Source organism: Oryza brachyantha, chromosome 8, assembly GCF_000231095.2.
Source record: "Oryza brachyantha chromosome 8, ObraRS2, whole genome shotgun sequence".
Classification (NCBI taxonomy): Eukaryota; Viridiplantae; Streptophyta; class Magnoliopsida; order Poales; family Poaceae; genus Oryza; species Oryza brachyantha.
Genome location: NC_023170.2, coordinates 2,849,676 through 2,920,185, shown reverse-complemented (window position 1 = coordinate 2,920,185; position 70,510 = coordinate 2,849,676). Strand labels below are relative to the sequence as shown.

The 70,510-nt window shown below is 40.8% G+C and overlaps 7 protein-coding genes, 2 long non-coding RNA genes and 1 pseudogene across 11 annotated transcripts; 9 read left to right on the top strand and 1 right to left on the bottom strand.

Annotated features, from left to right (window-relative positions):
• Nucleotides 1-18,359: 18,359 nt before the first annotated feature.
• On the top strand, nt 18,360-19,829 carry LOC121055186 (protein MIZU-KUSSEI 1-like). The gene has a single exon (XM_040527082.1). It carries the CDS (start codon nt 18,433-18,435, stop codon nt 19,519-19,521), a length of 1,089 nt encoding a protein of 362 aa, XP_040383016.1. The 5' UTR covers nt 18,360-18,432; the 3' UTR covers nt 19,522-19,829.
• A 3,302-nt stretch (nt 19,830-23,131) lies between these two features.
• LOC107304814 lies at nt 23,132-24,492 on the top strand. 2 transcript variants are annotated; one of them, XR_001550865.1, is made up of 3 exons: nt 23,132-23,487; nt 23,883-24,051; nt 24,217-24,492. It is a non-coding gene; the product is annotated as an uncharacterized LOC107304814 (long non-coding RNA). The 2 variants fall into 2 exon arrangements; XR_001550864.1 differs by having other exon boundaries at nt 24,214-24,492.
• Nucleotides 24,493-27,279: 2,787 nt separating this feature from the next.
• Nucleotides 27,280-28,500, top strand: LOC102704996. 2 transcript variants are annotated; one of them, XR_423711.2, is made up of 3 exons: nt 27,280-27,368; nt 27,823-27,857; nt 28,010-28,500. It is a non-coding gene; the product is annotated as an uncharacterized LOC102704996 (long non-coding RNA). The 2 variants fall into 2 exon arrangements; XR_423710.3 differs by having other exon boundaries at nt 27,315-27,368; nt 27,820-27,857.
• A 4,933-nt stretch (nt 28,501-33,433) lies between these two features.
• Nucleotides 33,434-41,170, top strand: LOC102709953 (DNA-directed RNA polymerases IV and V subunit 2-like). The gene is made up of 7 exons (XM_040527258.1): nt 33,434-34,066; nt 34,544-34,750; nt 35,667-36,538; nt 36,632-36,923; nt 37,673-38,620; nt 38,956-39,227; nt 40,179-41,170. Exons 1-7 carry the CDS (start codon nt 33,455-33,457, stop codon nt 40,675-40,677), a joined length of 3,702 nt encoding a protein of 1,233 aa, XP_040383192.1. The 5' UTR covers nt 33,434-33,454; the 3' UTR covers nt 40,678-41,170.
• Nucleotides 41,171-42,709: 1,539 nt separating this feature from the next.
• Nucleotides 42,710-43,834, top strand: LOC121055139 (uncharacterized protein At3g28850-like; the record flags this gene model as incomplete). The annotated part of the gene is made up of 1 exon (XM_040526724.1): nt 42,710-43,834. A coding segment is annotated over one exon (1,125 nt), but the record flags the coding sequence as incomplete, so codon positions are not given.
• Nucleotides 43,835-45,765: 1,931 nt separating this feature from the next.
• Nucleotides 45,766-49,094, bottom strand: LOC102704722. The gene is made up of 10 exons (XM_006659111.3): nt 48,880-49,094; nt 48,523-48,686; nt 48,368-48,432; nt 48,235-48,275; nt 47,659-47,747; nt 47,461-47,574; nt 47,250-47,327; nt 46,911-46,976; nt 46,372-46,452; nt 45,766-46,288 (listed from the first exon to the last, which is right to left on the bottom strand). Exons 1-10 carry the CDS (start codon nt 49,025-49,027, stop codon nt 46,163-46,165), a joined length of 972 nt encoding a protein of 323 aa, XP_006659174.1. The 5' UTR covers nt 49,028-49,094; the 3' UTR covers nt 45,766-46,162.
• A 1,889-nt stretch (nt 49,095-50,983) lies between these two features.
• On the top strand, nt 50,984-55,175 carry LOC102704436 (cullin-3A-like). The gene is made up of 2 exons (XM_006659110.3): nt 50,984-51,303; nt 52,853-55,175. The coding sequence occupies exons 1-2, from the start codon at nt 51,143-51,145 to the stop codon at nt 54,888-54,890; spliced, it is 2,199 nt and encodes a 732-aa protein (XP_006659173.1). The 5' UTR covers nt 50,984-51,142; the 3' UTR covers nt 54,891-55,175.
• A 981-nt stretch (nt 55,176-56,156) lies between these two features.
• LOC102704164 (AP2-like ethylene-responsive transcription factor PLT2) lies at nt 56,157-59,246 on the top strand. Its single transcript, XM_006659109.3, has 8 exons — nt 56,157-56,484; nt 56,584-56,666; nt 57,828-57,836; nt 57,913-58,007; nt 58,085-58,158; nt 58,243-58,293; nt 58,451-58,533; nt 58,628-59,246. Exons 1-8 carry the CDS (start codon nt 56,213-56,215, stop codon nt 58,807-58,809), a joined length of 849 nt encoding a protein of 282 aa, XP_006659172.1. The 5' UTR covers nt 56,157-56,212; the 3' UTR covers nt 58,810-59,246.
• A 3,978-nt stretch (nt 59,247-63,224) lies between these two features.
• On the top strand, nt 63,225-67,101 carry LOC102703885 (cullin-3A-like). Its single transcript, XM_006659108.2, has 2 exons — nt 63,225-63,527; nt 64,955-67,101. The coding sequence occupies exons 1-2, from the start codon at nt 63,367-63,369 to the stop codon at nt 66,990-66,992; spliced, it is 2,199 nt and encodes a 732-aa protein (XP_006659171.1). The 5' UTR covers nt 63,225-63,366; the 3' UTR covers nt 66,993-67,101.
• A 2,490-nt stretch (nt 67,102-69,591) lies between these two features.
• LOC102709672 overlaps nt 69,592-70,510 on the top strand; it is a 2,432-nt pseudogene continuing 1,513 nt past the window's right edge.

Here is a 70,510-nt window from a genome sequence, read left to right as displayed (position 1 = left end):
AACTAACCCCGTTATTTGTTTATATTTATAAGATAAAATTTAAATTTTTGACGTTAAATTTAAAGTTGATTTTCAATTTTTTCTCATCGTAGTTTATTTTTAACCTTTGCTCTCCAACTGCAAGAATTTGTTTTGGAGCTAATATCCTATATAGCTAAATCGTCAAAAAAAAAATTCTTGAACATGGACCTAGAAGTTCAGACCAGGGTTGTTTGATTGAGACATCCTGTTTGCATTTTAAACAAAATATATATGGCCTAAAACCACTTTACTATAAAGTTACATCATACAAGAACTTGTACGGTATTATGATTGGGAGGTAATTGAGATATTCCCTTTACTAAAAAAATATTTATTTTTTTAAAATAAGAACACAGTACAACGCAGATACCCACAACGCTCACAACGCATGCACACTCTCCCTTAAAAATACGCGCACGCAAACCTCCCTATGAGCTCCTTCATCTTAGAAAACCACGAAGTCGCCACGGGCATCTTGATGTCGACGGGCACGTCGTCTTCCACTGAAAGCACAAAGCCCAAGACCTCAGATGCTACTAAGACCTTTGTAACCACTAGGCTACATGCTCTTTTAAAAAAATAGTTAGCATTAGTAGAACTAAACAACATCAAATAAATAGGACGTGGGAGAGTTATTTTCATAAGCCAGGGTGATAACTGTAAGTCCAAAGGAAATATAACTGATGCATTGGGGTGATTGATTTCATATAGCTCCAATGCAATTTCTTTTAGTAATAGGTTAGACGATAAACGTGGCCTCTACACCTAACGTGGATGTAGATGACCAATCGATAATACGATAGTACTTTAATTAAACGAGTTGTTTTAAAGCGCTCCATCTTACCACTATAGAGGTAAGGGTAAAGGTAAAGGTAAGAGAACTATTTTAATCCTGACCATTCGTTATTCATGATTTATTATATTGAATAAAAATTATGGACTCCTTCCACTAATACATCACATCCAAAAATGAAACAATTATGGGTATAATTATCCTACCAAATAGTGCATTCCACTGCCTACGAGGCTACAAAATAGTCAGCCACCGTTAAGAAGAGCCCTAGGTCTTAACAGAAAAAAATAAATATTTAAAATTTAGATATTTAATTCGAACATTGAATTTTGTATGGAATATACTCAAATTACATAAAAGTAACCAAATAATTTTATAGTTCTGATGGAAATATATTATTGCATTTTTGAACCTCAAATTACATAAAAGCATTTCAAACACCAATAAGAAACTCCATTATAAACTAAAACAAATCTAATCACTGTCAATTTCAATCCACTACTGCAATATATTTCAAAAAGGTAATAAAACTTTACTAGGATACATTTTATTATATATGGATTTTCCAATTAATAGTTAAAAAAACTTGGTGGCTTTCCTTGAATTATCATTAAAGGCATTGAATGATAATAAATGACTCTTACCACCTATGAGGTAAGAGAAAACATCCACTCTTAGATCAAACCATGATGAATCGTCATGGTTCATATAATCTCCGTCCCAAAATAAACGAATTTCTGTGTTTTTATAGAATTTTTGACTCTTCGTCTTATTTGAAAATTTTTTATGATTTATTTTTTTATTGTTACTACGTGATAAAACATAAGTAGGACTTTAAATCCGACTATTTTTTTAAATATTTTAATAAATTTTTCAAATAAGACGGATGATTAAACACTGGACATACAAAACTCAGAAATTGTCTTTTTTTGGGATGGAGTAGTAAAAGTTTTGGTGCACCTTAAAAGAAATTCTACTTAAACCCAATGCCTGCCTCACAACGAAGAAAACTCCTAAGCGCTAACACAAAATGCTCAGACCAAAATACAACAGGAAGAGTATGCTCCAATGCAAAGTTAATTGCATGCCATGAATCACGAAAGCCTTAGAACTCTTCACTGAAAATTGCATCACATATATTTATTTCTTCAAACTTTGGTATACATGAGACACATATATTTGCTTCTTCCTCCGTCCTGACGTATAGCTATTTTTAACTAAATAGTTATATGTTAGGACGGAGGCAATAATTATTAACACAACATATTTTACACTGTCTAACATAATTAATCTTACACATTTTACACCGTGGAGTTCTACGTCACGAAAACTATATAGGCGAATATGTAATATAGCATAATAATATTATCCTCTACTTAATTGCCACCGTGGCAACTAATTGTAGTGTGGGCCACTACCTTTCTCCGGCACATCTCCACACCCGAGTAGTCCAGCCTTCCTCCCCGGCAACTCCATCCTCTCGCCGTCGCCGTCGCCATCAGCCGCCGTCTCTGTCTGCTGCGCCGCCGAATGCAACCACGTAATTAATAGCTAATCTCCACGCTAATTACTCCAATATTTAATCTCGTCGGCAGCGACGCCAGCAGAGTTGACTTACAGCGAAGCTGTGGTACTCGCGGGACGACGACGACGGGGGAGAGCTGCCGGGGAGCTCCTCCACGGCGAGATCCTCGCCTAGAGCTCCGACGACGCCTCCGCCGTGGCGGCGGTGGTGGTGGTGGTCGGCGCCGGCGCCGGCGGTGGCGGCCTTGTCGTCGCCGCCACCCAGCGACACGCCAGCCGCGGCGTTGTACTGGAGCCGGCGGCTGCAGTTGCTGCCGCCGCCGAGGAACGGAGCAGCGAGTAGGGGCAGGAGTAGGCGTGCCGGCGGGCGCCAGCGGAGCGCGTACTGCAGCTGCGGCGACTTGCCGGCGATCGCCGAGACGCGGAGGCGAGCGAGGACGGCGGCCATGGTAGGTAGGTGGCTAGCTAGCTTGGTTTCCTGCTCGGCTTTCTGCCGGAGAGTTCGATGAGAGCTATGGTTGCTCGGCGACGACGAGGTGCCGTGGCTCTATTTATAGTGGCGAACAGTGAAATTAATTACTCGCATGCATGTTTAATTTGACGCTGTAAAAGTAATTAGAGTACATTAATTAATTCGTCTGCATTTTTTTTCATATATTATATATACAGTATATATATGACAGATTCCATCTCTGTGGGTTTAGGTGAGACAACGATACCCATTGACTGACGTGCATAGATACTAACTTCGTTTCGAAATACTTAATTGCATCCTGAGCTATTCATTGCTTCTATTGTTTTAATAAATTGTTATTAATTTTTTATAAAAAATTAAGTACAAGCATATACCATCATAACACGAATACACTTACTGTGAACGCACGCAAACACACAACACGCTTGATAATTGAGTCAATATATGGTGAGATTGACGAAATCAGTAAATCATGGTATCATGCTTAATCACCGTCGATTGTTTTTCGCCTATCATAAAAACTAATTGTGAGCACTAACTATACAAGTCTAGAAAAACACAATGTATTATCGAAAGATGTCATAATGCGATTTCTCTTTTCTGGGAGCCGATTTCTCCCACCATAAAAGGATAGAGGAATATATACTACATACATATATACCCAACTTAAACGATGATATAGAAATCAAGTGAAATTATTTTATATCGATCTACAAACAAAAATATTTCAACTGTTCTTCTAGAATAATTCCTTCGTACACGATGTACTTAAATTTGACATGCACACATCAATTTAGCACGAATATATTGTATGTATATAGTGGCTTGGGGCTTGGGCACACCTTAACTTCTAGGGCCTCCTCGCAGTCGCCCCCGGGGATGACCATAAAAACAAGGACCAGTCCAAGGAGCGGAGTTCTACAGGGATTTGGCGAGTGCTACACATTTGTGTTTTAGCGGGTTGTGCTGTCACCCTTTACCTTCATCTCCGGCGATCCAGATCTTCAGGGAGTAGCTGAACTTTCTTGTTGTAGTCAATAAAGCCTCGACCTCCATCGGAGGCCCCTTTTGGGTTTCCTTCTTGCCTTTCATCTACAACTGCTTGTGGTGTTCAAATCACCGTCGTCGTTGCCATAGGTGTCTTCGTCCAGGCGGAGAAATAACGAAGGGTTTGATTGCTTTTTTAGATCTTCTAAAATCATTTGTTGCAAAAGTCCTGAGCTTAGATCAATTGGTCATCTTCAAGGGCTCTCTTTGCAAAACTATTGGTGCATGCAATTTAATCCTCAGTGTCGAGAAGTACACATGATCATGTGTAGTTTTTTTTACTAAATAAAGTGCATGGGTAAAAAAAAACTTATAATTAATTAGGTTATCTAACCCAAGAGAGTATAGCAACTATGATTCCCATTTGCAAAACGAAAAAGATACAAATTAATTAAGAAAACATGGTATGAAATATTAATCATGCAAAACATTATAGTACAGCGAATCAAGTCGGCTTTGCAATTCGTCTTTAAGTTAAACAAAAAAGGAGCGCTCGCACACTCCAACACGAAGATAACACAAAAATATATTTCCTTCGATTTTTCTATTTAACGTAATTGACTTTTAAATTTGATGTTTGATAATTCATCTTATTAAAAAAAATATAAATAAACCAGACAACTATAAAATAGTTAAGAATTATATAAAATCTTTGAATAAGATGAATGAACAAATATGGATACAAAAGTAAAGGACGTCAAATAAAATGGTCTACCATGTTCAAGATCAAGTCAGATTGACCTTGCAGACTTTGCACGGTACGTAGACCGTATCTCACATTTGCTAGGTCAACCAAAAAAGAAATATATTTGTTTTGTAAATGCAGTGTACACACTTGCTGACTACGACAAGTTTCAACATCAACGCGCACGCGGGTGCACACCTACAGTAAATAGTCAAAACTTTGACCAGCGTGCAGTTGTAACCACAAATCATTTATATGTTAGGGGAGGTTTAGTTGGTGAAATTAAAATTTTTGGATGTCATATCAGATGTTTGATCGAATGTTGGAATAGGTGTTTGGACACGAATGAAAAATTAAATTTCATGGCTAGCCTGTAAACCACGAGACGAATCTTTTGAGCCTAATTAATCCATCGTTAGCACTTGTGTATTACTGTAGCAATTATAGCTAATTACGTACTAATTAGGGTCAAAAGATTCATCTAACGATTTTTCACATAACTATGCAATTAGATTTTCGTTTTATCTATATTTAATACTCTATTTAGGTGTCTAAAGATTCAATGTGATGATTTTGGGTAAAAATTTTTCAGAACTAAACGGCCCCTTAGTCACAACTGGGTTGTATATCCCTTGTTATTATACTTATTTATATGTTGGTCCTACTCTTCTCGACTCATATGCCAATGACCGTAGCAAGTGTCATTATGGTAAATAAAGTTAACATAATTGTAAGCACAAACCATTTCAATACTCTTCTGTAATAGTTACACAGGGGCGATTGTTTGACTTTTTCATGCAGTATATTTACATAAAAAATAATTTATAATAAAATTTTTATATGAGTATTCTTAGCGATCTAAAAGTCAATGCTGAAAAATAAACATCCATGAAAAACCTTAAATTCAACTCTAAATTTAAAGTCAAAAATTTAGAATTTGTATTATAAAAGCATAAGTATAAGCAAAAAGATCGATGGGGCGACATTCTTTGCGGTGACTCTTTAATTAAAAAATTTGTGGTTTTAGACATACATTTCTAAAGTTTTTTTGTGGGCGATATAAATATGTGCAGATATAAATATGTGCAGACCATATCTTTTCCTATAAAAGAGAGCAGTGGTGGTGGTAGTGAATCGGCCACCATCACCTACTCTTACTCTCACTACAGTTTTATAATTTAGCCCTCAAATTTCTTGATATTAAAAACCAGTTAAATATATATTGATATCTACATATAAATTCAAATTACTATTTCATATAAAAAAGTTTAATAACACATCATAAAATCCATATCAAAGCACGGGTATTTAAATATATACTTATAAAGCAAGTAAATACGGTAGCAGTTCCAACTTGTGAGTTTGTCATATATAGACCTGCGATGATGCGAAATTCTAAAATGTAGATATATATTCCTAAATTTTATCAAATATGTCTTTTATGGCGAAAACTCGCACAACCCCTTTTATGGCTAACATGGCTACTAGGAGTAGCACACTAATGAAAACTAAATAAAGTCTCCTTCTCCGTAACACATCTGGAATCTCTAATTTGGTCCGGATGGGACCTTTGATAGGTAATTAATATTACAATCCACCAAAGCATATTTAATTATTTTAAGAATTTACTGTTCTCCATGTTTATAACATGTAGGTACCGGACCTATATATCATGGAGGCAAATTACTAAATAAACAAATAATTAGATATTGGGAGTAAGTTAGGAGGAAGAGATGGGAGAAAGATGTAATAACGTGTTCGAGAAATACTACTCCCTCTGTCTCTAACTGTTTAACTACGTTAATTTTTTGACACATGTTTAACTATTCGTTTTATTCAAAAAAATTTATAAAATAGATAAACTATATATATATACATAAAAGTATATTTAACAACAAATAAAATGATATAAAAATAATTAATAATTATGTAAATTTTTAAATAAGATGAATAGTCAAACGTATATGAAAAAAAATGAACGGCGTCATTTAGGAACGGGGCAGTATATTTTAGGACCGATGTGGTGATTTAGGATATCGAGCCTGGTAGCTAATCGCAATATGGGCCAAATTTTATGGGCCCAATTCTCGGCCTCCTCATGGTTTCGTGTGGGCCAGCTCCATTTGGGCCCACAGAACATAGCGCCACCAATTCCGAACTAATTAATTTCCGACGCGAACTACTCCTAATTACCACGATATATATCTAACACGAGGCCGAATCGGATTAACGAACATCCATCACCATATAATCACCGGGATTAGCCCTGCGTAATCTCAATCAAATCACGAGTTCTCAGTTCTGACGTAGCAACACGCACAGCTTGTCGACGTGACGCACGTACGCCATGGCGGAGGAGGAGGAGGCCACCGGCGCCGGCGGCGAGAGGAGGCGGCGGCGGCGGAGGCGATGCCGTCGCTATTCGAGGTGGTGCACGCGGAGCTGGTCGAGGCGGCCTGGGAGCTCGCGGCGTCGTGCGGCGCCGACGTGACCGTGGTGGTCCTGCCCCCCGCGCGCTCCTCCGGCGCGCCGCCGCTGGGCAGCCACTTCGGCGGCGCGCTCCTGGAGCGGGAGTTGCCGGCCCACACGGAGGAGTAGATCGCGCGGATGGGCTGGGACGAGGTGGCGGCGCTCGAGCGGCGGCTGACGGCGCTCAGGCAGCTCCTGCTGTGGAGGATGGAGGTGTCGGGGACCGAGACGCCGAGGAGGAGGCCACCGCCGGCGGCGGCGGCGGATCAGCAGCCTCCGGCTAAACGGCCACGATGACGACCTTTCCGGTCCCTCCTGTGTGAAGAAGAAAAGTCAATTTGACATGCTGATCAAATTAATTTTTTCGATTGTGAAAATTTTAAAATATAGGGTTTTTTTGTACATAAAGAAATGGTATACTCAGTTTTGTATAATATGGGCTTTCATAATATAACACTTATGGAAAATTGTATACATTTGATCCATTGATCCCCAAGATATGTGATTGTGTGTCATGTCTTTGCATTAATTGCTTAAGAGCCTACTTGTCCGAGTAGTTTTTGATTTTCAAATAAAATCAAACATCAGGAGGCAACTGGTTTCTCTATTGTTCCTTATAACATCTCCACGAGATGTCGAAAATGGATAAATAAAACTGAATTTTGGAAATTAAGATATAAAATATATTTTCAAAAGATTATCAAATGCATTCCTAACATTTACACATAACTAAAATTAGCATACTTGTATATTAATTTGAGACAAAAATATGTGTTTCTAATACAGGTTATTCATTTTTAGATTTATGTTGGAGGAGTGTGTAGTTTTTATGCCCAATATTTTTTTAGATAAACTCTTTACAAGTTTACAAGTTTTTAGAAAGAGAAATATTAGCATTTTCTTGGAGATGCTCACTATCCACCGGGCCGTCATGTTGCCATCGAATTTTAACTATCAGAATGTCATGTTGGGAACCAAATATTATATCTACAAATATCATCAGTTTCATTTTAGAGCAAGCTTAATAGTATAGCCAACTACTAGCTCCTAATCATATATATAATCAATCTAATAGTCAATTCATACAATAGTTATATATAAAACATATATTACCTTATCCCACCTGTCATATACAGATTGTGTCTTGGAGTCTATGCTGCAGCTGGCTACAAATCTGTAGCTAGCTGTTCGTCTCTCTCATCTCTTACATTCATAAAATATATTTGTAGTTGGCTTATAGTCTGCTATTGTATACCAATCCAGTTTGTAAATTGAACCCAATAATATTTTTCTTTTCCACAAACCAATATTCCAAGAGTTGCTAAACCGCGTGAAAATTCATATAGATCAGGTGATCCCTAAAACTTAATCCAGCTACTAGAGTTCCAATGTCACTAGTAGCAGGGGGAGAACTGTAATGCCAAGAGCTTGCCAAGGGCGTCGCGACCACACCGTCTCTAACGAGTTATCTTCATCTCTCTCATGTCTCTTGATTGGCTAGTCTGACTGCTTTCTAGCAAAACAATACTCCATCTGTTTCATAATATAACATATTTAATTTTTTTATTTACAATGTTTGATTATTTGTCTTATTTAAAAAATTATAGAAATATCATTTATTTTGCTTGTGACTTACTTTACTATCAAAAGAACTTTAAGCACGACTTGTCATTTTTATATTTATACTAAATTTTTTAATAAAACAAATGGTCAAACATTGTAACTAAAAAAGTTAAACATCTTACGTCATGAAATGGAGATAGTAATTTATTTCCCAGTGTCTTGCTCCACTATATTAGTCCCTGTAGACATCCTATACGTAATGCATGTTACATATTTTGATCAGCTGACTGAAATTTTCGAACATTTCAGTCGATTCCATGCGAGGCGTTAGATCATATTATCAAACCGCCTGGAACAAAAAACACACCAGAGGATGTACGTGGGCACCCCTCCCCATCTTTTGGGTTTGGAAACGACCTTAGTATTTTGGACTTAATATTAGGATTTCTATAGCTAAAAATTAAATGTAGTTGGGCTGAGTGTCTTCTTCGTCAAGTCAAATTGAACGTCTCATGTGATCACTATGTGACCTGGAAAACAAAGTGGGAAGCAAAGGAAGAAAATAAAAAAGAGAAAGCAGATCACGGGAGCAAAAAATCACGTTAGGATAACAAGAAAATTAAAAAACAAACCGCGCAAAAATCATGGGGCAAAAACGATTTTAACTAGGTGATAGACGAGGAATAACGAGACCCAGTTACAAAAAAATCCAGATAATTAGCACATAAATAAAAAGTCCATGGGAAAACAAACTTAAAAAAAGGCACTTGATGAAGATAAAAAAAAATATCTAAGTACCAATCATTTACTGTTGCAGTAGCAGCAGGGCACATAAAAAAATGTTTAGATTTTTGCTCACACAAAATGGTTCCCAAACCTAAATAAACTACGGTAGAACTTAATTTATACTAAAGTTACACATTGTTTATCCTAAAGTTGCTTATTTACATACTATGCAACTATAGGTTACTATCTGTGCAATTTTAGTATATACATTTTGCAATTTTAGTGGGACATATATTTAAAGAAAAAGATATCAAATAGCTAATAAAAATAGAAAAAAATAGATCAAAATGAATAAATGTTGGGCAGCAACGAGATCCAGTTATGAAAAATCTAGAAAATTAGTCGCTGATGGTATGACAATGGAATTGATCGCGCAGACAAATCCTCAACGTGGATAGGCTTCGAGCAAAACGGGCCAAACAGACCAACGCAAACAAAACATCTAAGTACAGGCCAGCGCAAACAGGCTCTGAGATGATGGGCCAAAACGGGCCAGCGCGGACAGGCTTCGAGCGAACGGGCCAAACTGCGTGAGCATTCGGATCTTAAAGCTCCATCCAACGGTTAGCAAATGAGAATTTCAGGCGTAAACCAAAAATATGTTTGTTTCTTCTTTAGAAAAATATTTTACTAAAATGTCTTGCATAGTCTATTCGATCTCTTTTTTCTTCTGATTTTGTGATGCTGCTGTATTGCATTCTTTTGTTTTATCCCTTAAAATTTAATCTGATATTTGTTTGCTTCCTCAAAATTTGATCTTAATTCTGCTATTTACTGGCTCTCATTCTTAGCCATTGGTCACCTAAACTTGTTCAATACCTATGCGAAACTTTCACATAGTTTAATATAAGTGGTAAGATATGGAAATAAGCAACTTTAGTATAACCAATATACAACTTTAATAAAAAAAACTAAGTGCAATAATAGGTTTCAGAAGTATTTTGTTTGAGCTTGCACAATTCATATACTAAACTTGCACATAGCTTACCCTAAAATTGCATAATATGGAAAAGTGCAACTTTTACTATAGATTAAATGCAACTTTAGTATATATGAAGTGCAACTACTTATATAAACATGACCTACACATTAATGCCAAAGGTATAAAAAAATACAAAAGAATTCTATAGAACACATACAACCTAGCCGAAAATATATCCAAATTTTGAGGAAAAAATCCAGTACCAAGCCTGACAGCAAACCAGCCCATTAACAAATCCAAATATATAAACGTAGTCCTTAGTCCGTATTGAAATTTAATATCCATACCTTTGGTCTCTATTGGAAAGCCCAAAACCGGAGCACAACAAACTTAATATCCATCAGTTTGGTCACTGTCACGCCCAGAAATTACACCAAATCTCTGAACAATAGCATGTATTAAATCTCAGTCCAGGCATTAGCCCGAGTACACACTATGACAAATCAATACACAGTTCCACGATTTAAAAACAAATAAAAACAATTATCTATCGAAATGCAGCGGAAAAAGAAAAACAAGACTAGACCATCTAATCTTCAGCTTCAGCTGGCGAAGACGGCTCCACACCACCGGCATTCTCGACGTCGGACTGAACCTCACTTCAACCTTCGGAATGACCTTCTGACTGGAACTCTGGCACTTGCTCTGGTGGGGAAAAAGTAAGCAAGGCTAAGTACAAACCACCGTACTCAACAAGTAACACCCAAGAGAGGAGAATAATGAATGCAACAGGGTATCAAGGATAGGCTAAGGTTAAATTGCACAAAGCTGCAGTAATTTAGCAAAACAGTAGAAAAAATAGACTGAAATAAAAGTAAAGTAAACTTTTAAAATAATCAACCACTGTCCAACGTTACACCACGTTGCAACAGGCCCAAACCACTGTCCAGCGCTACACCACACTGCAACAGGGTCAACCCTCTGTCCAACATTAAACCACGTTGCGACAGACCCAAACCACTGCCAACGTTACACCACGTTGCGCAGGGTCAAACCAGTTCCAAGATTAATAAAATTATTAAAGGGGTTCAACTAATCCCAGTGAGTCTGTCAGTTCGCCCAATAACCGCAGGCACGGCTATTCGAATAGTTTTACTCTACAGAGGTGTACAACTTTACCCACAAGACATGGCTCCCAAGCATGTTACCATGCCCCAACGTATCACCACGATACCTCAGTACGGAAATCATGATAAGACCTTTCACCTAACCCTCCCTAGACAATCGTACCACACTTCAGGTTTCACCCCCTCCTTTACACCAAGTCGGGCAGTCCCCTCTTGTGCCTTGGTAGATCCGGAAGTAGCAGAGGCTTTCGTTACACCACGATTGCCCATCCATACTCCATCACGCCTACCCTTGCCTCGGTACGTCGAATAGGGACAAGCTAGATTACGAGTCTCACCGTTGCACATTCTGGCTTGTGGTTAGTACGTGTAAGACCTTCAGGGTTTTCTGAGAAACGGTCCTTAACTGCCATGGGCACGACTCTCAAAACCATTCACCCACAACCCACCATAAGCAATATTTTAGTTGTATTAATCCTCAACGGGAAATTAATAATGATTACAACCATTAAAGGTCTATCAAAGTTTAATCAATAATCAAATAAGAATCGGTGAGCTAGTTGAACTAAGCATGGCTAAGCATTGACTAACCCTAATTCTAGTCAAATTAACCCTGGGATGACAATAATAATAAATGGGAATCAACGGATATATAGGTAATAGCCCAATAGATAAGTAAAGTAAATACCTTTGAATGCAATGTATGTTTGAATGTAAAAGCGGGGATTTCATAAACATAGGTTCAATATGATCAAAGAAGGGTGCCACTTGCCTTGCTTAGACCCACGAGGAACTTCGGCAACGACTTCGAGAACGAACGGCGCTGCGACGGGGTCAAAACCTACGACAAACAAGGCAAAACAAGCAAAACATGCTAAAAAACTACTGAAACAGAGAAAGAAACTATTTTTAATGGATTCTTGGCTTTTTTCTGGATTTAACGAAACTTGAATGGACCTAAACGGAGACTAGATGAATTACTTATGAATTTTAGAAGTTTTCTAGGTTTTTAAACTAAACAGAAAAACCTTATTGATTTATTGCGCAATTAATGGGGCTGCTGACGTCAGCGAGGAGAGAGGAGCTGACGGCTGACAGGTGGGGGCCACCTGTCAGTGGGAGAGAGGGGAAGTGGGCGGCTGACACGCGGGCCCGACCGAGAGGGAGGAGCTGGCGGGTGGGACCCGCTGGCCAGTGAGAGGGAAACAGAGAGGGGGAGGAGAGCGCGGCTGAGCGGCGGCGGTCGGCAACTAGCGATGGCGGCGGGGTCCGGCGAGGGCTGAGGAGAAATGGTGACGGCCGGCGGCGAAGGAGAAGGTGGCGACGGCGATGACCCGCGGCGCGAGGGCGTCGACGTCGGCGACATCGACCGGTGACCGCAGGGCGACGACGGCGTCGGCGACCACCGGCACGAGGCGACGGGCGGCGGCGCACGGCGAGGCAGGGGTCACGGCGAGCGGAGGGGTGGCGGCGAAGGAGAAGGTGGTGACGGGCGAAGGGACGGCGACAGGATGGCGTGGCTCGGAGCGGCGACGAGCGGCGGGAGGGAGAGACGATGACGAACGCCGGCAGCGGAGGCTTGGCGACCATGCGGCGACGGTGACAACGGGCGGAGATGCGGCAGCGCACGACACATGGCAACGGTGCGCGGGGTCGGGTGGCGGCGGAGGACGTCGGCCGACGGTGAGCGGTGGGGCGCACTCGCGGTGGCACGAAGAAACAGAGGAAGGGAGGAGAGCGGTCTCACCGGGGTGGCGCGGCGACGACGGCCGATGCGACGAGATCGATCGGCGTCGGGCGACGGTGGCGTGGCGGCGCTGCGGAGCGGCGGCGCGAGCGGGTGCGGCCAGAGGAGCTAGACGGGAGCACGAGGGAGGAGCGAGGTGGCGTTGGCCAAGCAGCGACGCAGCTTGGCGGCCGAGCGGCGGACGCGACCGGAGCGGCGCCGCACGACGACGGTGCGACCGGCGACGACGTCGGGCGGCGACTCGGCGGCGGCGGCGTGTGGCTCCTGGCGCTTACCGACGGCACGGGGAGGTCGGCAGCGGCGTCGAAGAGGGAAGAAAGAGGGAGAGAGGAGAGGAGAGCTCACCAGCGGTGATGGAAGGCGGCAGCACGTCGGCGAGGAGGAGGAACGGGCGATGGCGAACGGAGCGGGGCGGCGACGGCGCGAGCGCGGACGGCGATGTCACACCCGGAGTTTCGTCCTAAGCCTAAATTGTAAAAAGAAATTCGTAAGTAACAATTAGCTTAATTAACTCAGGAAAAATCCTTCTAAAAGGAATTAATTCAATTAAATCGAGGCTCGCAAATCGACTAACAGGATTTAAATTCAAATTGCAGAAGTATAAAATTTGGCCAAACAAATTAATTTAAAACTCGGCAAAAGTGGGGTTTTCCTTTTTCTCTCCTTTTTCCTTTCTTTTCCCTTCCTTCTCAAATTGGGCCGAAGTCCAATTTTCCTCCCTCTCTCTTTTTCCTTTTTCTTTTTCTTTTTCTTTTCCTTCCCGGGCCGGCCCAGCCGAGCCGGCCCATCCTCCTCCTCGGCCGGCCCAGCCAACCGGCCTCCCTCCGCACGCCAGCGCGCGCCCCCGCCTGGGCCGCAGCTTCGGCCCAGCTCGCCGCGCGCCCGCGCCGCCTCCCTCCTCTCCCGCGCGCCACTGACAGGTGGGGCCCACCTGTCAGTGACCGTTTCGGCCGCCCGCGCCCGCGCCGCGCCGGCCGAGTCCGAGTCCGCCGCCGCGCCGCAACCGCCGCCGCCGAGACCGCGTCGTCGCCGACTCGGTCTCCAACCTCCGCCCGCCCTAGCCGGTCGCCGCCACCCTATAAATCCCGAGTCGCCGCGCGCCGTCGCTCTTTTTCCATCGTCGCTCGAGTCGCCGCCGCGCTGCCGCCGTTCGCCGCCGCCGCGCAATCTCGCCACCAGTCGCCGGTCGCCGCCGCTTTGTTGCGTCACCACCTCCATCCCGCTGTCGCCGACTGGTTGCCACCCTCGTCGCCGCCAGTGAGCGTCCCCACGCCGCGCTTTCCGCCGTCGCGTCGTCGCCGTCGCGCTCGGTCGCCTCGCCGCCGCCGAGCGATCTCCGCCGCCACCGCCGATCTCCCGCACCCGCCCGCGTCGCCACCTTCGCCTCGCTCTCGCCGACCCGCCCGCGCTCTCGCCGCCGCCGGTGAGCACCGCCAACCTCCTCCCCTCTTTCTCCCCCTCTCCGGCCGACCGCCGCCGAGTCACGCGCCGTCGCCGGACGAGGCCGAAGCCCGCCGCTCCCGCCGGCCGCCATGGTCGTCGTCGCCTCCGCGTCGCCGACGTATGGCCGCCGTCTCTTGCGCACGCGCGTGCCGCGCTGCTGCCACTCGCCAGTCGCCGTCGCCGCTGTTCTGCCGGGTTGCGCCCGTGCGTCGCCGCCCCGGCCGTCGTCGCCGTCGCGCCGTCGCCGCTCGCCGGTCGTCGCCGTCGCGCCGTCGCCGTCGCGTCGCCGTCGCCGTGCGTCGCCGCCGCCGCGTCGCCCGCCGCTCCCGCCGGTCGCCGCCGTCCGCCCGACCGCGCGTTCGGTCCCCTTCTCTCTGTCCTCTCTCGCTGACGAGTGGGACCCACTCGTCAGTCGCTCCCCGCGCCCCGCCTTCTCTCTCTCCTCCCAGGCCCAGCTGTCAGCGCCTCTTTCCCTCTCTCTCTCACCGACAGGTGGTCCCCACCTGTCAGCCGTCAGCTTCCTCTCTCCTCGCTGACGTCAGCAGCCCCATTAATTGCGCAATAATTGATTTAGGACTTTTCTGTTTAGTTAAAAAACCCAGAAAACTTCTAAAATTCATAAGTAATTCATCTAGTCTCCGTTTAGGTCCATTCAAATTTCATTAAATTCATAAAATTATCAAGAATCCATTAAAAATAGTTTCTTTTGCTGTTTCAGTAGAGTTTGTGCCTGTTTTATTTATTTTTGTGCTTTGTCGCTTAGATTCGGACCCCGCCGAAGAGCCGGTTTACTTCGAGATCGTCGCCGAAGTTCCCCAAGGGCCAGAGCAAGGCAAGTGACACTCATCCTTGAACATATTGAACCCATTATTGCAAATTCCCCGCTTGTTTATTTCAAATATGCATTGTCTTAATTGAAATACTTACTTTATGCTATTTTCGGGTAAACCTTATTAGTATGCCGTTGTTTATCCAACTTTATTCGTTACTGGACCAGGGGTAACTTGATTAGAGTCAGGCCTAGGTTAATGCTTAGCCATGCTTAGAACAAATAGCTCATGGGATCACTTATAATTATGCTCAGTTCTGAATAGCCGAGATATTGATTCACTACCCGGTTCGGGTTAATGTCAACTAAAATATTGATAATGGTGGGCTGTGGGTGCATGGTTTTGAGAGTCGCACCCATGGCGATTAAGGACCGGTTCACGGGAAACCCTGGAAGTCGTTAAGTGCTAACCACATGCCGAAATGGGTAAGGTGGGATTTGGAACATGACTTCAAACTATTTGACGTACCCAGGCAAGGGTAGGCGTGATGGAGTATGGACGGGCAATCGTGGTGTAACGAAAACTTCTCCTGCTTCCGGATCTACCGAGGCACAAGAGGGGACTGCCCGACTTGGTGTAAAGGAGGGGGTGAAACCTGAAGTGTGGTACGATTAAATAGGGAGGGTTGTGTAACGGGTCCTATCACGGTCTCCTTTCCGGTATGCCGTGGTGGTATGTCGGCGCACGTTCAAGTGTAGTGGAGTCGTGTCTTGTGGGTACAGTAGTACACCTCTGATCAGAGTATAAACTATTCGAATAGCCGTGCCCACGGTTACGGGCGAACTCCCAGCTTCACTGTGATTAGTGAACCCTAATAACTTGAGTAAAATCTGTTTTCACTTGGGACTACTGCAACGTGGTGTAACGTTGAGTAGTGGTTGGGCCTGTTGCAACGTGGTGTAACGTTGGACAGTGTTGTGGTATTTTACAACTGTTTACCTATTTATGCTTTACTGTATTTAAATTACCTTTATTCTTTCAATCTCTGTTATTTATTTAAATTGTTGCTTTGTCGCAACTAACCCGAGCCTGTCCTTGTTAATCCCTATGCATCATTTGTTTCCCCCCTTGTCCGTGTTACTTGTTGAGCACGGTGGTTTGTACTCAGCCTTGCTTAACTTTCCCAACCCAGAGCTAGAAGCAGAGTCCGATGGAGGTGCCTCTCAGGAGTGAGCTGTTCCGCCGTCGAAGTGTTGCCTGTGGACTGGAGCCGTACCCGCTGGAGCTAGTCTACCCCTTTGTTTTTCTTTCCGCTGCATTTTCGCTCGAATAAGTGTAATTTTCAGTTGTTTCTAAGAACGATGGTTATGTAATCAACATTGTCTTTTTGTGTACCCTGGCTGGTCCTGGACAGGGATTTAATACACAATTAAGTTCAAAAATTCATGTGAGGAATTTCTGGGCGTGATAGGCGACGCGCAGACGACGAAGTCGGGCACGACGGCGAAAAGGGCGAGGAGGCGGCGAGGAGGCTCGGCGACCACCGGTGGCGACGAAGGCCGGCGGAAGGTCAGCGAAGACGAGACGGCGGTGGGTGACGCGGTCCCGCGGCAACGAACGGCGTCCGACGAGCGGAATCGATCGACGGCGGCGAGGAAGCGGCGGTGCACGGAGGAGGCGAAAAGTGGCGGTGGGGCGGAGAGGTGGGGCTTTATAGGGTGGCGGCGCCGGCTAGGGCGTAGCGGCCGGTGGAGACTTAGTCGACGACGCGACGGACTCGGCGGCGGTGGTTGCAGTGGCGGCGCGGCGTCCGGAGGAGTCGGGGCGGAGGCGGACTCGGCCGACGCCCGGGTTCGGTCGCTGACAGGCGGGGCCTGCCTGTCAGTGGCGCAAGGGAGGAGGGAGGTGAGGCGGACTTCGCCGCGGCGCGGGTGCGGGAGCGGGCGAGTTGGGCCGACGGCCCAGGCGACGGCCCAGGCGGAGGGGAGCGCGCGCGGGAGGGGCGGGAGGCCTGGCTCGGCTGGGCCGGCCGAGCGGGGGGGGGGGTTGGGCCGGCTCGGCTGGGCCGGCCCAGGAAGGAGGAGAGGAAAAAGAAAACGGAAAAAGAAAAGGAAGGGGAGGAAAATTGGACTTCGGCCTAGTTTGAGAAGGAAGGGAAAAAGAAAGGAAAAAGGAGGGAAAAAGGAAAGCCCCACTTTTGCCGAATTTTAAATTAATTTTGTTTGGCCAAATTTTATACTTTTGCAATTTGATTTTAAATCTTGTTAATTGATTTGGAACCTCGATTTAATTAAATTAATTCCTTTTAGAGGGATTTTTCCTGAGTTAATTAAGCCAATTGTTATTTACGAATTTCTTTTTACGATTTTAGGCTTGGGATAAAACTCCGGGCGTGACAGTCACGGATCAACTCATATGGGGTGAATGACGTCGGATGCATATCTTTATGGTCTAGAATGAATCGACTGACATATTCCAAAAAATCAGTCACATGCTTAATAGGCAGACCCTAAAATAAAATATACTAGTGAATGAAAAATAATATACTCTCTCATTTTCAATAGATAACATCATTAAATTTTAAAAAATGGACCTAACTATTCATCTTGTTAAAAAAAATATGCAAATGGGCAAAACTATAAATCATTCTCAAAATATGTGTAGCGATAAAACAACTCATAGCAAAAAACAGATAAAAGTTACATATTTTACGATAAAATATATGATCAAACATATATTCGGTCATTAACAATATCATGTATTAAAAACGGAGAAAACAAAAGTTTGAATGTTTACAAGCTACTATCTCTATTTATATTATAAGACTTTCTAATCTTATCTATATATATCTCTAGATTCATTAATATCGAAATTATATTTTATATTATGAAAGGGAGGGAGGAGTAGTCAACAACAGATGCATGCCCTCGTTTGGAGCAGGTGGTACGCATGGCCGCCAAACGCGGGCGCTCCCAAGCTCCGGGAGCACGACGACCCAACAAGCCTAACCGCCGAAACGGCCGGCCAGCCAGCTCGCTCCCATCTTTCCCTCGCCGCCGCATGATAACAGCGTCGTCACGGCCATCCAAACCGCGCGCCCGCCTCCAAGCTGCACCGCCCCAACGCCGGCCGGCCACCGTCACCGTGCCTGTGCGCGCGCGCATGGGCTTCTCTCCCCACCCCGTCGTCCCCAACGGTGGCCTGGCCTCCTCCGGTGGTGGTGGCACGGAAGCGATGACGGCGGTGGCCAGCCCGAGCGTTAGTAGCCGGACGCCGTCTTCTGTGTCGTCGTCGTCGTCGTCGCTCGACGGCGGCGCCAGCGACGATGGCCGCGGACGGGAGCGGCGGCCGCCGGCCGGGTCGACGCTGGAGCTGCCGTCGCGGAAGAACCGGTCGGCGCGGTACCCTTCCCGGCCGGCGCGGCTGTTCCAGAAGCTGCGGCAGTCGCTCCCCGTCCTGACGCCGCGGTGCGGGCGGCTGCAGGTCGGGTCCGCGTGCGAGGTCGCCGCCGCGGCGTCGTCCGGCGGCGCCGACTCGCACCTGATGTCGCACGTCGTGTCCTTCTCCGGCGCCGCGCGGCCGCTGCGGCGGGTGACCGGCACGCTGTTCGGCCACCGGAAGGGTCGCGTCGCGCTGGCGCTGCAGGAGACGCCGCGGTGCCTGCCCAGCCTCGTCGTCGAGCTCGCGCTCCAGACGCACGCGCTGCTCCGCGAGCTCGGCAACCCCGCCGGCGCGCGCATCGTGCTGGAGACCGAGCGCCGCGCGGTCACCAACGCCGGAGGAGACGGCGGCAACAAGCACCGCATCAGGGCCCCCCGCGGCGGGGCCGGGGCCCCGCCGCCGCTGCTGGACGAGGCGGCGTGGACCATGTTCTGCAACGGGAGGAAGACCGGGTTCGCGGTGCGGCGTGAGGCGACGGACGACGACCTGGCCGTGATGGAAACTCTCCGTCCAGTCTCCATGGGCGCCGGCGTGCTCCCCGGCAGCAGGTCGTCGTCGTGCTCCGCCGGGACGGACGACGAGGTGGCGTACATGCGCGGCTGCTTCGACCACTTCGTCGGCTCCCGGGACTCGGAGTCGCTGTACATGATCGCGCCCCAGGGCGGCGGCACCGGGCCGGAGCTCGCCGTCTTCTTCGTCCGGCTCTGACCCCGCCGCGCCATGCAGCCCATGCATGCGTGCTCCAACTCCGGACGCCACGTGTCAGTACAAGATTCGTGCATCCACTTGGCTGCCTCGAGATTCGTGAAGTGCAGGAGACAACTCAAACGTGACGTCAGGGGTGGCTTAGCTTAATTAATCATCTGATTAACGCAGCACTAACCTTGTGCTATTAGTGGGTGATTAGGTTGTGTGAGGTTTTGCCTAATCGGGTTTAATTGGTGCCCAACACCTCATTGCACAATCTAGTGGAATACGGACAAAATTAAATTGATTAATTTGCTTGGTTTCTCTTCTCTCGTTGTCCTTGCGTTTGATCGCATGGAGATTTGGGATAAAGTTTTGTCACGGCAAATAATCACATATAAAGTCCATTATTTCAATTTAGATGGACTAAATTTTCACAAAAAAATATGCATTTTTTTATGTAGCATGAAAATAAACTGGGAAAAATGTTCCTCTTTTTTTGGAAGAGGAAAAATGTACGACCTTCTTCTCCAAAACAGGTTGAATATTTTTGGGAGGTCCATCACGTTAACGGAAAAAATGCAAAAAACGAATTTTTTAATATACCATTAAATAATTGTGAGACGTACGTTGCTTTAGATCTAAGGACTCTAATTATATTATACTACACCAGTAGTAGGTGTAGTACAAATTTTATAAAGATAAAATAAAAACTAAAACATATAACGGAAATGCTACTGAACGGGCTCTCGTCCGAAGCGGACAGCGACGGGATCCCACTACGGCAGCGCGCGCCTTCCACTCCCTAACCATGCACCTGCCATGATGCTTCTCCTCACGGATACTACCGCCAACAACAATACTGCTACTTCTCTTCCTTCTCATTTGCACTAGCTGATCTCTTCCTTCTCATGCATGCAACAAAGACGATGAGGTTGGCGTACTTGACATCGTTCCTCTGCGGGAAGACATCAGAGGACTTCTGGTATGGGTGAACTGTGGCGTCGTCGACTGCAACGACGGCGACGATGACGATTGCGGCTACTACTTCTCTTCCTTCTCATTTGCACTAGCTGATCTCTTCCTTCTCATGCATGCAGCAGAGGCGATGAGGCTACCGTACTTAACATCGTTCCTCTGTAGGAAGACATCAGAGGACTTCCGGTAAGGGTGAACTATGGCGTCGGCGACTGCAACGACGGCGACGATGACGATTGCGGTGGCGGCGACTGCCCCGACGATGATGACAGCGGCTGCTGCGGCGACGATGACGACGGCGAGGGCAGCGATGACGACAACTATGACGGCGACGGCGATGACTGCGGCAACAACGGTAACGACTGTGGAACAACGGCGGTGGTGATGACTGTGGCAACAACGGCGGCGACAGTGGCCGGGAGCAGCTAGCAGCAATCGACAGCAGCTATAGCGTCGGTAACGACTACGGCGGCTGTGACGGCGATGGCGGCAACCACGACGACGATGGTGGCGACGACGATGAGGATTCGCTACCGACGATATGATATTGTTCATGATACCACTAGTACTAGATATGATACTGTTCAGGTATCATACATGGTACATGTAAGGTAACATGCTACTTGGGAAGATACCATGTTACCTGAGCATACTACCTTGAAGTATCATACATGATACATATAAAATATCTTGTTACCTGGACATAGTAACATGCCTGATAAATTTGAGGTACCATGTTACATGTGAAGTACCACGTTACTTAGACAAGATAACATGACTAGAGTTTATCCCATTGCTTAACTGTACACTGTACCATAGCAGCCCCCAATATATAATATTAGGATAAACTTATGTGTCATATATCATGTCAAATTGGTAAATATATATTACCGAAGATTCAAATAAAATTTTTAACCGACGTGAATTTTGAGGGAACTATTTGGAAAAAAAATCGTTTTATGGAAGCAATTTGAAACTAGTGTAACATCTGTGCTTTTTTGGCGTAGTAAATTTAAATAAAACTACGTACTTTTAATAAGTATATTAAAAGATTTTTCGCCACTATGTTAGTTAAAATTATAAAATTAATCTCCACCTTTCATCAGCCATGATCCACTAAAATTAGATGTTAACTGGATAAAAAACGTGATTAATTAAGGTGTCAATCAATCAAATCGAAACGTCTGGATCGATTCGTCGTTGTGGTATTTGTGGAAGTAGTGAATGTATCAATCATGGCACAAACAAAAAATGCGCACCAAGTACTAGTAGCTCCTTTTTTGTGAAAAATATCGAAAATCCGGCTTCATTTTGACGCATTAAAGAATGCAATTCGATGCCATGTCATGTACACATGTTTAACCATAACTTGGGAATATGTTCACAGTTCCAATTATATTCGATTCCAAACTGAACTATCCAATTTGAAATTACTAGCTCCCTATATACAATTTCTAAACCCTATGGTCAAAACCAAAAGTACAATTACAATAACCTTGATATTATGACTTAAAAGTCAATGCAACATGCATATACTCTTTTTGTCAAAAACATCATCAAAGTTTTAAGACTTTGAGATATCTTATTTTAAAGTACTTTGTAGTAAAAACGTAAAACATGAAAATGGTCCAAACACTGCCAAAGTTCTAAAATATGTGCAGCCGAAATTCAAAATCTTAATCGTTAATATATAATGAAATATTAGAATTTAATATGTGATAATGATATCACTAAATTTATCATCGAAAAAGCATTCTTAAATTATATTTTTAATATGACATCGATATGTTTATCATGAAAATGTTTTCTGACAGTTATACTCTGATAAGTTTAACAACTATGTATATATATAAAAGTTTTGATGTAATATTTGCATTATTGGAGACCGTTTCAATGCCCGAAATATAAAGTAAAAAAGATAGAGATGATAATGGTAAGCGCACTATTTTGTCTTAAAAATATTAGTAGAATTAAACTTATTCTGATTAAATAATTACCAAAGTTATATTCATAAGACTGGGGGGAATCAAATATCATGTATTATTATTATTATTATTATTATTATTATTATTATTATTATTATTATTATTATTATTAATGGTATAGTGTACAAATTACGATATATTACATATACCAAGACCATGCATTGGGATGTAGACATGAAACAGGATCCACTATAGATTGAGGTGACAACTATGTAAGGAATTCATATATTTTCTAGATAACCTTTTTTAGCTGCCGGACCAGCCGGGTAAGCCACAGAGAGATGTGCTTAATTATGCAAACAAATGTTAGTGGATGTGGTTAATTATATACTTATATGTTATTCCCTCTGTTTCATAATGTAAGACTTTCTAGCCCTTGTCTAGATTCATATGGATGCTAATAAATCCAGACATATATATAAATTATATACACTCATCGATTGATAAATTTAGTCCATATTATTGAGGATGCATTTTCATAAGGCCAGAAAGTCTTATGAATATCTAAAAAGTCATTCATAAATTACATATATACATTAATATGACTAAAAATACTTCCAATATGAAATGGAAGTAGTATACATTATTGAGACTATTAAGACTGGCCCATTATATATATACTACCTAGCTAGAGTATGGTATATACTTCAAAGTGAGCTCACCATAAGCTAATTAAGCTAAGCTAGCTAGCTCGAGTAGTGAGGGTTCTACTAATTAAGCTACTCGCTTAGCTCGATCTGCTGCTTAGCTTGCTCAGCTCCGGCCGCCGCCGCCGCCGCCGCCGGCCATGGCCAAGCCCATCTGCATAGCGCAGTTATGCGGTCTGCTCAGCTGCATCACCACCTGTGGCCCCAAGGACCACGGCAGGCGGAATCAAATATTTATCAAGACTTAATAATGATATAAATCTTTTGAATAAATTTTAACTAAAATATAGTAATTTTTCAATGCATTTTTTTGCCAGGCGTGAGGCGTGGGGCTCGAGCCCAATCTACCCCACGCCTGATACCGCTAATGGACAATGGTAAGTATATATACTTATTATTAGTAATTAGAATTATGTTATGACATCTGGTATATTGGTTTAAGCCAAAATTTTAATTTTAATTTTAATTTTACAGCTGATTTCGAGGCTATTTGTTTTCTAAAAATAAATTTAATAGGTATGAAAGGTTTTATTTATATATTATTTTAATTGCTTCGTTCAGTTTTTGGACGGCTTACTAGCTGCCAGCTGCTCAAATGATCAGATTATCTGGTACATCAACGCCCAATATGACGCAGGGGGTTAAAGTTTTAATTATTCCCGAGGACTGTGATTACTGTTTTTGCATTTACATGGGTAGTTAATAAATTAGCTAGGTTAGATGCATCATGGATCTGTTGCTACTGCTGATTGAATCATCTCCTCTCTTTCAGCAGCCGGTGCAAAGGAGGAAAGAGGTTCCTCCAACTTAAAGGCAAAGGGACACTGAGGCTGACACATGGTCCCATCATGTATGGGCTCACATGTTAGTGACACGGATCTCCTGACTTTAAGTTAGAGGATCTAATTCCACAAAGGAGACCCATTGGGCTTTTAGCTCAGGTATACTCTAGCTAGTTTTGTCACATTAATTACAACTCTAATTAATTTGGTACTCGCTTATTGCTGACTGGCCAAGTTTAATCTGATAGTTAAGAGCGACTAATTTTTTTTCCATCTGCATATCTTCTTAAGAAAATAATTGTTGGTGGTGGTCATTTGCAGCAGACAGAGATCATGTCAAGAGGACTTCCACCGTCTGTGTCAGGAGGATCCAAGCCTCATACCAATCAATTAACATAGATATCCACATACCATCTAAAGATGGATATATAATATCTCTTTGCTTAATAATTATTCAATGGGTATAATGCAATAATGGGGATTAACCCTGACCACAAACATTTACACATGTCTGCATGTTCAGTGGGACCATATGTTAGGTCTAAGCCTCTTTTGTATGGAAGTGTTGTGGAGGTATATGTACCATCTTAAATAAAAGAATATAAGTGCGTATATATTGATCCAAAGCTGTTATTGCAAACATGGGATAGCCTGACTCTACGCTACGATCTCTATTTTCTTATGATATTGAATCGGGCTTCTATTTTTCAATCTCAGTTATCGTGGAAAACATTGAGTGTCATCTTTTCTTTCTGTTTATGCTTATAAGTCAAATTTTAAATTTTTAACTTTAAATTTAGAGTAAAGTTTAGGGTTTTTTATAAAAATTTATTTTTTAGCCTTAGCTTTTAGATCGCTAAGAACACGGATATAAAATTTTTATTTACAAATATATCACTTGTTTTTTCCTCTGAATAAGCTAAACAATCATCCCCATCCGACAAGGCAAGATATCCCTCTAAAAGCTTCTTCAATGGCTGTGGATGATAGGATGCACATGATGTTACTAGTAATATAATCTCTACACCTTTGCTTTGCATGTTTTTCATATGAGAGGAATTGTGTGTTGCCTTTCTCAAATTACCAGTCTCTCTGCTTCTTTATTTTTCTTCTTTATTAACTCTCCAATTTGCATCGGATCGATCAAGCTTGGTATACACACAACGCTTTGTTGGAACCTTTTTCAGTACCGGAATATTAATTTTTTTGAAAGATTTGAACTTTGAAATAAAACTGCACGCCTTCCGTATTAGAGAGATCATCCAGTGTTAAAATTACTGGATTCAGGTTTTATTACTGCAAAGCCACACCTCTGATGTTCTTCTTCTTCTTCGTTGTTTTCTTAAACCTTCTTTTGTTCTTCTGGTTGCTAGCGACCCCATCTGTTTGCTTCTGTTTATATTTATCGACCAAAATTTAAAACTTTAATCTTAAATTTAGAGTGATTTTTGGAGGTTCTTCACTAAATTTTGCTTTCCAGTCTTGATTTTAATATCCCTAAGAATACACACATAAAATTTTTATTCATAAATTATTTTTCGTTTGTAAATACGTCGTTTGTCTTCTTTTTAAGAAAAAAACGAACAATCACCCTCTCGATCATCTAACCCAAGCAAGATACCATGAAATTGAATCAGTAGCTCAACTTGTGCAAAAATACAGTCAGTTGTGCCATGACAATTGAACCTGGTCCTACTTCCATCATAATTGACCTTGCTCCCATAAAACGATTTTTTCCCCAAATAGTTCCCGTCATAATTCACGTTGGTTTTTACGACTATGTTAGTTAAAATTATAAAATTAAATCTCCACCTTTCATGAGACATGATCCACTAAAATTAGATGTTAATTGAATACAAAATGTGGTTAATTAAGTGTCAAAATCAATCAAATCGAAACGTCTGGATGGATTCGTCATTGTGGTATTGTGGAGGTAGTGAATGTATCAATCATGGCACAAACAAAAAATGCGCACCAACCAAGTACTACTAGCTCACTTTTCGTGAAAAATATCAAAAATCCGGCTTCATTTGGACGCATTAAAGAATGCAATTCGATGCATGTCATGTACACATGTTTAATCATAACTTGGGAATATGTTCACAGTTCCAAATCGAATTATATTCGATTCCAAACTGAGCTATCCAATTTGAAATTACTCACTCCCTATATATACAACTTCTACACCCTATGGTCAAAACCAAAAGTATAATTAGTATAGCCTTGATATTCTGACTTAAAAGTCAATGCAATATATACTCTTTTAGGCCGTGTTCGGTACTATGGGGGAGGGATTAGTTATCCGACGTGAAAAACATAGTAATAAATTAGTACATGATTAATTAGTTATTAATTATTTAAAAAAATATAAAATAGATTAATATAATTTTTAAAAAAACAACTTTCTTATAAAAAAATTTATAAAAAATACACCGTTTAGCAGTGCAGGAAGCGTGGGCTTGGAAAACGAGGAGGTTTAGTTATCTTATGGGGTGGCCGAACACGGCCTAAGTCAAAAATGATATATATTTTAAAATACTTTGTAGTAAAGCCGTAAAACATAAAAATGGTACGACCACTGCGAACGTCCTAAAATATGTGCAGCCGAAATTCAAAACCATAAATCGTTAAGACATAATAAAATATTCAGATTTAATATGTGATAATTAATGACATATCACTAAATTTATCATCGAAAAAGCACTCTTAAATTATATTTTTAATATGACACTGATAGATTTATCAATCTAATGTTTTCTAATAGTTATATTCTGATAAGTTTTATATATATAAGCTTTGATGTAACATTTTTGTCTTCAAAATATAACTACAATTAAACTTATTCTGATAAAATAATGGCCAAAATTATATCCAAAATACTGGGAAAAAAAACTAAATGTCATGTGTTATTAATGGTATAGTGTATAAATTACGATATATTACATATACAAAGACCATACATTGGGATGGAGACATGAAACAGAAACCACTATAGATTGAGGTGACAACTATTTGGGGAATTCATATATTTTCTAGATAACCTTTTTAGCTGCTGGACCAGCTGGGCAATTAAGCCACAGAGAGATGTGAGCTTAATTATGCAAACAAATGTTAGTGGAGGTGGTTAATTATATACTTATATGATATACATTATTGAGCCTGGCCCATTATATATATACATACGAGCTAGGTTGGATGGCCATTAGCTACCTAGCTAGAGTGTTGAGTATATACTTCAAAGTGAGCTCACCATAAGCTAATTAAGCTAAGCTAAGCTAGCTAGCTCCAAGAGTGAGAGTTCTACTAATTAAGCTACTAGTTTAATTAGCTCGATCTGCTGCTTAGCTAGCTAGCTCAGCTCCGGCCGCCGCCGCCGCCGCCAGCCATGGCCAAGCTCGCCGCGCAGCTCAAGGACAAGCTATGCGGCCTCATCGGCCGCATCACCAGCTGTGGCCGCGCCGGCCACAAGGACGCCGGTAAGCATATATATACTTATTGCTACTAATTAGAATTATACTATGACATCTAGTATGCCGTATGTCTCTTGTAGTTTGTTTATTAGTTTATCGGTTTAAGCCAGAATTTAAATTTTAAATTTAATTTTAAAGCTGATTTTAAGGTTTTTGTTATTAAGGATTCGTTTTCTAAAAATGAATCTAAACCGGTGATAACATAGATGTAAAAAAGTTTTATCTATAAATTATTTTGATTGCTTTGTTCAATTTTTCGACGGCTTACTAGCTGCTCAGAATAGATCTGGTTAGAACAACACTTCAGTACGACGTAGGGGTAGAAGTTTTAATTATTACCCGAGTCCTGTGATTACTGTTTTTTTGCATTTACATGTTTAGTTACTAAATTAGCTAGGTTAGATGTTGCATCATGGATCTGTTACTTCTGCTGATTAAATCATCTGCTCTGTTTCAGCAGCTGGTGTAAAGGAGACCCATTCGGCTTCAGCTCAGGTACTCTAGCACATTTGATCACTTAATTACAATTGTATTTAATTTGGTACTCGGTTATTGTTGACTGGCCAAAGTTTAATCTGTTAGTTAAGAGCGATTAATTTTTTTTATCTCTTAATAAAATAATTGTTGGTGGTGGTCATTTGCAGCAGACAGAGATCAGGTCAAGAGGACTTCCACCGTCTGTGTCAGGAGGATCCAAGCCTCATACCAATTAATTAACATCGATATCCATATAATATACCATCTAAAGATGGATATATAATATCTCTTTGCTTAATAATTAATCAATGGGTGATATATGATGCAAGAATTAATCAGGGTGAACTAGCTATCTGAAGCTTTCCTTTCTTCTCTTGTTCTATCTGTTTGATGTGTGTTGTGTAAAATCAGTAGCATGTTTGGCCTTCATTTTTATCTTTTTGGTGTTTGCTAGTTCTCAGGGTTTGATCTCGGGACCAAAACCTGTGTGCATCATTGGGCATATTTTTTTCCCTTAGGGATTAACCCTGGCTACAAACATGTACACATGTCTGCATGTTAGTGGGACCATATGTTAGGTCTAAGCCTCTTTTGTGTGGAGTAAGTGTTGTGGAGTTATATGTACCATCTTAAATAAAAGGATAAGTGTATTGAGCCTAAAGTTGTTATTGCAAATATGGGATAGCCTGACTCTAGGGCTGCAATCTCTATTTTCTAATGATATTGAATTGGGCTTTTATTATTCAATCTCAGTTACAGTGGGAAATAAAGAGTCTCATCTTTCCACTTCTGCTTATACTTATAAGTCAAATTTTAAATTTCCAACCTTAAAATTGGAACAGATTTTGGGGGGTTTTTTTATCAAATTTTATTTTCCAGCCTTCACTTTTAGATCGATAAGGACACGTATATAAAATTTTTATTCATAAATTATTTAATGTACAAATACATCGTTTGGTGTTTTCTCTGAATAAGCCAGACGATCACCCTAAAGAGATAAGAGCTCTTAGTCCGACAACACAAGATATCCCTCTGAAAGCTTCTTCAATATCTGTGGATGATACGATGCACATGACGTTACATGCACGTGACGTTATTAGGAATATAATCTCTACACCTTTGCGTAAGATGTTGATTAAATTATTTGCATATTTTCATATGAGAGGGGTTCTATGTTGCCTTTCTCAAATTACCAGTCTATCTATTTTTTTATTTTTGTTCTTTATTAACTCTCTAATTTGCATCGGATCGATCAAGCTTATTTGTATACATATAATGCTTAGTTGGAACCTTGTTCGGTACTCCTTCCATGTGAAAATGTTTGATGTCAAAAATAAACTAGCCAACGTTGGACCACGTCAAAAATATAGGAAGGTTTTAAAAAAAACAAGGAAGGAAGAAGAACATAACAGGTGTGGCTTTGAAGTAATAAAACAGAATCTAGCAATTTAACCATAGATGATCTCTCTAATATAATGAAGGCGTGCAGTTTTTTTTTTCAACGTTCAAATCTTTCAAAAATTTCAATCTTCATCTGTTCTTCTGGTTGCTTGATCATCTAACGCAAGCAAGATACCATGAAGTTGAATGACACAACAATGGCAATTTTAGCAAACTATGGATGTGTGATGGAGTGTGACAAATATAGTCTACAAATGAAATTAATTAGATAGTGTCATTCAGAAAAGGTAGGTAAATTAATTTCTGGAAATGAAATTATGATGCTGTCTGCTCGATCCACAGATAGCATGCATGTAAGAAAATAGGAATATTTAGCTAACGAATTTCCCATTTTGTGAGAGGGATTAAACGTGTTTAGTGCGGAGTGAAAATACTTAAATGCACCTCCAAAAAAGAATATTTAGATACCTTTAGAAATACGTTGAATTATTTGTTGAAACCAAAGTATATATTTGTACTACGCTCAATCGACAGCGTGTAGATGGCAGGGATGGTTGATGCAATCCTAGAGAAATGTTGAGTACCTTCAAAAATAATTATATCAGTGCCTACTTTGTCTAATGTTAGCAAAGGTGAGAAGCAAGCATATTACTCGTAGCATACGACATTTTGGGGGAAATAAATTCAGGGTTATTTGCTCAACCCTCAACCTAAGGGTAGAGACACTAGTGCATGAAGAGTATCTCAGCCCCGTCTTTTCGCTTTTACTTATATTTATAAGTCAAAAATTAATTTTTAACTTTAAATTTAAAGTAGATTTTAAGATTTTTTTAATCGTAGTTTATTTTTTAGTCTTAGGTTTTAGATAGCTAATAACCATATATAAAAGTTATACTCATAGATTATTTTTAATTTGCAAATATATCGTTTGACTTTTTCTCTCTATCTACTACCTTTCATGAAAGCAGTGAGTTATATAAGTTCTTACCTATATTCTCTTTGGGACCACAACCTCCCCCATATATATGTTAATATGTTATTGAAGCAATACATGTAATACTTATGACATGTACAACACTTGAATCTTATATATTATGCCATTCACAGTGTAGTCATAGGAGTTGAGTATAAAGCACTGGATCCCACGTTTTTTTTTTTTTTTTGCAAAAACAGCAGTTGCGCTTCAAGTACAGGAGTATGATAAAGTAGTAGATGCTCTTGTACAACTACAAAGACAACAATTAACTAGCAATTTATCTAGCTAGTATTTATTTACCTCTACCGCTAATAGTATTTATTTGCCCCTCTTTCCCATTTGTAACGTCCTCGTATTGCTATGTTTTTTCCCACACAGATCTCACGTACCCAAGACCTCCAACTCCATCAATCTTTCCAATGCTTTGACTCCATCAGCCCCCGATGACTGGTGTTTGTTCTCTCTCATGCACTTAGCCTCTACTTGCCTCCCCCAGCAGCTCCAATGCTTATGACCACCAGCAAGGCTTTTGCTTCCATGGGTTATTAGGTCATCTTTAGTTGTTCCACCACCTCTAATTCTCTCTATTGTCTTCACCATAAGTCTTTCGTAGTCTCTACTACCCCTCCCACTAGCCAGTTGGTCATGGATCTTGTGCTCTCTATTATAGGTTTTCTCTCTTCCACATAGTTCCTACTCAAGGTTGCCTTTGTTGCATTGTATTGATGCTTAGCAAAAAGCCGGCCTTCTCCTATTTCTTGCATCCCTCCTTCATTTTAACACAATATATAAGTGTCAACTCTATAAACCAGTTCATTTATTGTTTCTCGCATAGACTCTTATTAAAAATGCCCCCAAACGCTATTAATTGGTTTATTTATTGTATTCAACATACTCTCGTTGTCCTAAAATAAGTTTATTTTTTAGTTTTTTTGATAAAACGTTTGATTCTCCATATTATTTGAATTTTTTTGATAAATATTTTTATTGTTATTAGATAATAAAACATAAATAGTAGTATTTTATGTGTGACTATTTTTTGAGTTTTTTATTTTTTTTAAATAAAACGGATGATCAAACACTGGACACAGAAGTTAAGAAATACAGTCTTTTGGGACAGAGATAGTATGTATTTACCAAAAATGTCCGTTAACACCATAAATCGGTTCACTTATTACCCTTCAAAGAAAAACGGTCCATTTATCTTCCAGCAACGCTAAAAACAATCTCTCTTAATTGGTTCATTTATTGCCTTTTATATATGCGTATATCGAAAATATCCTTTCACATGGTTGATGAGACAAATATATGGTCTTTTTATCACAACAGATCCAATCATATTGCTAAATTTATACTAGCACAAAAATGATGTTGTGTGCTTATAAAAAAAATAATGTTGTGTACTTTGAAATGATCCTCTATATATAACCTTTTTTCATTTCTATCCAACCCCTGTCACTATCATCTATCGAATCATTTCATACAGCTGGTACCCATTACCGTCGGACGGACATCCAACGGTAAATAGAGACCCTAGTCATCGATCCCCCACCATGGTCTAAACAAAGTGACAGCAGTACAACACGGATTCACGTTCTCTACCATAATGAAACTATTGTTATGGCCACCTATGATCCATAGTAGAATGATTATGTACCACTATATGATCCATAGTAGAATGATTATGTACGTCCAAATAAATAACCGTAACAGAAGTGCTAGCACAGTCAAAAAGGGCAAAAAGTGAAGAGCGGAAGCCGAAGAAGGCAACAGAGCAAACCCAACCCTCCCTCAAACCGGAAACCACACGGTCGACAGTGCAGCCTTCCTTCCTGTCCTGTCCTCCACTCTGCAGTGCAGCTTCCTTCCTCCGCTGGACTGACTCACGTGAGAGCCGCCAGGGGTAAGGGGAACCACCTCCTCGATCTCGTCGCGCCCCCATTTTGCTGTTCCCCGCGACGACGACGACGTCCGTAGGGTTCTCTTTCGTCTCCCGCCGCTGGCGGTGAGAAGGTAGGATATTCCGTTCCCCCGCCTTCTCCGGCCAACGTGACGTGAGATGCTTGTGTTTGTGGGGGGATTGCGGTGTGTGGTTTTGGGTGCAATGTGGATGGTGCATGGTTCCCCCTGTTTCTTGATCGTTTCGGTGCGGGAGTGGGGTTTGTGGTCTTGAAGGAGGAGGTGAAAATTCATATTTTTTTTGTTGTTCTTTTCGCCGAAATCTGTTGCGGCGAGGGGTTTGGGAGCGAGTGGGGTTTTGACGTCGTCGCAGTGCAGGGGCACGAGCTTGTTTTGTTTTTATTTTCGTTTTTTTTTGGGGTTATTAGATTGCGATTGATGATGCTGGGTTTGCGTGTGTGGCGCGTGGGCTCGTGGAGTTGTGGTGCTGGAAGTGGGGTGGATTGGGGTTTTGGTGGTGGTTTTCCTGCAGGAGAAAAAGGAGTGGTTTTTGTTCACTGCGATTTTTGTTTTGGGGAAACAAAAAAAAGTATAATTTTTATCTCCACAAATCTGTTGAGGAAAGGGATTGGAGTCTTGGAGAGCGAGTGGTTTTTTTTTTTTTTTTTTGCTTTTGAGCTTGCTCTGTTCTTGTCGTTTTGTTTTTTAATCACGTTGCAGGTTGAGATGGTTGCTGCTATCTGGATTGCGTGGGATATTTGGTGCTGGAGGTGTGGTGGATTGAGGTTCTGATGGTGGTTTCCAACAAACACAGAAAAACAGAGAGAGAGAGAGAGAGAGAGATTGTTTTCTTTTTTCGCTGTGATTTTTGGTTTTGAGATGGTGCGTTTTGATCATGGATTGCTACTTTGTTTAGACCAAAATAAGACCATCCGGGTCCTGCTTTTGTACAAGATTGCGACGTTGCGGGGGGTGAGTGGGGAGGGGATCCTCGTAGGATTTCGATTTGTGACGAGCTACAGGTTTGCTTCATGTTGTCGGATTGTGACTGTGGTTTGTCCTGAGCTCTCCTATTCAGGAAAGAGCAGAGATTAGTGTCCTAGTAGGTAAAAAGGTTTATTTTTTTGGCTCATGTCTTTTGGTGCCATTTGCTGAGCTAGGATTTTTTAGCTGAAATCGTTGTCTGATTTTTGGATGTTCATGTTGTATTGGCTCACTATCCGATTCAAGGATTGTATCATTATGTCTCTGTAAATATCTTCATATCTTTTTTTCCTATCTTAATTGTTAAAAAAACATACTTTTTCCACAGGGGGGAAGCTGACTTGTGATTTAAGTGATGGAAGACTCTGAAATTACTGATCAGCTGTCACCAAATATCACAAGTACTGAGATGGATTTCATGGATGTGGATGACACTGGTGGGGGCAACGAGAAACTGTTTCCTATGGATGTGGATTTGAGATCAATACCATCTCTAAAAGATGGAGGGCATGCAGAGCCACCAGTGCTAGTTCCAGTTGGCAAGTCTCCTATGGATGTGGATTTGAGAGCAATACAATCTCTGCAAGATCCATCAGTAAAAGTCCCACTTGACAAGAGCATTGCAAGCCTAGAGAAGCTCTGCAAAGAGGCATCAAGGTCATTTTTCAGGGAAACCAGGCTAGTTAGCCATCAGATAAACTCCTACAATGATTTTGTCTCTCATGGGCTTCAAAAGATGTTTGTTTCTTTGGAGGAAGTTACTGTTGATCCTGATTATGACCCTTCGAAGAAAGCAGGTCCCTGGAGGCATGCAACCATCAAGTTTGGTCGAGTGGAACTTGAGGAGCCAGTGTTTTGGAGTGATAACACTGATCTTGATGAGCAGACACTCAAACTGAAGCCTAAACATGCTCGCCTCCAGAAGATGACATACTCTTCAAAGATGAAAGTAGAAATGACTGTTCAGGTTGCACCTTTGACACCCCTCGTACTGTGGTCGGTACAATATAACTGCACTATATACAAGAAAATTTTTCAATGCAAGACTGAATCATAAACAAGTTTTATAGCTAGCAGTCTAGCACAGAAATAGTGAGTTTGAGCAACCCTGGACCAGATATTCACCTGTTAAGTTTGTTGTCACATGAAAGTCGATACTGTAGCCACGCATCTTTTATTTTTATTTACACCGTCCATGCAAAATTTGTGTATCTCAAAGCTTGTTTAACTCTACATTACATGTGGTGATCACACTATTGTTTACCTTTTATCAACTATCTCAATATGTTTGATCCTAAAATGGTACTATATATTTCTCTCGAGCAATAGTTATGAGTTAAAACAACTCTCTTGTATGTAATGAAGCTATACTACTGAACTTTGCATTGTCATTTTTTTCCAATAAATTCCATACCATCTGATTATAGTATTTTTGCTGTGTCAGGTCTATTCACTTGACAAAAGCGACAAGGCTAAAACTGGCGATGACCCATTTATCCAAAGAAAAGATATAATGAAAGAAACTAAATGGGTCACCATTGGCAGATTACCTGTCATGGTGAAGTCAAATTTGTGCTGGCTGCATAAACTTCAGGAAAGTGAATGCGAGTATGATTTTGGTGGATATTTTCTGATCAAGGGAATGGAAAAGGTATTGCATCACGTGTATATCATGTTCATGCATTATTAATGTAATTGTTAACCATCACTGCATCTTTACATTGTTTTGCACTCCTTTTTGTGCATCACAAATGCCCTGGCCCATGCTCATTTCAAATGCATCCAGGTTCGGATTTTTGTAAGGTGTGCCCAAATTTATCTGGGTCATGCATTCCAAACAATCTAATGGTTGTTTTTTAAATTACCATCAATGCATTATCAGTTTTGAAGCATGCATTCATCTGTATGTTTCATTTTCACAGTGTCAACAATAAATAAAAATAATTATGGGCACTTATCATGAACCATGCCATTTGATATAAGAAAAAAGTTGATTTTACACGAATATATTGGAAAGTGAATTAAATTTCTTTGATATGTCTTTTCTAGCATCTATGGTAACTTGTCAAACTAGGTAGAATATATGCACGTCATAGTTTACTGTTGATCCAATCCAATATGTACGACAGGATACATTTACAACAACAGGCAAAACATATTCTAGACTATGTCTTACAAGATAGACTACCTTGGTACTGCCAAATCTGCATTACATATTTGTCTGGAAAGATCTGAACTCATATGAAGTTAGTTAACTCTAGCTTGTGATTTATAAGAATTTGACCACAGTGTAGTTGCGGTTTTAAATATTAGATTGACTCTGCTTCTTAGCTGTGCATTATAATATTTGAATATGAACCTATTTGAATAATTCACCTATGAATTATATCTGTAGTCCTGTCAAAGGAATTTTCAGCTGCAGAGTGCAGAGTTTTGCATTTCCCTTCAAAATGTACCCTCTTCTGGGACCACTTTAATTCTTCAAGTTGTTACCCTATATTATGTAGACAATGTTTGATGCCACCTCTGGCCTGGGTTATTCTAAACTGTTACTTCCAATGATGTAGGTATTCATTGCTGAAGAGCAGAAAGTCTTGTCCAGGATTTGGATCAATGACAGACCCATCTGGGAGGCTTGTTACCAGCGGTCTCAAATCCAACGAGAAAAGATTTCTGTTAAACTTGTTCAGTCTAATGATGGTTTCAGAAAAGTCATTAACCTATACTTCTTGAGTGCAACTATACCAATCTGGATAATGTTTTCTGCACTAGGTATATCGTCAGACAAGGAAGCTTTTGATATTATTGACATACCAGAATGCTATGCTTCCGTGGCCAACATAATATCATCTACCATAACTGAATCTTATGAGAAGTGCGAAGGCTTTCATGGAGGAGATAGAGCCAGTCAATACATTGATAAGTTGATAAGGAATACAAAGTTTCCACCAAAAGGATCCTTTGATGAGTATATTGGTAGGTACATGTTTCCTGATGTAAGTGGGAATAGGAGCAAGGCACTCTTCTTGGGATACTTGGTGAGATGTCTTCTGATGGCTTACTCCGGCAATCGGAAGTGTGATAATAGGGATGATTTCCGTAACAAGAGGCTGGATCTGCCATGTGAGTTGCTCCAGAGAGAGCTATGGGGACATGTTATGCATGCCAAGAGACGCATGGTCAAGGTCATGCAGAGACATCTGAATGGTGGTGATGACCTACAGCCTCTTGAGCGTTATGTCGACGCATCAATTGTCACTAATGGTCTCAACCGTGCCTTCTCCACTGGTTCTTGGCGCCATCCATACAATAAAAGTGAGAGGTGTTCAGGGATTGTTGCAACCCTTAGGAGAACAAATCCTCTTCAGATGATGTCTGACTTGAGGAAGACACGGCAATGGGTTGCATATGCTGGAAAGGCTGGAGATGCTAGATATCCGTAAGCTCCTTTGAACACAGTAATTCATTCATGTTTCATCTGTTTTTTTTTCCTGAGTCCTAATGCAAACTGACTTAACTAATCCTTTCATAGGAACCCATCGTATTGGGGGAAGATATGTTTCTTGTCCACTCCTGACGGCGAAAAATGCGGATTTGTGAAAAATCTGGCTGTTACTGCTATTGTTAGTTGTTCTGTAAGGGAGCCCTTGGTTGACATGCTTGTTTCTTGTGGGATGAAGAAACTAGATGGACTTCTTCTACAAGAGATTAGTGGGAAAGACAGAATCTTCTTGAATGGAAGTTTGGTTGGAGTGTGCCCAGACCCGGACGAATTTGCTTTGCGTTTTAGGAGCATGAGGCATAGCAAACAAATTGATCCACAGGTTTCTCTTTTCCAGATTCTGCTACATTTACATGGAGTTTTAAACATTGTGTTCTAACCCATGACTATGCTTTACTTTGATTTATGATGATTGAAAATTTCCTGCTAAGATGTGGGCACAATTCAACTTAGAAACATTTATGTGAGAGATTTTACTTATCATGATTTTGGTGTCTTCTCCATAATTCTGATATTGTTCTGCACGCCTAAACAATTTTAATTCTGACTAAATGATTTCTTGGTATGTGTAGTTTTGCATTGTCATTGATACGCATAATTCGACTGATAATTAATTCTTGAGTAATGTTTTTGCATTGTCACTACTGATTTAATTGCTCTGGTAGTCCCAATGGGTCACCTTTTATGTCATTCTTACTGTATGCCCCCCCCCCAAAAAAAATAAAAAAATAAAAAGGAAAATAATCCTACACTATTTGGTAAAGGAAAACAGAGTTGTATCATGTGTTTCTTGTTAGTATGATATTCCAATGAAATACTGGAGTCCTCATGCTTCATTTCCACTATGCATTACTTACTACGTTTCATAGTACAGTAATATCAGTTCAGACAGTATATTTGATGTATACTATAGTTGGTCCATATCTTCATTATTTTTCCACAAGCATGACAACATGTTTATCACATTACTTGTACTATGTTATTGCTTCTTCTATGAAATATGTAAAATTTGTAAATAAAAAAATAAAAGTACTTATAATGCTTCTTGGTTCCATTTTTAACCTTGATTAGGTGGGGATCAAAAGGGACAGGCAAGACAAAGAAGTTCGCATATTTTCTGATTCAGGAAGAATTCTAAGGCCTCTCCTTATCGTTGAAAATCTAAGGAAAATCATGAAACCGAAAGATGGGTCATACTCTTTTCAGGAACTTATGGATCAAAATATAATTGAGCTGATTGGTGTTGAGGAAGAGGAGGATATCCGATGTGCTTGTGGAATTAGGCATCTCTTTGCAGGGGATGAAGAGGAGAGTTTCTCATTTTATACTCATTGTGAACTTGACCCTTCCTTCTTGCTAGGGTTGAGTTGCAGTATCATTCCCTTTGTGAACCACAACAATGCTAAGAGAATTCTAATGCAAGCTGAAAAGATATCACAGCAGGCTATTGGATACTTCACTACAAATCCTCTCTTTAGAGTTGATACACTTTCCCATCAGCTCTATTATCCACAGAAACCTCTGTTCAAAACTGTAGCTGCTGACTGTCTTGGTAAGAGAGACTACAAATCTGGAAGCAAACATGACTTTGTCAGACCAGAGTATTTCAATGGCCAAAATGCAATAGTCTCAATCAGTGTTCATCAGGGATTTAACCAAGAGGATTCTCTGGTGATGAACAGGTCCTCTTTAGAGCGTGGCATGTTTCGGACACAACATTTCAAAAGCTATAAAGCACTGCTAGAAAACAAAGAGGTCACCAAACGATTGAAATACAAGGAAAAGATCAATTTTGGAAAAATTCCTAGCAAGAAAGGCCGGGTTGACAGTTTAGATATTGATGGCTTACCATATTTAGGAGCAAGTCTTCAGACTAGCGACATTGTCATTGGAAAGGTCTCAGATTCTGGTGAAGATCACAGCATCAAGCTGCTGCATACTGAAAAGGGGATAGTGGAGAAGGTTGTACTTTCAGCTAATGATGATGGGATGAATTCTGCAATTGTTACTCTAAGACAGGTGAATAATATAATCTTTATCAAAATTAATTTGCACTATTTTTTATAATCCAGGTATACATGCCATAGCATTATCCATTTAACATTGCAAGACAGTAGAATTCTTTATGACACTATTGTCATAGTTTACTGTCCAGAAGATGTCATTAGCACCAAGAATACTTGATATTTTTTTCATGCCCATCATCAATCATTTTCATCTTCTCATGTTCACTGTGACATAACACCCAAGTTATGAACATTAGTGCTGTTATTCCCCATATTCCAAAACTTCTACATGCAATCTGCTAACTGATGGCAAAGCTAGCAAATTTATTTATCTGATAACTTGTGCAGTCTCGCTCGCCTTGTGTCGGAGACAAATTCGCCAGCATGCATGGCCAAAAAGGAGTTATTGGTTTCTTGGATTCCCAGGAGAACTTCCCCTTTACTCAGCAAGGCATAGTTCCGGACATTGTGATCAATCCCCACAGCTTTCCAACTCGTCAGACTCCTGGACAGATGCTTGAAGCTGCACTGGGTAAAGGAATTGCCCTCGGCGGCACGGTCCGGTATGCCACACCATTCACCTGCCCTTCTCTGGAAGTGATCACAGAGCAGCTGCACAGGTAAGCAATTCATTCTGCTCAAAATGACTTACAACTTAAATTGATTTCTCTTCATGAAAGATTGAAAGTAGAGTGAACTTGATTGATTTCTCTTCATGTAGAGAGAACTAGAAATGTTCCAATTTTTTTTCCTTTTTTTATGAACATGGTTGAATTCTCTTCGTGAAACTAGCTAGAATGAACTAATCAAATGTAAGAAATCCGACTGAAAAGGTGGGTAGATTTTGGATTTCCTTTTTGTCAGGGCTGGATTTTCGAGGTGGGAATAGAACTAGAAATGTTTAAAGTTTGTTCCATTTTACCAGGGCTCAAATGATGGGTATGGGATTTTAATGATGATATGAGGAAAATTTGGTTTTTTTGGTGTGTGTGGGGTGTCTGGATTGGATTCTCCAATCATTAACTTGACTAAATTCTCTTCATAAAACTAGAACTAAGTTATTTTCTTTGACAGATAAAACTAGAACTAAGTTATCAAACGTATGAAACTCTTTCACTGAAGATATGGAAGGAATTTGGATTTTTTTCTTTCCGGTTAGGACTGATTATCAAATGAAGAACTTGACTGAATTCTCTTCATGAAACTGAAACGAATTAGTAAAATGTACTCTCTTTTTTTCATAATGAGACACTTTCTAGCATTATTTTATTTATCCATTGATGAATGCATATAATTTATAGAGTTTTTTACCATTCTTGAATAAGTATCTCAAGATAAAAAAAATTTATAATAAAATTCTTGGTACCTTAAGGTAGTTTTCAAGGATGGTAAAAAAACTCTAATTTATATATATGTCTAGATTCATTAGCAGCTGAATGGAATACATATAATCTATATATGTCTAGATTTATTAGCAATATCTCTATGAATTTAGACGTGATTAGAAATATAAGTATGAAATTTACCTGAGAATGTGCTGAAAAAAAAAACTGGAATGTACTGATGGACAGGGCTGGATTCTGGAGGTGGGGAGGGGAGAGCGTGGTGAACGGGCGCACCGGCGAGCGGATGAGGTCGGCGGTGTTCATGGGGCCGACGTTCTACCAGCGGCTCACCCACATGGCGGAGGACAAGGTGAAGTTCCGCAGCGGCGGGCCCGTCCACCCGCTCACCCGCCAGCCCGTGGAGGACAAGCGCCGCTACGGCGGCGTCAAGTTCGGCGAGATGGAGCGCGACTGCCTCCTCGCCCACGGCGCCGCCGCCAACCTCCACGAGCGCCTCTTCCTCCTCAGCGACCTCTCGCGCCTGCACGTCTGCGCCGCCTGCCGCCGCTTCGCCGGCGTCGTCTCCCGCCCCGCCGCCGGCAGCCGGCTGCGCGGCGCCTACTGCGGCTTCTGCCGGTCGGCGGAGAACCTCGTGCGCGTCGCCGTGCCCTACGGCGCCAAGATGCTCTACCAGGAGCTCTTCGCCATGGGCATCTGCCTCAAGTTCGACACGGAGCTCATCTAGATCATCGCGTCGACCTGCTTCGCCTTCTGACCTTCTTGCGATGGAACGATGGATGAAAAATGGTTTTTTTTAAAAAAAATAGTTTTTTTGAAAGAAAAACATAGTTTGATTGATTTTTCTCAAAAACAATTTAATTTTAGTCCGGTGAGGAGAGTTGACAGTTTACCCGTTCTTTTTAAGTTTTAATTGGGACTTGTGGATATTATTGGGGTTTGTTAACGGGCCAAATTTGATTTGGTTCTCTTTTTGAAACTAAACCGGCAAAAATACTTCAATTATATTTTATTAAGAAAAAGTAAAGCTTTAAGTTGTTTTGAATCTACGTGTTTAGACTTGTTGTGCATTTGGTGTCGAGCTACTGCTATTTACTTACATATATTTACATTGCTGGTAAAGATATGTGTAGTCACGGAACGGGAACAACTAACAGTTTGAATTAAATTTAGCTACTTAGAAAGTTATTTATTATGAGTTAGTATTATGTATATGCGCTTAAATATAAGGAATTTGAAAATAAATCTGAACAAATGCTTGTTCGGATTCATCTATAGAATCCTTATATATTATGGAATAATTAACTTTTTACTATTTTTATGAGTACATATGTTATATACAGAGAGTGACAAACTTGTTATGTTCTAATCTTAAAAGTGATAAAAGTTAAATGCCCTTATATTATAGCACGGAGAAAACAGTTATCGGTAGAGCTGAGCCGTGCTTTCAACTCTATTTTTCGTTTTTCCGTATCCGATGTTTGACCATTCGTCTTATTTGAAAAGTTTATAAAAAAACTTTAAAAAAATTAGTCATACATAAAGTAATATTTGTCTTATTTGAAAAATTTGTAAAAAACTTTTAAAAAAATTAGTCATACATAAAGTAATATTCATGTTTTATCATCTAGTAAGAATAAAAATAATAATCGCATCTAGTAAGAATAAAAATAATAATCGTAAAAAAATTCAAATAAGACGAACAGTCAAAACGGTGTATTAAAAAAATAAACTTATTTTGGGACAAGGTAAACCTAACTTGCTAACATGTTAGATTTTATTTTCTCATGCAAAAACCCCCCAGCATTTCACATTAGTTCTTCCCTCCTCGGCTCCTCCCAAACAACTCACATCATTTAATCATAAATTAATTTCTTCACGTTGTTCTTAAAGGCCACCGTGTAACCGAGCAATTAAACTTGAACCAAATCATGCCCATGCGCCAGCCTATAGCACTAACCACTTCTGTTTTTGTATTTTTATTGTATTTTACTACCTCTGTTTGATAATTTATTTTTTTTTATAATTGTGTACATACTAATAAATCTATATATATATATAATATATATATATATATAACTAATATACATTGATCATCAGATAAATCTAGTCATAACTTTAAAAAAGTATTATAATGAGAAAATAATACTTCACGCACGTTCGCGCATCAAACTCTTCGGGCTAGCTTGGTGTTGTGTCGTGTCTAGCAGAAAATGATGATAAATTATTTTCTCATCAATTTCCACGTCATCCCTTACAGGGCAGATCCACGGTATAATGAGTGGAGTTCCAGGACACCACTCAAATTTAATACTTAGTGTATTAGTAAGGTATAATTAAATAAAAAAAAATCAGTACACCAACCATCCTAATAAGTTGCCTCCACTCGATTTCTGGACTAATCCGTCCTGGATCCCTAGACCGTATCCTATCATGGTTAGATATACACTAGTACTATTCATAATGTAATGGCCAGTGAATAATTGAGCAATTAAACATGAACTAATTCGCACTCATCACCATAATATTCACCAGGTCATTTTCTATATTTGATTTAATTAATTCCATTTTTAATTAAGAAAGAAATTAAACACCTAGTAGTAGGCGCTCCACATCCATTGGCTTCCAAAGGCTCTATATGTACCGTGCGCACGTGGCAGGCGCGTGCGCACGTGCACCTTCTCCGACTCCGGCCGGCGATGGGTTGCGCGAGCTCGAGGGACGCGCGCGAGGGCGCGGCGGAGAGGCGGCGGCCGCGCACCACCGCCGCCTCGGCGCTGAGCGCCCTCGCCTTCTGCCGCGGCCGGCACGACGCCGTGCACGCGTGGTCGACGTCGACGAGCCTGCCGTTGGAAGCGCCGCCGACGCAGGGCGCTCGTGTCTCCGTCGACTTCGACGGCGCGCTCCAGGTCCCTGCCCCGCGAGGAGAGGCAGCTGTGGAGGTGAGGAGTGGTAGTGCACCGGCGGGCGGAAAGCGTGGGCTCATGGCCGCCGTCGAGGACGCCGCGCCGCCTTCGTCGGGCACGGCGCAACGGCGGGTGTCTTTTGATGCGTCCTCTCCGCCGCCGCCTCCTACGCCGGAGGTAGTGGTGCAGGATTTGGCTGGCTTTGACCAGTCAATCATGTCCGGCCTCCGGTACATCGTGGTGCAGCCTTCGCCGTCGCACCCGGCGGTTCTCTTCCCGGAGGCGAGCGAGGAGGCGTTCGAAGACATGGGCACCCCGGCTGCTCGCGACATCCCGGAGGTGACAGGCTTCGTTCGGGCGCGCGTCGACGAGTTCCACGAGAAGATAGAGAAGAAGAAGGCGGAGGCGGCCAAGGAAGAGGCCCTCGTCGGCGTCGAGGACGACGACCACGACCACGACGTCGCGCCGCCGCCGCGGCGGCGTCATCCGGCGCGCGCAAAGACCGTGGTGGTGTACTTCACCAGCCTCCGCGGCGTCCGCCGGACGTTCGAGGACGGCCGCGCCGTGCGCGCCATCCTGCGCTGCCACCGCGTGCGCGTCGACGAGCGCGACGTGTCCATGCACGCCGCCTTCAGGGCGGAGCTCGGCGACCTCCTCGGCGGCGGCGGCGGCGGCCCGCCGCTCCCGCGCGTGTTCGTCGACGGCCGCCACGACCTCGGCGGCGCCGACGACGTGCGCGCGCTCCACGAGGCCGGCGAGCTCGCCCGCGCGCTGGCCGGGTGCGAGCAGGCCAGGGCCGCCGCCGGCGCGCCGTGCGCCGCGTGCGGCGACGCGCGGTTCCTGCTCTGCGAGGCGTGCCACGGGAGCTGCAAGATATTCGCCGGCGACGAGGGGAGCCTCGCCGTCGCCGGCGTGTTCCGGCGTTGCCCCGACTGCAACGAGAACGGCCTCATCCGGTGCCCGGTCTGCTGCTACTGATGCCTCTTTGGTGTTCGATTCCACAGATTAATTTCATAGGACTCTAGTGTGATGCAAAGTTGGCGCGAAAACAAGTTGTTCGTAGCGGTTAAACTTTGTCTAATGGGATCGAGAGGTAATCTTTATTATTATCCTTTAGTTAATGAGAATCTAGTCCGTATTGTAACGCTAAGTTTATGCTAAAAAGACAGCGAAGAACACCATAGTGTAATATCGAATTGGTCGAAAACAAATCTTCATGGTGCATGAAACAAGTTATTCGTAGCGGTTAAACTATGTCTTTATTAGGTGGGGTCGAGAGTTAGTTTTTTATTATTGTCCTTTAGTGAATGAGAGTATACTTATAGTGTAATACTAAGTTTGCGCTAGGAAAAGGACAGCGAAGAACACCGTAGTGTAATACCGAGTTGGCCGGAAACAAATTCTTCTTGGTGTTTTAGTTATCGCCTTTAATATGTTACGATGGAATTATGTTGTAATGCCAAATAGGCTTGAATATTTATGGTTTTTGTTGTTTAAACCATTGTCGTTAGTCCATGATGATCGTGCTTATAACACCATACCAAATTGGGACGAAATAATATTTCAATTAATCTTATCTATGTTGTCAATCCTTTCCATTTTCAACATTTTCACATCTACCGAGTGGATGAAAGGTTTTTTTTTAACACTTTTGAGTTTTGACCCTGTGAAAAGAAGTTTTCCTTACGTGAAGCAAGTTTTCATAGTGTTTGGATCATTGTCATTAGTCGTTAGAATCGATTTCGATTCTTGCCGGGGGTTTCAAAATGGAATACGAAATGTGAATCTTATTCCATTTTTCTCTATTATTTACCCTAAAGAGAACTTCTTTCCATTATTGCACAAATGAAGAGCATCAACGAGAAATGTTTCGGCAAAGGGAGTTCCACAATGGAGAGCACAGGAACATCACGGCTCGGAAAATTTGAAAAAATGGTGCAGAAAAAAGTTTTAAATGGTGCAAAGAACACCATGTATATGATCCCTACCATTGACACTTCGGCAGCAATCTATCATTTTTTTGCAGAAAAGCCCCTAGTTTTTTATGTCCATGTTTATGCAAATAACATACTACCCAATGTACCTATGTCTTTACACAAGGAGCCCACCCCAATTAGGACCGGTATCAATGATATCAATCCTGACTTATGACAGAGTAGATTGTAGTTTAAATCAACTTTTACTGCCACAGGTTGTATTTTGAACCACTCTTTTTATATCCACATATACCATATATTCACTAGACGAGAAATTATTTCCTCTGTCGCAAAATAAGACTGTGTGATCAGTTTGTAAAACTATTTTACAAAAACATCACATCAACACGTACAGATCACATATTTAAACTATTAAACGTAGTCTAATTACAAAATAAATTTTAGATTCCGTCTGAAAACCGCGAGATGAATTTTTTGAGTCTAATTAATCCGTCATTATCACATATTGAATTAGACTCAAAAGATTCGTCTTACGATTTCCCCTATATCCGCTATAACTGTGTAATTATTTTTAATATTCATGTATATTTAATGCTTTATTTAGGTGTTTAAAGATTTAATGTGATGTTTTTGAAAAAAAAAGTTTTTGAACTAAATAGGGATTAACTTTATTTTCCCTCATCGCATGACTATCAATACAAAAGCTAAAAGCCTATAATATTCTCAATTTTATCAAAATACAACTATCCCCTCATTTATTTATTCGCAATATATTTTTTTTCTTTGATTTCAAGAACTCCAATACAATAATTACTCTAAAATGAACTTATTTTGGAACAACTAAAATGGCTCAAAACGACCTTATTTTGGTATGGATGGGTATGGATGTAGTAGATGGCTAGAAAAGAGGGTTGGGATAGTTTAGGTGCTATAAGTGTAAAATTAACCATAAGAATTGGCACCATTAGAAAGTAATTTAGATGTACAGAAGATAGCCAAAGAGACTGCACTGCATATTGTAGCCTCTTTCTTCCTCTGAAAGGTTCATCATTCTTTTGGTACTATTAATACACTCTCTGTATGCCAGAAATGAAGCATAAGCAGGTACAGAAAATTATGGAACATCAATGGTACAAACAGTGCGGCAGCTTTTCACAGCGAAAAAAACTACATACATATCACTGCATATGATTTTCTGCACAAGAATATGTTGCAAATCTGTCGTCGCTTTACCAGTCTCCCAATGCATTTGTCATAGCTCGGCAGATCAAATGATGGCGTGGATGATGATTTAGGTGAGGCATTCAAACATCATTATATTTTGGAGTTTTGGGGCTCCAAGTATGGCTTTGTTCCTGTTGGTCATTCTCTATATTTTTCCATTGCCTAGACCTTCATTGCAACCGAATTGGAGCCTTCGTACCTTCATCTTTCCATTCAATGCCAGTGCAAGGACATCATACTCTTCCACAAACCATAGCTCTGATACTGTCGCCTGAATAGAAGCGAGATATATACTGAATTCATGTATGAAGGTAGTTGCAAAAACAGTTCTTGGTAAACAAACAGTAACTCTACCTTGAAGCCACGAATCTTCCGATTAACTTGTGCAACCAGGTCATGGAAGAACTTGACACGATCAAGAGACTGTGCACTTCCCTATAACAGAGAACCAAAGACACACTAAGCAACGTCACATGAGACAGAATAAAGAATCAACAAACAACAAATAGAATGCACCAGATAACCGAACAATGCTAAATGCAACATGTATACAATATGTGTAAATCTTGCTTAAGTTCAAACAACAAGGGCTTATGCCTTGCTTTGGCATATGGTCAGCCATTTGTCTCAGTTAAAAAAAAGGTACTGTTGAGTGCTTGATGACCAATTAAGTTACAATGTCAAAACATAGTGAGATGAGAACCATCAGAGAAGAAAGATACAGTACTGCAAAGGCAGCAAAGGTATTATATCCCTTTTTTATGACTGTCTTGTACTCTAGTGCAAGATAGATAGGAAACAGTTCAAATGAAAAGAAAAGGCAAATTTCTAGTGTCTAAAAGGGAAATTAATACAGAAATAACAAATGTGAATTTGATTTCTATGCAGGCTACCTCTTGTGGGAGCTTTGGATGTCCCAGAATACGTGCCAAAGAGGTGTGAAGCAGAACAGGGTCATACTGTCAAAAGTGAAACAGAACACCTTAGTAACAAATTCACAAAATGTGTAGTATAGGTCAACAGAAATCAGTAATCCATAATTCTGCCCTAAGGTAAGTAAACTCCTGAAGTCTGAACACTATGAACACTAAATTTATTTCAACAGTCAAGACTATGACCACTAAATTTATCTGAAGGTTATAAACACTAAATTTAGTTCTTGCTTGGTGTTATTATATATTGAGGATGGACCTCATGTGAAACTTCAAATAATTTATCTGAGTTGTTCTTACCAGCTGCTTTTGAGGTGCATGAGGTAGAGCCTCTCTCAATCTTGAACGGATGTCTGCAGGATCAGTACCAGATTCAACCTAAAAACAGCAAAACGAAAAACAAAACCAGTTTAGTCTGAAACTCTGCAGACTACAAGATGACACGCTAAAATTATAATACACGAGAAAGGTAGATGTACATGAATCGACTTGATAGAATAGGGTGTTTCACCTGCCACAGGCCAAGAAGCACTCCAGTTGATGTCAAAACCACTCGATCCAGGACAATTCTAAGGGGGCAAACAGCCTCACTAACTCTTTTTACAGCACCCACTTCAGCTTCAATCTCAACAGTATTATGCATAGATACATCAGTAAAACTTGTGTTGAATTTTCACAGGAACCATAGTCAGCCAGGGGATGCTTTTACCTGTTCTACGGTTGCTACAATGGGCTCGAGGTGATGGGAGGTATGAAACATACTGAAGTGATAGATGCTTGTATTTTGGAACCAGATAGCTGACAAAGAGATCAATTAATCAGTGTAAAAGTTCACTGTGATAAACCAAGGACAGTTTCAGGTGTTAAGAAACACAAAAAAATAAACAATTCAGCAAAATCACACTTCAAATCACAAATGCATCTTCACGCTATCTACTAAAAGGAGGAAAATTCAGCAAGAGTACAACTTCAGGCTGACAAAAAGCAGACAATTCAGTAAACTCATGCTTCACATAGCAAATACATCATCAGTTTATCTACTAAGAAGCTGACAATTCAGCAAGACTACAACTTCAGGTTAAAAATAAATGAAGCAAAAGCAATGGTCAAGTTCGTCGGCAGAAGCAGTTTCAGGTTCAAAAGATTAACCAAGCAATTGAACTGGGTTATTATTTAGACACATAAAAAATTTTAACAGAGATTTTAACTGAAGGTTTACAACAACTGCAATCACTGGATGTAGTTCGATAATATTACATTGCAGGGTTGGTACGCAAAACCTCACCTTGATTAAAATAAGGAAGGAACACTTCCTTCACAGCTTTCCTGCAAGTATAACAAAATACCAACATCGCCATCAAATTAATTCCAGCAATAACCCACGTAATTCAGGCTTGGACAAAAGCTGAAACGCTTACGATATCACAGCAGCAAACTCGGGATCCAGGTACAGCACATTCGCGCGCACCGGCGGGTTGGCGACCTGACGGGAAAGATGCCACATTCTCATCACTACCAGGGAGAGAGCAGGGCAGAGGAGAGGAGGAAGAAGACGAAGAAGTAGGGCGCGCACCTTGAGCCTGGGCACGACGGCGCCGTCCTCCCTGGTGTCGAAGAGCTCCGACAGCGTGAGCGACTGCGACGTCTCCCCGCCCTCCAAGAACGCCGCGCCGCGCTCGTCGAGGTCCCGCGCCATCCTGCCGTACAGCTCCGCGCGCCGGGACGACACGGAGCCACCTGAAACCAACAAAAAAAAAAAAGGCCACCACAACAGCATCAGGCGAAAGAAAATCCGAAGAGCTCGGAGATCAAGAAGACACACACCACGCGGACAAAAGAACGAACTTTTGTGAGAGGAGCGTGACAATCAACCGGGAGAAGAAGAAGAAGAAGAATTGGGAATGGAGGTGAGGTGATTGAGATTACTTACCTGGGACAGCGGGAGGGAAGGAGCCCATGGGAGGGCGGCGGAGGAGGACGAGGAGGAAGAGGGCGGCGGCCGGGAGGAAGCAGGCGGCGGCGGTGGAGGCCGGAGATCTGAGGCGGGTGGAGCAGCTCGGGGGCTTGGTGGCGGCCATTGTAGCGGAGTTGGGGAAGGGAAAGGAAGGGAAGGGAAGGTCGGGGTGATGTACGCGTGTGGCGACGCGTGCGTCTTCCTCTTCCCTCGTCAGTCGGTCTCCACCATAATCGTCACCGGGTCCCGTTTCCTGGGAGGCTGGGACTGACAAAAACCTGCCCACCATTTTTAATGCCATAATTTTTGCCAAACTAACGCTGCCCCCTGGGCATAAAATTGTCATAAAATATAATTCATTTCCCTTCTACTCAGGCTTATAAGTAGGATTTAAATTATTAAACTTAAATTTAGATGAGTTTGGATTTTTTATCGTTGTTTATTTTTTAGCCTTAGTTTTAGATCGAGAAGAACATATATATATATAAAATTTATATTCCTAAATTGAGGCCTGAGTAATTGTTGCACGTGTTTGATGTGTCTTTTTTTTTTAAAGATGTTTGAGGCGTGAGAAATTGTTGAGCGTGGAAAAAAATACACATGACACACTTACCTCTCTAATTTGTCATGTCAACACGTTTAAATTTTAAGATGTTGTATTAAAATACATCATCTTGTAAAGTTAATGCATAAACTTGATCAACTCTCTAAGTTGTCCAGATGCAATACATCTATCTACAAAGTTCTTATACCTACTGACCATGACCAATTTAAGCTACAAACAACAGATAGAAACTAGATTAAGTAACAATTATAACAAAGATTATGGTGGTTACTGCCAGGCATTTTGATGAAAAAAGCAAAACAAATATCTATAGGTACAAAAATAATTTATGAATAAAACTTTTATATATGTGTTTTAAGTGATCTAAAAACAAAGACTGAAAAATAAATTGTAATAAAAACCCAAAAATCACCTCCAAATTTAAGGTTGAAAATTTAAATTTGGTCTTAAAGCATAAGCATAAACGAAATAAACGAAATGATGAGGTTGTATATGTATGAATTTTTTAGATATGGGGTTGTCAATATTTTGTTCATATCGACATTGAATTATTTTCCTCTCATTTGCAAAATTTGCTACGTGGCACTTAAAGTTTACATAATTTGCCGGTGGACATTGAAAAAATATATCATGGTTGGAAGACATCTCCAAAAACTTGTGATTTTCTATAGAACACCGTAACCATTATTTTATTATTTCCTTCTCAGGTGGGGATAGAATCATGCGTGCAACGATGATTTTTCAAAACATCTCTTCCCAAATCCCAAGTATCGTGAGAAAAAGGATCTTATGCATTTTTTTTCCAAATTTCAAATTACACTTATGCAAAATTTCCAAATTTGCAAAATTTGGTCACTTTCAAATTACACAAGAACATAACATATATTTTGAAAATTTCAAAATTGTGCGGATTGTGTAAGTTAAAATTTGGAAACTTTTTATAATATGTAATTTAAAAATTTGCATGATGTGTAATTTTAAATTTCAATGCATAATTTGAAATTATTTTTTAACGTACTTGGGATTTTAGAGGGGATCAAGGGAGAGGCGGTTCGCTCAAAACTAAAATGAACCAAACCAAGTCCAAGGGGTAAAATTTTTATTTCAACATGGTTTCTCTCCTTAGTTGGACGAGAAACAACAAAATAATGGTTGCCATGTTCTCATGCAAATTACATAGATATTGATATCTTGTAGCAATATCGGTAGGTTAAATTTTGGTATGTTTCTATAATTAATGATCATTAATACTTAGGGGCAACATATACTCACCGATCTCTTACATCATTCCTTCAAATTAAAAAAATGTAAAAAAGAACTTCATATTACTTACGATACATGTCTGGATTTTTTCAATGCAAAGATCTCTATGCAGTTTTAGTATAAAATTCAAATTAAACAATGAAACTCATCTAGAATTTGGAAGGAGAATCCCACAAGCGTCCCCAAAAAAGCCAAGCTGATTCTCTACCGTCCACCCTAAGCTCTCTCCCCTCTCTTAACAACAATAAAAAAAAAACGAAACGAATTTCATAAAATCGTCGAGAAACACCTTCTCTCTCTCCTCTCGCTTGCCCCAATCTCCCGCGAGACGAAACCCTAGCCTCGCCTGAATCCGCGGTAGGGCGGCCTCGCCGGAGCACCCGCGCCCGTGCGGCGGAGGCGGAGGAAGAGATGAATTCGCAGAAGAAGCGGTCGGCGAGGGTCGAGCCGTTCAGGCACCGGGTGGAGACGGACCCCAAGTTCTTCGAGAAGGGGTGGAGGAAGCTGAACGACGCCATCCGCGAGATCTACAACCACAACGCCAGCGGCCTCTCCTTCGAGGAGCTCTACAGGTTCGCGTCATCCCCTTCCTATCTATGCTCGAAATTTTTTCATCGGGGTGTGGGGGGGGGGGGGGGGGAGGGTTAACCGGGGAGCAATGTCGAGTTCGTTAGTTTTATGATTTGGTTTAATCGTTCGATTGCACAATGCAGAGATTGTGGCGTGTGAATATTTTGGAATTCATAGAGAATTCTTTTGATTATTAGTGTCTTACTGATGGATTTTTAAGACAGCGTCTAGATTCATGAAAAGTATATTATGCTCTTACTAATGGATTTGTAGGACACTCTAGACTCATGATGATTTGTTATATGGAGATTTTTCTTTTGATTATTAGGGTCTTACTGATGGATTTTGTACAACTCCTAGATTCAAGATTTGCTATATGGAGGAAATTATTATTATTATTATTAGGTCTTACTTATGAATTTTAGGACAGCCCCTAGATTCACGATTTGTTATATGGGATTGGAAAATTACTCTAATAATAATAGACATTTCTTATCGCCACAGAAGTAACGCATTATTATGTTTAGTGACATAACTTTGTCACTAAATACTTGGTATTTATAAGTATTAAATACTTGGTGCAAAATTAGTTTACTGATGGACTTCCTGGTTCCTTATACTTTGCTCCATAGAATTAAGCTCAATGGATTCTAATTCCTGTTGTCCCACTTTCTGGCTCTCAGTCATTTTTGGTGGCCACATATGTATGTAAGAGGTGTTTGAGGAAGTGGCAAATACATCTTTTATTAGAAGGAAAGTACCATTGATTACATAAGCTTTAATTCATGAAGAACTAAGAAGCAACTAACATGTTATCAATTAATCATACTCGCTACCTCTAGGTCAACTCGTTCAGTTGAGTTAGCATGCTCTGCATTATGCATTTGTATGAGATCCATAAACAAGTCCTTGTCCCCTTGAAACAAGGTTAGCTAAACAGTTTCTCAAAATACTTCTGAAAGTCTCTTCTATATTTGTTGCTTTTTTGGTTGAAAATTATTCTCCCTGTTCCATATTATAAGACTTTCTGGCCTTGCCTAGATTCATATGTGTGCTAATGAATCTAGACACATATACAAAACATATACATTGATACATAAATGAATCTAGGCAAACCAAAAGTCTTATAATATGGAACGGAGGAAGTATTATTTTCCTTTTGTGAAAACTCTATTTTACAATGACAAGCATCAGCCTTTACTATTCCTGTAGATAGTGCTTCTGTCATATCGAAACTGGATTACTGAAGTGCCCGTAGTTTCTCCAACAGATATATGTAATTCCAGATATGGGCCTCGCATTATATATTTATATACTCTTAAGAACAGTACAATGAATAGAATTTTAAGAGAGAACCAAAGGCCAACCACCCTGTTTGCCCTTGAGTGATGTGTTATATCTGATTTTATTTTCCAGGAATACCTTCATTAGTATTACTTTCATGACATTGTATCTGAGCTGACCTAAGCCTTTCATGGCACAGAATAGTATTACTTGTTTGAAACAACTAGCCTTCTTACGTAACATAATAGTGTACTTACATTCTGGCAGGACTGCGTATAATCTGGTGCTTCACAAACATGGTCCAAAGCTCTATGACAAACTGATAGAGAACATGAAAGAGCAACTGCAAGAAATGGGCACATCTATAGAGGCTGCTCAAGGTGGTTTGTTCTTGGAAGAGTTGCAGAGGAAGTGGTATGATCATAATAAGGCATTGCAGATGGTCAGAGATATCCTGATGTACATGGACAGGGTGTTTATTCCCACCAATAAGAAGACACCTGTATTTGATCTTGGGTTGGATCTTTGGAGAGATACCATTGTTCGGTCTCCTAAGATTCATGCAAGGTTGTTTGACACACTTCTTGATATCATACATAGAGAGAGAACGGGTGAGGTGATAAATAGATCCTTGATGAGGAGTACGACTAAAATGTTGATGGATCTAGGTTCTTCTGTTTATCAGGATGATTTTGAAAAACCCTTTCTTGAAGCGTCAGCTAGTTTTTACAGTGGTGAGTCGCAAAGATTCATAGAGTGTTGTTCTTGTGGTGAATACCTTAAGAAGGCTCAGCAGCGGCTTGATGAAGAAGCAGAGCGTGTTTCACAGTACATGGATGGCAAAACTGATGAGAAGATAACTGCTGTTGTGGTGAAAGAGATGCTCGCAAACCACATGCAGAGGTTGATTCTTATGGAGAACTCGGGGCTTGTCAAAATGCTTGTTGAGGACAGGTATGAAGACCTGACCATGATGTATATTTTGTTTCAACGTGTTCCTGATGGCCACTCAACAATTAAATCCGTGATGAATTCGCATGTTAAAGAAACTGGGAAGAATATGGTAACAGATCCTGAGAGGCTGAAGGATCCTGTTGATTTTGTCCAGAGGCTTCTAAATGAAAAGGATAAGTACGACAGTATTGTTACTACTTCCTTTAGCAACGACAAGAGTTTCCAAAATGCTCTGAATTCTTCCTTTGAGTATTTTATCAACTTAAACAACCGATGCCCTGAATTCATCTCGCTGTATGTTGACAACAAACTGCGTAAAGGAACGAAAGAGGCCAATGAGGAGGATGTTGAGACTGTCCTGGATAAAGTTATGATGCTGTTTAGGTACTTGCAGGAGAAAGATTTGTTTGAAAAATACTACAAGCAACACTTGGCAAAGCGTCTTCTTTCTGGGAAGGCTACATCCGATGATTCTGAGAGGAGTATGCTTGTGAAACTCAAGACCGAATGTGGATATCAGTTTACTTCAAAATTGGAAGGCATGTTCAATGATTTGAAGACCTCTCATGATACCACACAAGGATTTTATGGTGGTGCTACTCCTTTGGGGGATGCACCTACCATATCTGTCCAGATACTCACCACTGGGTCTTGGCCAACACAACCTTGCAACACCTGCAACCTTCCTCCTGAAATTCTCGGCGTGTCTGAGATGTTTCGGGGTTACTACCTTGGTACCCACAATGGCAGGAGACTGACATGGCAAACGAACATGGGTACTGCCGACATCAAAGCAGTATTTGGGAATGGCAGCAAGCATGAGCTAAACGTGTCAACCTACCAGATGTGTGTTCTCATGCTGTTTAACTCAGCAGACGTTTTATCCTACCGTGATATTGAGCAGACTACGGCGATACCAGCTGCAGACCTTAAGCGCTGCCTTCAGTCTCTCGCTCTTGTGAAGGGCAAGAATGTTCTGCGAAAGGACCCTATGAGCAGGGACATCTCTGACGATGACAGTTTCTATGTCAACGACAAGTTCACCAGCAAGCTGTTCAAGGTGAAGATTGGCACGGTGGTGACACAGAAGGAGTCTGAGCCGGAGAAGATGGAGACACGGCAGAGAGTCGAGGAGGACAGGAAGCCTCAGATTGAAGCGGCCATCGTGAGAATCATGAAGGCGAGAAGGGTGCTGGATCACAACAGCATAGTGACAGAGGTGACCAAGCAGCTGCAGCCTCGTTTCATGCCCAACCCTGTCGTGATAAAGAAGAGAATTGAGAGTCTGATTGAGCGTGAGTTCCTGGAGAGGGACAAGAAAGACAGGAAACTGTACCGGTATCTTGCCTAGTTACTTTGAAACTGTGTACCGGTATCTTGCATAAATACCCTTTTTTTTTACCTTTTGGATCTTTAACCTGACCATATGTTAACCGTGGTCTTTGTACCTATATACGTACTCTTTGTTGAATTAAAGTTTTGCTCTCTGGATCCTGTTATCATGTTGTCTCTCTGTGGTAACTATGCCATATCATAAGATGTTTCGATCTTACCTAGAAAACATTCGTGGGTCAGTGTTTATATATGTATAGATTTATTTGTATTTATATAAATCTATTGAGAGTCGGAACATTGAGCCGGAACATCGCATAGAAACAGAGGTAGCAGGTCACTGGCTATTACCTGGGTGGTTTCTTCAAGATGGTGTTTTTGGTCTTGTATGGAAATCTATTACCTGGGGAATAGAATTGGTGGGCAACAGGTCCAAATCATAATCTATGCATTCCCAAAAAAGATAAATGACGCGTGGTATAACATGTGATGATATCACATGGATACCCGGCATCATGCGTAGAGACTTAATTTATTGAGAAAATTTAGAAGACGAGAACAACATGCGGGAACAAGTGTTAAGTGGAGATTAAATTTAGGGAGAAAATTTAGGAGATGAGAACAAGTGCAAGAACCAGGTGTTGTAGATTTTGCTAGACATATGATTCGGTAACATGTACATGTCTCAACAATCCACCACAAGGTATACAGGTGATGATTTGGACCCAGAATCCACCCAATTTAATTTCAATCTAGGATGACTTTCTGTATGTGTGAAACAGGAAAGTTAAAAACAATGTGGATTTTTTCCTTTTATCACTTTCAAAAAGATTTTTTTCCCTTTCGTCTTGTTTGAGATCTTTGGATTTGGTAAATAGTTATCTGCTAGTTCTTCCTCGTGGGCCGCGTTCAGCAGGAGGCCTAAGATAACTTAACCTCTCGTTTTACGTGTGTACTCTTCACGAACTGCTAAACGATATATTTTTTACAAAAAATTTCTATAGAAAAATTATTTTAAAAAATTATATTAATCTATTTTATATTTTTTAATAACTAATAATTAATTAATTATGTAATATAGACGAACGCGGCCGAACGACAGGCATACTCATGTGAACCGAAAATGCATTTCTTGTGTATATTTATACTCGCTGACGCGTGGGCCAACATGGGCCTTTAAGCCCATGTAGGTTCGAGCCGAGTGGGCCGGGCCGGGCCTGCGTGTGGCTCGTCGTCGAGCTGGAGCCGGAGCCGCGGCGTAACCCCTCTTCCTCCTTCTCTAGGGTTTGCGGCGGAGCACTCGGAGATTCCCGAAGAGGCCCGAAGCTTCCACCTGCGGCGATGGCCACCGTGCACCCCGCCTCCTCGGAGCCCGCGCCGCCTCCCAAGGAGGGGGAGGAGCCGGAGCAGCAGCCGCGCGCTGGCGGCACAGACCCGCCTGGCCCCGGGGCGGGCGAGGAGATCGCGGCGCTCGATGAGCAGCAGGCCGTCGCGGATGGGGGAGGGGATGAGGGTAGGGCGGCGGCGGGTGGTGGTGGTGGTGGGAAGCTGGTGGCGGAGGCCATGCGCAAGTACGCCGCGCCGCGGTCGTCGCGGTACCACGGCGTCACCAGGTCTCGGGAGCATGAGAATCCCTCCCTCTGGTCGGTGCTGTTTCCTCTTGCTTCGTGTCTTGGATCTGACATGGTTTGGGTTGGGCTGGGTTGGCGCAGGTTGAAGTGGAGCGGCAAATACGAGGCTCACCTCTGGGACAACACCAGCCAGGTCGAGGGCCGCAAGCGCAAGGGGAAGCATGGTATGCGACTAGTGATTTCATCTTTCATCTTTTTGGTGTCACTATCTAGCCATGAAATTAGCACCTGCCTTTGTTTGATTCGGAACATGAGAAGGTGTCGTAACTCGTAACTCATAAACACACTTGTTAACTATCTCTAGCTGTCTAGCATGCCAATATGAAACAGCAGGAGTTATTCCAATTGCAATTTCTTCATAGGTTTTTAGCTACAGGCTTGACAACAGCTAATTAATAACAGTAGAAAACGATTTGTAATGGTTGTAAGGCTTACATAAGGCTATCTGATACTCCATCTGTCCCAAAATTGGAGGAATTTCAAGTTTTCAACCCATAGGAATTAGGAAATTGAAGGAATAAGAGTGAATGCACACATCAATCTATAGGATTCTTTCCAAGAGGGTTGAGTGGTTGTAAAATTTGCTATGTAAAATGTGGTATTGTAATTTTAACTCACATTAGGAGTCAATGAAGCTACATCATATTACTTACATAGGTTCCATTTGAAAGTCTTGAAGATTTCAGATTTTTGGATTATCTGATTTTTGTGATAGTATTTTGAGTATAAACGACATAATTAACTGCAAAGTTAAAATTTGGCTTTACAAAGGTCAGATGAAGAACTTTTGTATATTTTTTTTTACACGAAATGCACCATTTATGTGCTTGGGAAGCATGCCAATAAATAACCCAAAATTTCTAGAGGAAAAGAACAGAACCATAGTGTGCTGCTTGGATTGATAAATTACATGTTTAGATATGGAAATCAAAGCGCATGAAGCCCTTGGATTAATGTAGGATAGTAGATTAATGATTTGTGTAAGTTTTTTTCCCTTCTTAGGTGATAGGGATATCATTAGACATCTACATCGCACTGTTAGCTTCTTCCTATAAGCTCTGGGCATTGAATTTGAAGTGTTCCTGAAATGAAATGCTTAATTGTAGCCCCCTCTTGATGAATAATTTAATCAGCTCATCTGGATAAATAACCATGGTGTGAGCATATCAAGGTTAAGGGGACAATACAGAAGAAGTTCTTACAATGAAAAACTATCACTTTGTAATGCTTTACTTTCCCTTCATTATTTCTTTCTTTAACTGTTCCTTCTTTGTATGTTGTGCATGGGGGATCTGGCACCTTTGGCTACTATTATGATTCTTCAGTGTACTTAGGTAAATGGCAGTCGCATAATGAATTCATTTGAAGCATAAATGAAGTTTACTTATATCTTCATTTTTGGCATATCAGGAAGCTATGTTACTGAAGAGAATGCTGCAAGGGCGCATGACCTTGCAGCCCTTAAATACTGGGGTGCAGGGCTAAATACCAAACTTAACTTCAATGTAAGAATTGTCTGTTTATTTGTGATATTTTGAGAACCTGGCATTTTTTTTGGAATTAAGATCCTTTATTTCACTAGATTTCTGATTATGAGAAAGAAATTGAGCTTATGAAGACAATGACTCAAGATGAATTTGTGGTGTACATAAGAAGGTCAGTGAAGATAAAATTGAATGATTGCTGTATGGGCAATCTTTGTGTAATGATTGTTGTAACTGTTCTGGGTGATTTTTACAGGCAGAGCAGCTGTTTCTCAAGAGGAACTTCATCATATAGGGGTGTAACAAGGTGCTGTTCTCTGCATTGCTATCTGGTCGTCTTAATTAAATCATGAATAATTGTATCCCTTTAGTTCCAATTAAAGGAAATAATTTTTCAATTATGTTAGACCAAGTACTCTGAATATTCTACTCAACTTTGCAACTTAATCACTTGGACTAAACAGGCGAAAGGATGGTAGATGGCAAGCACGGATTGGTAGAATTGGAGAAAGTAGAGACACCAAAGACATCTATCTTGGCACCTTTGGTGAGTAACCTTTTCTTTTTATCATTTACCTTTTATAACTTGAAACCTTCATGAGCCTGTTTGTAGCAAACAATTGACCTAGCTTAGTTTTCAGAAACGGAGATAGAGGCAGCTGAAGCTTATGACCTAGCTGCGATTGAACTTCGTGGTGTCCATGCTGTGACCAACTTTGATATTAGTAACTACTGTGAAGACGGTTTGAAAAAACTAGAAGGCTCATCAGAGGTTCCGAAGCTAGAGGGTCCATCAGAGGTTGCGAAGCTTGCTGGACAATAGATAAAAGAATACAACTTGTAAATTGTTTTTCCTTTCATTTTTCCTTTTTACACCAATTTGGCTCTTTCAGTTTTCCCGCGCGCCTGTGTGCTTTTCTATAGATTCCATGTAACGTGCTGTTATGCCGGTGTCTACCTGACTGCAGAGATAGGAACATGTGATGTTAGGAATGTTCAGTTGATAATGTGCCATAATGTAGCTAGGCTTGTTACCTTCGTGTGTTTTGCAATAGGTTTATTGCCAGAACCAAGACACGGCAGTCTTTCCTAGCACATTCCACAGTGGCTAGCTGGTGCTGCGTTATGTCCGTTGTTTGTGATGCTTTATTGGATGTAGGAATTTAATGGTAATTTTCTAGGAATTTTAGAGGGGATAGTTCAATTTTCATACGAACTCTTGTTAATCTGATTGGTCTGAAGTCCACAGCTTACGATGTTTGGTGTCCTATGGTTTCCCTGAGTTCTGAGAATTCTGTCTTACGTGCACTGAATCTAGGGCCCTGTTTGGGGGAGATTTGGCAGTTGCACCTTCCTATAGAATCTCTAACTGTTAAAAAAAAAAGTTCCCAAACAACATTCAGATTTTAAGAATCTACCATTGCAGAAGTTAGAAAATAAGATAGAAGTCCAGAAGTAGAGAAATCTGGCTTTCTCAAATTCAAATTCTTGCCAGCTAACTTCTCCCTAGAATCTTAAGCCTCCTAAGACAGGGCCTAGGTTTCCATGCAAATCTAACATACATCAAATTGTGTCTACTCTTGATGTGCACCAGAGTCTCAATTTTTCGATGAGATGATAATCGATTGAACAGAGCGACGTTGGTGATCTGACTACAATTGTCCATGGATGTTGTACATTAGCAATTGTTACACCAACTCTAAAGACAATTAGCAATTGTTACACCAACTCCAAAGACAATCGTGAACTTGACAGACGCACAGTTAGCTGTAATCGAGGCATAGCATGAATACGATGAAAAAGCAGCTCAAATTGTAGAATAAAGATGTAGAATTAAATCGACAAAGTAACAAAAGGTGGGGTTTTGAAATAAGGAAACCGACAATCTAACCGATCACAGAAAAAAAAAACAGTGGAACTAAATTTTGGTCTAAACAAAACCCTAGTTGTTGTATGGCTAAAGGAAATATACAGGTAGGACAAATTGGGTCATCCTCAAACCCTATGATGTGTCCAAATGGACTCAACTTGATACATGAACCTACGGTTAAAAACTAGTGATGTAGCATCAATGGTCATAACATCCTAATAATGTTTTGGCAATTATGACCGATTGGAGAGGAATATGGATATGAAGCTGAATCTAGACTTTGAGATATTTTCATGAAGTATTTATATGCCCCAAATGGACTTCTGGATCAATGGCTATGCTTGTTTTGAATCTGACACTGTTCAAGAGGTCGAGCCAGGGACGATCTTTCTTCATCTTGTCCTTTGTTCGTGAGCACAATAACATTATCACAAGCACTTACTAGTATCCAAATTAATAAATCATGCTTATGCATTTCCAAGAATATATTCGCTTGATAATTAAGTTGTGAGCATGAAAACGTGTGATAGGTTCTTGTAACGCTGGTTCGGTCTATGGATTTTGGCGTAGTTATATCGTTAGTGGAGATGTCCTCGTCAGCTTTGCATATGAGAATCTATTATTTCACACCAAAGTTTATACTCAAACATTTACTGGGGTAATAGCCACCTCCTCCCTCACATCATGGATTTTCGTCAAAAGATTTGATTCTTCATCTCTATTCCCCTTTTGATTCTTCTTCTTGGTTGCCACTTTCATGGATCTAGATCATTTACTGCGAGACTTTTACAAAAACCCATATATGATTTGTTCGAAGCTGAAACTACGACTCCCTTTATTTCAAACGTACAACTAGATTAATTTGTCATGAGACAGAGAAACTATGCAAATATAAGCTTTAGTAAAACACATGCATTATAATAAAACAAAAAAAATATTGTAATTGGTTAAGACAAGAAATTAGACAGAGCAATGGGAGTAAACCGGAAAAAGGTAAAGAAAATACGTAAATAAGTTGATACATGTAAAAAGTTGTTATATGTTAAGATAAATTTTAAATGTTGGAAACTGCTGGAGTATATCACTATATGGAAGAGTATATACAAATACGTAAATTATTTATATTGTTGATTTCTACCGGGAAGATATGTCGTTGAATCAATTCTTTCGTTTGTAGAGAAGAGATAGACACATCTGGAGGGGGCTAGAAACTCTGATTTTGTAAGCTTTATTATGGGCAAAGTTAAGTCTATTTTTATGGTAGTTAAATGCGCATAGAAACATAAAGAAAAACTTATTACACCATATGATTATGAATATAAAAGTGTTTCAGTATTCACAATTTAAATAGTGACAGGGTGAGGCAAGAATTGAATAATCTATTTTCAGACAAAATGATGTTGATAAAAAGGCCCGTAACAATACTGTCACTTTTCACACATATGACATAGAGAATATGGATCATGGAGCAGACAATTTCTGAACTTATATAGCAAAGGACAACATCTTGTAGGTTAATGGGACAAGTATCTGCAAAAGCTACAAAGCATTAAACAAGGCACCCCTCTCATCCTCTCATGCTCAGGAACAAATTCTAGTTATGTTGCATTTTTTTTTATGTTGTTGATGTAGTATATATTTTTCAAAACTACTTCTACATGGGATGGGATGTGAAAAACTGTTCCACGCAGTTGACGTGTCTGTTTTGCTGACATGCCCGGTAACACTAAAAAATACTATCTTTGATAATAATTTTATTTTTTGATTTCTGTGTCTGACCATTCATCTTATTTGAAAAATTTATATAAAAAGTTAAAAAAATTATTCATGCATAAAGTACTATTAATATTTTATCATCTAGTAACAATAAAAATACGAATCACAAAAAAACTTTAAATAAGACGAAGAGTCAAAACATTATATCTAAAATCTGGAAAATGAAGTTATTATAGGACAGAGAGAGTATGTATAGTACCTGCACTTAAGAGCATTATCTCACTGGCTTATCACATCAAAACGTCTAGATCTTAGTTGTATTTAAAAGCGCCCTCTTGCAGAAGTTAAATGTACAAAGATATTCAACTTTATCACCCTTATCTTTTGGCTTTTGATTATATTTATAAGTCATAATTTGAATTTTTAACCTTAAATTTGGAGTTGATTTTTAGGATTTTTTTATAGTAGTTTATTTTTCAGCCTTAACTTTAGATCGCTATGAACACATATATACAAATTTATTAACAAATTATTTTCTATTTGTAAATATGTCTTATGGTTTTTTCTTTAAAAAGCCAAAAAGATGACCCCTAGTAAGCTATACTACTACAATACACCCATCAACTAAGAGGGTCATTGTTTGACTTATCGGGAAAAAAATAAATGACATATTTATAAATAAAAAATAATTTGGATATAAGAACTCAAGACTGAAAAATAAACAATAATGAATAAATTCTAAAATTAAGGTTAAAAATTCAAGATTTAGTTTATATGTATAAACAGAAGCGAAGATACGAGGACGCAAGTTTTTATATTAGGATATCAATTTATCTACTAAGTAATAACGGTTAGAAAGACGAAACATGTGAATTAGTTTAGATACAGGTAAATGTTAATAGTTGATTTTACACCACTGTCTTAAAATTTGATATGTTTGTAAAGTTTTTTTGCCAATAATAATTGTTGGCTCAGATAACATGATCTCCAACGTAATTATGCACTATCTATAAAAATAAAAACACTATATTATTTGCCCATACGCGTTTGGATATTTTGACACAGAGAACTCCGTTACTTAATGTATAGTAGTAATGGACTTAAATTTGAATCAAACATAAAACCGAGCGATAATTTGGAATTATAATCCCTCGAACGTCCCCAAACAAACCGGACAAACCAAGCCGGATCTAAACTATATAACATGCATTGTAACAGATCTATATAACCGTAATAAACTCTACATATAGACAAAAATAAATGATCTCCCGTAAAGACCCGTAAAAAAATTAGTTAAGAAACTTTATCGTTTTATATTTTTTTAAAAGCAATGATTTTTATATGATACAGACTATGAGATAGGGACAGAGAGGATAGTTTCCAGTTACTCCGTCTCACAGTAAACTTATTTTTTATTTTTCTATACCTAACGTTTGATCAATCATCTTATTTAAAAAATTTGTAAAAAACTTAAAAAATTAGTTACGTATAAAAAATTAGTTACGTATAAAGTATTATTCATATTTTATCATATAGTAGTAATAAAAATATTAATAAAAAAATATAAAAAAGACGAATGGTTAATTATTATGTGATGGAGATCGAAGATAGTAGTTTATATAGATATATATAATAATAAAATCGTCGAGAAACTCCTCTCTCTCTCCCTCTCGACTCTCCGTCGCCCCAATGTCCGCGAGACGAAACCCTAGCCTCGCCTGAATCCGCAGTAGCGGCCTCGCCGGAGCACCCGCGCCCGCCCGTGCGGCGGAGGCGGAGGAACAGGGGGTGGAGATGAGTTCGCAGAAGAAGCGGCCGCAGAGGATCGAGCCGTTCAGGCACCGGGTGGAGACGGACCCCAAGTTCTTCGAGAAGGGGTGGAGGAAGCTGGAGGACGCCATCCGCGAGATCTACAACCACAACGCCAGCGGCCTCTCCTTCGAGGAGCTCTACAGGTTCGCGTCCCCCCTCCTAATGCTCGAATTTTTTTGCAGTGGCGGCGGGGTGTATGATCGTGGCGTACAGGGCCTAGCTGATTGAGGAAATAGCGCGAGGGTTCGATTCATCTGGAAAGGAATGTCTAGTTCGTTAGTTTTGTGGTTTTGTGGATTTAGTTGTGCGGGATTACACAATGCAGAGATGGCGATATGTGAATATTTTGGAATACATAGTTCCTTCGGAAAAAATAATTCTTTTGATTATTAGGATGGATTTTTAGGGCAGCCCCTAGATTCACGATTTGTTATATGGACATGAAAAATATAGTTTTTTGATTACTAGGGTGGATTTTAGGACAGCTCCTAGATTCAATGCGGGACTGGAAGCTTAGTCTAATAATAATATATGCTTTCATATTGCTATAGAAGTAACTCATCATTATGTTTAGTAAGATAAGTTTGTCAGACACAAGAAAATCATGTGCAGTTAATTACTTTCTTTATATAGGTCTTAAATACTTAACTTTGTAGTTGGTACAGAAGTTCGAAAGGTTGCATATGTTAGTTTACTAATGGACCTCTTGGTTCCTCATACTTTGCTGTGCTCCATAGACTTAAGTGCAATGGGTTCTTAATTCCTGTTGCATTTTCGGGCTCATGGTTGTTTTTGGTATACCATGCTATCAAGCAATTAATGTTGCAAACCACATGTAAGATGTGTTTCAGGAAGTGACAAATGCACCCTTGTATTAGAAGGAAAATACCATTGATTCTACAAGCTTTAATTTTTGAAGAACTTTGAAGCAGCTTACATGTAATCAATTAATCATACTCACTACCTCTAGGGAAATCCGTCTCAGGTCAATTCTCGTCACTGGAGTTTGCATGCTCTATGTTATGGATCTGTTTGCGACTGGAAAAACAAGTCCTTGTCCCCTTGAAACAAGATGAGCTAAACAATGTCTCAAAAAGTCAAAATACTTATGAAAGTTTCTCTTCTTTATATTCGTTATTTTTTTTCAGTGGAAAATTATTATTTTCCTTTCATGAGAACTCTATTTTACAATGGCAAGCATTGGTTTTTACTATTCCTGTACATGGTGCATCTATAATATAGAAACTGGATTACTGAAGTACCAATTGTTTGTCCAACAGAACTCTGTAGCTGCTGTTATGGGCCTTGCATCATTCTATACTCTTAACAAAGGTACAATGAATAGAGTTTTAAGACAGAACCAAAGGACAACCCCCCTGTTTGCCCTTTAGCGATGTGCTATCTCTGAATTGTTTTTTTCCTGGGAATACCTTCGTTAATATTATTGGGCTTTCAAGTTATCGTGTCTCAGATGAGCTACTAGCCTTTCATGGCACAAAATTACTTTACTTGTTTGAAACCACTAGCCTTCTTGCGACCAGAACATAATATTGTCCTTACATTTTGGCAGGACTGCTTATAATTTGGTGCTTCACAAACATGGTCCAAAGCTCTATGACAAACTGATGAAAAACATGGCAGAGCACCTGCAAGAAATGCGCATATCAATAGAGGCTGCTCAAGGTGGTCTCTTCTTGGAAGAGTTGCAGAGGAAGTGGGATGATCACAATAAGGCATTGCAGATGATCAGAGATATCCTGATGTACATGGACAGGGTTTTTATTCCCACCAATAAGAAGACACCTGTATTTGATCTTGGCTTGGATCTTTGGAGAGATACCATTGTTCGGTCTCCTAAGATTCATGGAAGGTTGCTTGACACACTTCTTGATCTCATACATAGAGAGAGAACTGGTGAAGTGATAAATAGATCCTTGATGAGGAGTACGACTAAAATGTTGATGGATCTAGGTTCTTCTGTTTATCAGGATGATTTTGAAAAGCCCTTCCTTGAAGTGTCTGCTAGTTTTTACAGTGGTGAGTCACAAAGATTCATAGAGTGTTGTTCTTGTGGTGAATACCTTAAGAAGGCTCAGCAGCGGCTTGATGAAGAAGCAGAGCGTGTTTCACAGTACATGGATGGCAAAACTGATGAGAAGATAACTGCTGTTGTGGTGAAAGAGATGCTCGCAAACCACATGCAGAGGTTGATTCTTATGGAGAACTCAGGGCTTGTCAAAATGCTTGTTGAGGACAGGTATGAAGACCTGACCATGATGTATAGTTTGTTTCAACGTGTTCCTGATGGCCACTCAACAATTAAATCCGTGATGAATTCGCATGTTAAAGAAACTGGGAAGAATATGGTAACAGATCCTGAGAGGCTGAAGGATCCTGTTGATTTTGTCCAGAGGCTTCTAAATGAAAAGGATAAATATGACAGTATTGTTACCACTTCCTTTAGCAACGACAAGAGTTTCCAAAATGCTCTGAATTCCTCCTTTGAGCATTTTATTAACTTAAACAACAGATGCCCTGAGTTCATCTCGCTGTATGTTGATGACAAACTGCGTAAAGGAATGAAAGAGTCCAATGAGGATGATGTTGAGACTGTCCTGGATAAAGTTATGATGCTGTTTAGGTACTTGCAGGAGAAAGATTTGTTTGAAAAATACTACAAACAACACTTGGCAAAGCGTCTTCTTTCTGGGAAGGCTGCATCTGATGATTCTGAGAGGAGTATGCTTGTGAAGCTCAAGACCGAATGTGGATATCAGTTTACTTCAAAATTGGAAGGCATGTTCAATGATTTGAAGACCTCTCATGATACCACACAAGGATTTTATGGTGCTACTCCTGATTTGGGGGATGCACCTACCATATCTGTCCAGATACTCACCACTGGGTCTTGGCCAACACAACCTTGCAACACCTGCAACCTTCCTCCTGAAATTCTCGGCGTGTCTGAGATGTTTCGGGGTTACTACCTTGGTACCCACAATGGCAGGAGACTGACATGGCAAACGAACATGGGTACTGCCGACATCAAAGCAGTATTTGGGAATGGCAGCAAGCATGAGCTAAACGTGTCAACCTACCAGATGTGTGTTCTCATGCTGTTTAACTCAGCAGACTGTTTATCTTACCGTGATATTGAGCAGACTACGGTGATACCCGCTGCAGACCTCAAGCGCTGCCTTCAGTCTCTCGCTCTTGTGAAGGGCAAGAATGTTCTGCGAAAGGACCCTATGAGCAGGGACATCTCTGATGATGACAACTTCTACGTCAACGACAAGTTCACCAGCAAGTTGTTCAAGGTGAAGATTGGCACGGTGGCAACACAAAAGGAGTCCGAGCCAGAGAAGATGGAGACCAGGCAGAGAGTCGAGGAGGACAGGAAGCCTCAGATCGAGGCAGCCATCGTGAGAATCATGAAGTCTAGAAGAGTGCTAGATCACAACAGCATAGTGACAGAGGTGACGAAGCAGCTGCAGCCTCGTTTCATGCCCAACCCTGTCGTGATAAAGAAGAGAATTGAGTCTCTAATAGAGCGTGAGTTCCTGGAGAGGGACAGGACAGACAGGAAACTGTACCGGTATCTTGCATAATTATTAGTTTTCTTTTGGATTCTTTAACCTGACCATAAGCGAACAGTGGCCTTTGTATTTATATACGTACTTTTTGTTGAATTAAGTTTTGCTCTCTAGATCCTGGTAACATATGGTGCTGTGTGGAGTTTCTGTTTGCTTTGCATCCTGAGGTAGATGTCACTGGCTGTTTCCTGGGTGTTTTCTTCAAGATGACGGTTTTGTACTTGTGTAGCTATAACTACCCACTTTTGGAATCCATCTAGGGATTTCTATAGATTTGAAACGGGACGGTTAAATATATTGTCTCATTTTTTTTAATACATTCAAAAGAAATCATCCCTTCCGTTCTATTTGAAATCTTTGGATTGTAATTTGTTCTGTGTGCTAGTTCATCCTCTATAACAGGCATAGTGATGAACCGAAAATGCACTCGCGTGTACATTTAACAGGATTGCGATAGTCGTTCTTGTGTTACTGTGTAGGCTCCTACATGTCACTGAAGGTTGCAGCCAGTTCCTGCTAACCTGCCACTGGGGAGGATATTGGTTAATCCATATCCATACCCAAATTTACCCATACTTATTTTAAAATAAAATATCCATACTCAAACTAAATGGGTATTACCGATGGCTATGGGTAACCAGCGAATAGTGAGACAATATTTGAGTCACACATGTACAAATTGATCAAAATTTATACAAAATTGCTTTTATATATAATAAATCATTCCACTAAATTTTAGTCAAATTTAATAAAAAACTATAGTGTAAACGCGAGTTTAAAAATTTTAGGTCTGAGTTTATACATACTAAATATATACGAGTAAAGTGGGTAAAATAGTTAATACCCTCTCCATACCTAAAGTCTCGGTGGATAATTTTTCTTTACCCATATCCAACTCAAATGAGATGAGTATGGGTTTGGAGGTGGGTAATGAATTACCGGTGGCAGGTCTAGTTCATGCTCCTATTGCTCCTTTTCGTTAGGATGTGTTTGGCTATAGCTAAGCTAACCTCTTCAAAACCCAGACCGGGCCTAAAAAAGCCCAGACAAAATATGTAGACCCAAGCCAACAATTCACAAAAAACAAACCCCAAACCCAAAAAGACCCCCGGATTTCTCAGGCTGGACTATGACTTTTTTTAGGCTTTTCACAAAATTTAAAGCTTTTTTCAGGCTTCAATATTCAGACCCGGGCCCAATCCAATACATGGTCAGGCTAGGCTAGCCTGGCCCTGTTTCGTAGGGATTCTCATTCTCGATTTTAAGAATCCTCGATTTTTCGGAGAATTAATAAAATCCAATCCAAACTATAAAAAGTGATTCTAATTCTGAGATGAAAAAAAAATGATTCCTCCTATTTACACAGAAAACATAAATATTATTAAAAAGTAGGTTTTTCATCTGAATCTATAAATCTCTCCCTGTGCTTACATACAGTCAGACAGAATCTGTATTCGTGTGGCCCTCTCCATGTTAGACCCACCTGCCTGGTTCTATGATGGGGCCTTGTTTTGTAGCATAACTACCAATCTGACCCTGTTTTTGCCAACTTTGCTCATTTAACTCTTTTTTCCATAACTGAATCCACCATCTAACCTATTCCGTTAAGCACAGGAAACTGTACCTTAGGTTAAAGAATTCACTTTTGCTGTTGTTAATTTGATCTGACTTTTAAAAGGTTTTTGTTAGTTTCGCCTAATGTTCGTTGCAAATTAGTGTACTTTGTATTTGTATATGGTTTTGACTCGACAAATTTGACTTAATATATTTGGTTTGCAACAAATTTGATTTTGGTTTGACAAATTTTATTCCATTTTGATAGAACTTTGACAAAATTTCTAGAACCAAGACGAATTTGAAATACGAACAAACATATCAAAAATATTTTAAATTCATCTAATTTCAAATTTGTTCCGTAGAAAATGGAATAAAAATTTGAAATTGAAAAAGGGAAATTTGAAATAATTCTAAAAGGCTCGTTCTTATTTTAAATTCATTAAAGCTTTATCGAATTTGCCAAAGTTCTAAAAAAATAAAATAAAAATTTGTCAAATCGGATTCAAATTTATCTCAAACAAAATAAATTAAGTCAAATATGAAATGTTATTCCATTTTGACTGAACTTTGAAGAATTTGATATTTCAATAAACTTTTTAGAAGTACTGTTCATATTTTCAATTCATCAAATAGTTTGTCAAATTTGTCAAAAACAAATTAAAACAATTTGACACAAATTTGTCCAACCATACACAAAGCGCACTAATTTTTCATGAAATTGAGGTCAATGTAGCAAAAACTTTTGGAAAGTAGAGTCAAATAAGCAAGAGCAGGATAATCATTTTTTGACCTAAGTTAACACGTTGCCTGTGTTTAACGGTATAGGGTCAAATAAACAAAGTTAGTAAAACAGGGTTAAATTGGTAGTTAGGCTATAAAACGGGGTCAAAAGCGCAATTCTCTTCTATAATAGGTTGAGGTTTTTAAGGGGTCTAATTGTAAAAACAAATTTCTAAAAAGGGTCGAAATGCAATCAATTCAGCCAAAATACACCTCTCCCGTGCTTTGAGATTCGGGCTCTCCCTCTCTCGCCGGCGAGCCGCGAGCGCGTGTCGAGATGCTCGCCCCCGCCGCGGCGGCGGCGCGCTGCCCGCTCCCCCTCCTCCTCCTGCGGCCGCAACCGCCGGCGCCGCGCCTCGCCGCCACCCGCCGCTCCTTCTCCTCCCGCTCCTCCGGGATGCGGCGCGTCAGCGCGGCCGCGGTCGCGGTGGGAGGGCGCGGGTCGTCTCCGGCGTACGGCGGGCTGCTGCTCGACGCCGGGGGCACGCTGCTGCAGCTGGCGCGGCCGGTCGGCGAGACCTATGCGTCCCTCGGCCGGCGATACGGTTCGGACTTGTATCCCCTCCCACTCAATCACCTTCGCTTCGGTTCTTGCGCTTACGGCGGGCATTTCGTCGAACACTTGGCGTGTGGCCTGGCCTCGTGCTGTTCGGCACTGGCGTCATCCTCCAGGTGTGAGTAAGCCCGAGGAGAAGATCATGGAGGGATTCAAGCGGGCCTTCTCGGCGCCATGGCCGAAGACGCTCAGGTACCAGGTAATAGACATAGTCCCATGGAGACGCATCAGATCAGAGAGCACCAATGTTGCTTGTGTAAGTCGTGAAATTGCTGTGAGTTTGCTGCTGAGGTGATGATGTTTTGGGTTTCAGGGGGATGGACGGCCGTTCTGGAGGATTGTGGTGGCAGAAGCAACCGATTGCACCAACAATGACTATTTCGAAGAAGTATATCAGGTATCTCGTGCGGAGTGCTTAATTGTAACTTGCTAAGGATGAATGCTTTGTTTTCATTCTCTCCGTTTCAAAGAAGGATTAGGAAATTGTTTTGGTCATTAGATGATTGCTTTGCTGAAGGTTACTCAAGGTTGATGAGAGTTCATCCTGAAATAGTTTTCGATATTTTGTCTTCTGAAGAAAGGCGCAGACCATTTTTCATAACATTACTAGCAAAATACCTAGCTTTGCTATGGAAACGTA

Excerpts from the sequence above, each read along its gene's own strand:
- LOC102703885 (XM_006659108.2), top strand. The coding sequence starts at position 63,367 with ATGAGTTCGCAGAAGAAGCGGCCGCAGAGGATCGAGCCGTTCAGGCAC. Across the intron at positions 63,528-64,954 it reads TCCTTCGAGGAGCTCTACAG|GACTGCTTATAATTTGGTGC; the intron begins GTTCGCGTCCCC and ends ACATTTTGGCAG.
- LOC102704722 (XM_006659111.3), bottom strand. The coding sequence starts at position 49,027 with ATGGCCGCCACCAAGCCCCCGAGCTGCTCCACCCGCCTCAGATCTCCG. Across the intron at positions 47,328-47,460 it reads TGCTTCTTGGCCTGTGGCAG|GTTGAATCTGGTACTGATCC; the intron begins GTGAAACACCCT and ends TGCTGTTTTTAG. Across the intron at positions 46,977-47,249 it reads ATGCACCTCAAAAGCAGCTG|TATGACCCTGTTCTGCTTCA; the intron begins GTAAGAACAACT and ends CACTTTTGACAG.
- LOC102704436 (XM_006659110.3), top strand. The coding sequence starts at position 51,143 with ATGAATTCGCAGAAGAAGCGGTCGGCGAGGGTCGAGCCGTTCAGGCAC. Across the intron at positions 51,304-52,852 it reads TCCTTCGAGGAGCTCTACAG|GACTGCGTATAATCTGGTGC; the intron begins GTTCGCGTCATC and ends ACATTCTGGCAG.
- LOC121055186 (XM_040527082.1), top strand. The coding sequence starts at position 18,433 with ATGATAACAGCGTCGTCACGGCCATCCAAACCGCGCGCCCGCCTCCAA.
- LOC102704164 (XM_006659109.3), top strand. The coding sequence starts at position 56,213 with ATGGCCACCGTGCACCCCGCCTCCTCGGAGCCCGCGCCGCCTCCCAAG. Across the intron at positions 56,485-56,583 it reads CGGTACCACGGCGTCACCAG|GTTGAAGTGGAGCGGCAAAT; the intron begins GTCTCGGGAGCA and ends GGGTTGGCGCAG. Across the intron at positions 58,159-58,242 it reads TTTGTGGTGTACATAAGAAG|GCAGAGCAGCTGTTTCTCAA; the intron begins GTCAGTGAAGAT and ends TGATTTTTACAG.
- LOC102709953 (XM_040527258.1), top strand. The coding sequence starts at position 33,455 with ATGGAAGACTCTGAAATTACTGATCAGCTGTCACCAAATATCACAAGT. Across the intron at positions 36,539-36,631 it reads GCTGGAGATGCTAGATATCC|GAACCCATCGTATTGGGGGA; the intron begins GTAAGCTCCTTT and ends ATCCTTTCATAG. Across the intron at positions 36,924-37,672 it reads GCAAACAAATTGATCCACAG|GTGGGGATCAAAAGGGACAG; the intron begins GTTTCTCTTTTC and ends AACCTTGATTAG.